The sequence below is a fragment of the Nicotiana tomentosiformis genome, chromosome 3 (assembly GCF_000390325.3).
Source record: "Nicotiana tomentosiformis chromosome 3, ASM39032v3, whole genome shotgun sequence".
Taxonomy (NCBI): Eukaryota; Viridiplantae; Streptophyta; class Magnoliopsida; order Solanales; family Solanaceae; genus Nicotiana; species Nicotiana tomentosiformis.
The window spans coordinates 8,723,721-8,795,809 of record NC_090814.1 but is presented as its reverse complement, the minus strand read 5'-3'; the positions used below and the strand labels follow the sequence as shown (position 1 = coordinate 8,795,809).

Genomic DNA, 72,089 nt, shown 5'->3' with positions numbered 1-72,089 from the left:
ATGGATCGGGTTGCACGCCGTAACAGGTGGAATAAGGGAGAATTGATATTGATATGGTGGGATCGGGTTGCACGCTGCAGTAGATGGAATAAGGGAGGATTATGATATTGATTCTGATTATATGGTGGGATCGGGTTGCGTGCCACAACGAATTTTACTTGTTATTATTATTACTGATATGGTAAAATAAGGGAGGATTGTGTTTGTACGGTGGGATCGGGTTGCGCGCCACTATGGTTTATGTGTTTTGTATTCCTTGTTGTATTGAGTTGGCTTCGGTGTTTTCCTACGAGATTTTGAGGATTTGTATCTCTATTTTTAAATATTTCGAGGATTGAGTTTACTTTCATAAGTTAACTGCCTTACTTTCCTGTATTCCTTTCCTGTTATTTTTATTATACTGCGTACACGTTATTGTAAGTGACCCACCTTAGCCTCATCACTATTTCGTCGAGGTAAGGATCGACACTTACAAAGTACATGGGGTCGGTTGTACTCATACTACACTCTGCACTTCTTGTACAGATTTTGGAGTCGATCCCAGTGGCACTCAGTAAATTGCTCGGATCGGACATCTGACAGAGACTTGAGGTACAACTGCTTGGCATTCGTAGACCTGAAGTCCCCTTTTACTTTATCCTAGCTATTTTATTTTTTTCAGACATGTTTACTTTCATTCAGACCATTATCTATATTATTCTAGTCGCTCGTGCACTTGTGACACCAGATCTGGGGTTGTATTAGATATTGTCGTTGTTATGACTTTTCACACTTTATTTTAGTTCTATTTCAGTATAATTGGTATCAGTTAATTTGTTTTGTTGAAAATGGCTAAAAACTACTCTAACGTTGGTTTGCCTAGCAAGTGAAATGTTAGACGCCATCACGGTCCTGAGGGTAGGAATTCCGGGTCTTGACAAAAAGTATCATCGACACTTACTATTGGTCCAATAAGATAGCTACAATAAGAAGTAAACAGATATGGGGCAGAGTAAACAAACGAAATAAACAATTGTAAATACGTGATACAATTCTCCTCTCTACGATAGACTCAAACTCTCAATTAGCAATTACCTCCTCAACCGGAGCATATATATATATATATATATAATGGACCTCACCAAATATGTCGTCATAACTCAAATCAGGAAGACTCATAGATACACTAACTTCTTGTCAAATATTACGCACGATTCCATGAGAGTATTTTATAGAAATACCGAGGTGTACGGCCCGATCCCATCATAATTTGTGCACTGTCGAGGGTCAAATGGCACAAACCATAGATGTATCTATTATACTGCAGAGGTGAATGGTCCTCTCCCACTATAGTGTGGTACATAATCATGCCAAGGTGAACGACCCGATCCCATTAGAATAAGAAGCTTTAACGGGTCCTTGACCCCACTCACGAATAAACATATGAGCTATAATTTTAAGGAAAACCTTTCGATGAAAATGCATAGCACGGGAGAAATCTGTTAGAGGAACACAATTATTCTGCGGCTAATCGTGAATCTCGTCAAATCTCTACAATAGCAAGTCTATCACTCTACGTGTATCTAGTCTCAAGCCGTAATGTGAAATAAAGGAATTAAATGAGAAAGGATAACCCCTATAATACAAGTATAGCATGGTGTGAACCTAAGTCTACCCGGACAATAACATGAATCTAGCTACGTACGGACTCTCGTCACCTCGTGCGTACATAGCACCCGCAACTAGTAGCACATAACAATTACACCACCTAGGGGTAAATTCCCCCTCACTGAGTTAGACATGAGACTTACCTTACTCCGAAATTCTATAACCGGCTCTAAAGCCTCTCTAACACCTCAAACCGATGCCCGTCGCTCCAAAATTAGTCAAACAATGTGCGAACCAATAAAAATAAACTTTAATACCCATAATTAATCAATTTGTAATAATTTCCAACTCCGCTCGAAAAATCAATAAAGTCAACCCGCAGGCCCACGTGCCCGAATTTCGAAATTGTTCGAAGATAAATATTACCCATAACATTACTAACTCAAATACATAATTTATTCCCAATCCCATGCCCAAATTCGTGGTCAAAATCCAACAATACCAATTTCTAGGTTAATTTCCACTAGCTTTCCATGAATTTCCATGTTTAAATCCATATATATACAATGTATTTAACTTGAAATAGGTGGGAATCACTTACCTTGTGATTGACACTGAAAATTGTGGCTCCAAAATCGCTCCTAGGTCGTCTCCCATGGAGGAAATGAAATGAAAATGGCCAAACTCCCGTTTATAAAACCACACTGCCCAGTCCGACCTCCTTCGCGAACGCGGCAAGTCCCTCGCGTTCGCGAAGCACAACCAGCTCCTGCCTTCCAGTTCCTCTACATGAACGCAAGATAGGGCCCGCGAACGCGAAGCTTCACCAGCTTACCCATCGCGGACATGGACGTCCTTTCACGAACGCGAAGACCAATCTCCCCTGCCAGGCCAGCTCCTCCTACGCGAACGCGACTAGGCCTCCGAGAACGCGGAGCATAACTGTCCAACCCTTCGCGAACATGAATGCCTTATCGCGAATGCGTAGAACAAAAGGGTCCCCAGCTCAAATCCTTCTCCGCGAACGCGGGAGCCCTTTCGCGTTCGCGAAGAACAAAACCAGCAACAGCAGCTCAGCTAAACTTGGGCCGAAACCACCCCGAAACACACCCGAGGCCCCCGGAACCCCGTCCAAACATACCAACACATATGAAAATACGATACGGACTTAGTCGAAGCCTCAAACCACGTCAAACAACAACAAAACCATGAATCGCACCCCAATTCAAGCTTAATGAACTTTAGAACTTTAAACTTCTACATTCGATGTCGAAACCTATCAAATCACGTCCCATTGACCTCAAATTTTGCGCACAAGTCACATTTGACATTACAGACCTACTCCAACTTCCGGAATCAGAATCCGACCTCGATATCAAAAAGTCCACTTCCGGTCATACTTCCCAAAAATCTTCAATTTCCATCTTTCGCCAAATGACCTCGAAATGACCTACGGACCTCCAAATCCACATCCGGTCGTGATCCTAAGACTAGAATTACCCTACGGAGCTATTCCCAGGTCGGAATCCCAAACGGGCATCGATAACATTAAATTACACTTCAATCCAAATTCATGAAATTCTTCCAAAATGCCAACTTTCCACAATAAGCGTTGTAACGCTCCCGGGTCATCCAAAACCCGATCCGGACATAAATCCAAGTCCAAAATCATCATACGAACCTGTTGGAACCTTCAAATCTGATTCCGATGTCATTTACTCAAAATTCAAACTTTGTCAATTCTCCCAACTTAAAGCTTCCAAAATTAGAATTTTCTTCCCAAATTAACTCTGAACTTCTCGAAATTTACGACCACACATACAAGTCATAATACCTGAAGTGAAGCTGCTCAAGGCCTCAAACTGCTGAATGACATGCTAGATCTCAAAACGACCAGTCGGGTCGTTACATCTTTGTGAGAGTGAGCGATTTTATTTGATATATTTGAATCCTTAAAATATATCGGAGCAATTGATTTGAATGTGTGGATTCGACTTACTCTTTTATTCTTGTTGTGAGGGCACATGATTTCGCTAGGGGTAGGTAATTTTATTAGACTTCTCTACTATGTTCGGTGGTCAATCCATGAAGTGCATTGTGGTATTAAGTCGATTTTTGACCCTAGGATTGTTATAAGCATGTTGTTTTTGTTTTGAATATTTCTCTTGAAAAATGGCATAAGTAAAAAGGGAAGTGTTTGTAATTGCATATGCTCTATCTTAGTTGTTGCTATCAACTATGATCATAGGTGTAGTGTGCTTCGATTGTGTAAATGTAAAGTGCTCAAGAATAGTGTAATCTGTTGGTTGACTCGAGGACAAGCAACATTTAAGTGTGGGGTAGTGATGTTTGGATATAAATGTTCACTACTTCGCTGGGGTTAGGCTTGGGTACGCGTTGATTTACGTACTCATGCTACACTTGCTGCATATTTTTGTGCAGGTATATATATGTCTGATGGTCTTTTGGGCGCAGAGGCATGAATGTTGCAGGGACTTACCGTGAGCTGCATTTCATGTTACGATCCGCAGCCTGCAGAGTCTCCATCAGAGTTATTTATGTTACTCTTGTCTAATTTGTATTCCAGACAGATATTTTATCTTATTATATTTCCTAGGTAATGCTCATGCATTTGTGACACCGGGTTTTGGGGGTGCTTATGGGTTGTTCATTATTGTAGTTGTGAAAATATTATCGTTTACCCTGTAAATTCTATCTTTTACTATTTAATTGATGAAAATTATGATTTCAAAAATACTAAAATGAGTAATTAAGTTAATCATTCACTGTTGTCTTTCCCGACGGCGGTGTTAGGTGCCATCACGGCTTTTAGTGGATTTTGGGTCGTGACAGCTTGGTATTAGAGCATTAGGTTCACTTGGGTCTCACGAGTCATGAGCAAGTCTAGTAGAGTCTTGCGAATCTGTATGGAGGCGTCTGTACTTATCTTCGAGAGGCTACAAGGCTGTTAGGATCACTTCCCTTCTTGATTCCTCATCGTGCGATTTAATTCCTTTGAGGCTTATGCCTTTATTTCCTTCCTACTCATTCTTATACGATGTTGAACGCTCGTGTCAATTGCGCACCGAGGAGTTTCAGTGGTACTACAAACATGGAGCAGGATGTTTCTCCCTGCGCATTTGAGCAAGTTATTATCGTCTTCTTACAGAAGGGTGTTCAGTCATTTCAACTCAGTAGCTGTATTTCTGATGGTTATGAGGCTATGCACGGGTTGCTATGATGTTCATGAGTTGTTATCTCATAGTATTGACGTAATTGTGGGGTGCTCGTTTATGTGCTGATGCAGTGAATGACTAGAAAAGAGGATTTTCTCAGTGCATAATTCAGAGGTTCAGCATTTTATTTCCAGCGTAGGAAAGGCAATCGGACTACGAATGTTTAGGTTTGGGTGATGGAGTAACAAGACTTGGTATTTTCAAGCGTGGTGGAATTCTCAATTGTGATGTGGTGTCATCGTCCTTGTTGAACGCGTTAAGGTTCGCCGGTGTTATGGTCTTTATCAATTTGCCTTCGGGGTAGGGTATTGTGAAATAGTGCCTGAGAAGCGGTTGTCAGAGATAGCAGAGTGTAGCGATTTCGGAATCAAATGGGTATTTCTAATGTTGATGGCTCGAGAAGGATGATCTTCTAGGAAGCTTAGAGTTGGTGGCACTTTATTAGTTCAAGTGCTACAGAGATTGATTCGTATTTGAGGCAAGAATTGGGCAGCGAAGGACGAGGAAGGACATGTGGGAGGTGTTTTGCGGTGGTTGAATTCCTAGCTGGTCAAGTATGAAAAGCGGAAGTCGAGAAGTTGCTTAAAGGAGAGGGTTTAACCAAAGTGGGAGAGTGGCAGAGTAGCATATAGGTTCTGTGGTAGGATAGCCACACGCCTTGAGGAAAGTTTAGAGCAATATGGGGAATTCATGGTGGACAGTGACTAGGTCCACGGATTTTATTTGGATGCAACATGACTTCGAGTTTGGAATGTATTGTTGGACTTTCAGTTGATGTCCATGGGGAAGGAGGAATCTCGGTGGGTTCCAGGGTTATGTAATTGTAACTTCAAGCTAAGTGGGGGAACCGCCACCGTCTGCAAGTGAAATGCATGGTTGTCGACTGGTGAGGTTTCTGGTTATCGGTGTATTAGTGTGTTATTATGACTAAGGAAAGAAAACATCAGTGGTAATTCGAGCAAAGGATTCGAGAAGTGTCTGCTATATTTGGCCTTATCGATTCATGTTCAGGTTTTGGGAAGACTCAGAGTTTATGCTTCGTGTGGATGTGATGTACAAGGAAAGTAATTCAACCGGTTGCTTCTTTGAGAGGGTGTTCATGTGCTAGCAGAGCCTTGGAGTTGATTATATTCGGGACCAAGTCATAGTGGGTGACTCTCAACAACGGTCCTAGTGGGTTCAAAATTGAAGTGCAGTGCCTAAGGATTTCGAGTCTGTGTTATGGTTAAGTATTGAGCTTTTGAAGTGGATTATGAAAGGGACTTGGAGTATTCTATGTTATCATCGATCTGCGGTGTAGCATTGGAGGAATAGGAGAAAATAACTTTGGATTCGCAGAGGGATTATTAGAATGGGTGGTAGATGAAGATGCGAATGTGCGCACAAGTAGGATACAAGATGGTTCGTGGGTTTTGAGACAACAAGGTCTCGTGAATTGGGTCACTCAAGATGAGTGCGGATTGAGTTTGTTATATTTTGAATGGAGCTATTATTATTTCTAAGGCAAGTCCGAAGTAAATTAGAAGAAGTTGGTTCGGTTTGCAATGGTTGAATCTGCATGGTGGTGGCAATGATCAGTTCCTTCAGCATGTTAAGTTATACAGGTGATTTGTGGGGGTACGTGCGAGGCTTGACGGCCGCTGTAATTTGAATTCATTAGAGGCATTCGATTATTATGGTCTGTTATGTGTAGATGGATCCCGGAAGAGTTATGGTGGTTTAGACCATAACTTGAGGTTTGTATTTTCTGTGGTTATGGGAATTCAGTCGCGTGATGCAATGGTTCTCCTGAAATGAGTTAAGTGAAAGGTTTCTATATGATGAAGTATTTATTCTATTAGTGGTTCAGGAGTTATGATGAAATTATCGTACCCTCGCATAGTAGGATGTTAGGTGCAGTGAGCGGCATGGGAATTGGAAGTTGAGGATTAAAGTCGCGGTTCGGTGTTGGCAAGAATGTCTCGAGTCGGATGAGCATGAAGGAATTCAGACGTTTAGAGTAAGCTGGTATTTTATTTAGCGTCACCTGAGAACGGTGTCCTGTGTAAGAGGCTTTGTGTACCGATTTGCGGATTCTCGATTTTCTTTATAACATTAGTATGGCCGGTGGTATGGATGTGCAGACTTTGTTACCTAGTGCAGAAGGTCGTGGGAGCGTATCCCACAGGAAGATTGTATAAGTGTGACATGTAGTCACTTGATTGATTAAAGATTGAAACCAAGTATGGAGATTGTGTTACTATCGCTAATATGAGAATTTCTGCCTGAAGGGCGCTCTATTCATTCGGTCGTGGACTGTGGAAGTTCATTCCGGATTTGACGGCTATTCTTGTGTGTCATGGGAAAAGGTTATTGTGGATCCTTGAAAGGTTATTATCCTAGTACGGTACGATCAGAATCGGCTTGAGATCCGTGGATGTATCTAAATGTGAATGTGTGCTCTATATCATGCCGGATGTGTTCATTTCAGCATAACATTGCTTACGGAGGAGTCTTCGGGCTTTGGATGTTATTTCTGTCGTCATCTATTTCGTGTAATCTCTATTGTGCCATGTGAGTTGTGAGAAGTTTAATTATTCGCACACGTATTGAGATCCCATGTAGTTTGTGGTGTTGTGAGAGTAGGATGGCTCTCGAGATGTAGGTCATTTATTGTACCTTAGTTGTGCTTGGGCTTCGTAGCATACAATGCTATCCGTCTCCCCAGAATTTGTATTTTTGCACTTGGCATGCTTGTGGCCGATATTCGGGCATTTAATAGGTATGGGCATTATGTTCTGATGGGTATTTGATTATTTATTGTTATGTGCGGATCGGGTGGCGTGCCGCCACAGGTCTACTATTTGGATCGGGTTGCACGCCGCAACGGTATCATGGTTGGATCGGGTTTCATGCCGCAACGGTATCATGTGTGGATCGGGTTGCACACTGCAACAGTGAGATGTTGAGCACAGTTCCTTATATTTATTTTTGTGTGTCCTATTTCTTGCCTCTGAGAAAGGCTCATAGTATTTGATGGCCGTTTTATTCGTTACGCGGACTGGATAATTCTTTCCCAGGGTTCGTTTTCCTTATGTATCACATTCGAGTTTGTAGCTTGTTGGCGCATTATGGAATCATATGAGACTTTTGGCAGTGTCTGAGATGGCTCATTGCCTGAGCGACTTGTACTGGGCGAGACAAGATTATTGGACCTGGGATCAGTGCGATCAGAGTTACGAAGGATATAATAAAGAGCAAATATCGTTATTCAGTTCAGAATGAAGTAATGGTTCTTGACAGGAGGAGAGACTCCACGATTTGTGATTCAGCAGGTGGTTATGAGTTTCTATAGATCTCTTCCGTCGTGGCAGTATTGCGAGAGTTAGAACAGGGCTTATATATGTTATGATGTATACTACGGGCTTCGGGTCAGTGGAAATTTCAGTTGTTGTGCTTGGGGGAGATTGCCTTGGGCAAATGAGTTATGTGGTGCATGGTGTGATTTCAGCGGAGGAGCATGGTCACGTTGGGTTCAGTGTCTGGTGATTGATACGGTGTTCGTGTGTTAGAATCTGGTATTGTGGAGAATTCCGGATGTTGGAATTTGGTTCTAAAGCTTGTTAGATAAGGTAGCAAGAAGGATCTTCAGTTTGTCTTGAGATAATGTGCTCAACTGGGTTGTGGTGGCATGGGTAGGTGCAAGAGGTGTTATAAAGTGATTTTGGGACAACTCCAGAGCAGTTCTTAGCACGTTCGAGGACGAACGTATGTTTAAGTGGGAGAGAATGTAATGACCCGACCGATCGTTTTGATCTTTAGCGTGTCGTTTGGCAGTTTGAGGCCTTGAGTAGCTTCACTTCAGGTATTATGACTTGTATGTGTGGTCGGAATTGAATTTCAGGAAGTTCAGAGTTGATTTGGGAAGAAAATTCTAATTTCGGAAGCTTTAAGTTGGGAGAATTGACTAAGGTTTGACTTTTGAGTAAACGACCCCGGAATCGAGATTTGAAGTTCCAACAGGTTCGTATGATGATTTTGGACTTGGGCGTATGTCCGGATCGGGTTTTGGATGACCCGGGAGCGTTACGGCGCTTAGTGTGAAAAGTTGGCATTTTGGAAGAATTTCATGAATTTGGGTTGATGTGTATTTTAATGTTATCGATGTCCGTTTGGGATTCCAAGCCTAGGAATAGCTCCGTACGGTGATTCTGGTCTTAGGAGCGCGACCGGATGTTGATTTGGAGGTCCGTAGGTCATTTCGGGTTCATTTGGCGAAAGTTGGAAATTGAAGGTTTTTGGGAAGTTTGACCGGGAGTGAACCTTTTGATATCGGGGTCGGATTACGATTCCGGAAGTTGGAGTAGGTCTGTAATGTCAAATGTGACCTGTGCGCAAAATTTGAGGTCAATCGGACATGATTTGATAGGTTTCGACATCAAATGTAGAAGTTTAAAGTTCTAAAGTACATTAAGCTTGAATTGGGGTGCGATTCATGGTTTTGATATTGTTTGACATGGTTTGAGGCTTCGACTAAGTCCGTATCGTATTTTGGGATGTGTTGGTATGTTTGGACGGGGTCCCGGGGGCCTCGGGTGTGTTTCGGGGTGGTTTTGGACCAAGTTTGGCTGAGCTGCTATTGCTGATTTTGTTCTTCACGAACGCAAAGGGACTCCCGCGTTCGCGGAGAAGGATTTGAGCTAGGGACCCTTTTGTTCTACGCGTTCGCGATAAGGCAGTCGCATTCGTGAAGGGTTGGGCAGTTGTGTTCCGCGTTCGCGAAGGCCTAGTCACATTCTCATAGGCGGAGCTGGCCTGGCAGGGGAGATTGGTCTTCACGTTCGCGAAAGGGTGTTCGTGTCCGCGATGGGTAAGCTTGTGAAGCTTCGCGTTCGCGGGACCTATCTCGCGTTCGCGTAGAGGAACTGGAGGGCAGGAGCTAGTTGTGCTTCGTGAACATGAGGGACTTTCCGCGTTCATGAAGGAGAACGGACTGGGCAATGTGGGTTTATAAACGGGAGTTTGGCCATTTTTATTTCATTTCCTCCATGGGAGCCGACCTTGGAGCGATTTTGGAGCACCATTTTCAGTATCAATCACAAGGTAAGTGATTCCCACCTATTTCAATTGAAATACATGATATATATATATATATATATATATATATATATATATATATATATATATATATATATATATATATATATATATATGGATTTAAACATGGAAATTCATGAAAAATTAATGAAAATCGGGTAGAAAACCTAGAAATTGGTATTGTTGGATTTTGACCACGAACTTGGTCATGGAATTGGAAATAAATTATATATTTGAGTTAGTAATGTTATGGGTAATGTTTATCTTCGAAAAATTTCGGAATCCGGGCACGTGGGCCTGAGGGTTGACTTTATTGACTTTTCGAGCGGAGTTGAGAATTATTACAAATTGATTAATTATGGGTATTAGAGTATATATTTATTGGTTTGCACATTATTTGACTAGTTTTGGAGCGACAGGCATCGATTTGAGGTGTTAGAGAGCCTTTGGAGCCGATTATGGAACTTCGGAGCGAGGTAAGTCTTCTGTCTAACTCTATGAGGGGGAAACTACCCCTAGGTGGTGTAATTGTTATGTGCTACTAGTTGTGGGTGCTACGTACGCACGAGGGGACGAGAGTCCGTACGTAGCTAGATTCATGTTATTGTCCGGGTAGACTTAGGTTCACACCATGCTATACTTGTATTATAGGGGTTATCCTTGCTCATTTAATTCCTTTATTTTACATTACAGCTTGCGACTAGACATGCATAGTGTGATAGACTTGCTATTATAGAGATTTGACGAGTTTCATGATTAGTCGCGAAATAATTGTGTTCCTCTTAAGGATTTTTCCTTAAAATCATAACTCACACGTTTATTCGTAGGTGGGGTCAAGGACCCCTTAAATCTTCTTATTCTAATGGGATCGGGCCGTTCGCCTCGGCAGGATTATATACCACACTCTCATGGGAGCGGGCCGTTCGCCTCGACAGTATAATAGATGCATTTATGGTTCGTGCCGTTTGACCCTCGGCAGTGCACAAATTATGATGGGATCGGGCCGTACGTCTCGGTATTTCTATAAAATACTCTCATGGAATCGTACGTAATATTTGACAAGAAGTTAGTGTATCTATGAGTCTTCCTGATTTGAATTATGACGACCTATATGGTGAGGTCCATTATATATATATATATATATATATATATATATATATATATATATATATATATATATATATATATATATATATATATATATATTGCTAATTGAGAGCTTGAGTCTATCATAGAGAGGAGGATTGTATCACGTATTTACACTTGTTTATTTTGTTTGTTTACTCTGCCCCTTATCTGTTTACTTTTTATTGTAACTGTCTTATTGGACCACTAGTAAGTATCGATGTCGATCTCTCGTTACTACTTCTCTGGGGTTAGGCTAGATACTTACTGAGTATGCGTTGATTTACGTACTCATGCTATACTTGCTGCACATTTTTGTGCAGGTACATATATGTCTGATGGTCTTTTGGGCGCAGAGGTGCGGATGTTGCGGGGAATTATCGTGAGTTGCATTTCATGTTACGATCCGCAGCCTGCAGAGTCTCCATCAGAGTTATTTATGTTCTCCTATATAATTTGTATTCCAACAGATGTTGTATTTTATTATATTTCCTAGTTGATGCTCATGCACTTGTGACACCGAGTTTTGGGGGTGCTTACGGGATGTTCATTATTTTAGTTGTGAAAATATTATCATATTCCTTGTAAATTCTATCTCTTACTATTTAATTGATGAAAATTATGATTTCAAAAGTACTAAAATGAGTAACTAAGTTAATCATTCACTGTCGGCTTGCTTGACGGCAGTGTTAGGCGCCATCACGACCTTTAGTGGATTTTGGATCGTGACAAAAGAAGTCGCATGCATACAGTTGGTACCATAGCCTTGCCCATAATGTAAATCTCTACTAATGTAGGCTCACTCGATCTAAAATCAATTAGGACTTTTTCATGATTGTAATGTGGGCTAAGGTACGAGTAGGATATATTTAGGATTAGTGACTAACCTTCATAAGCACTTTAACACATCATACGATAAATTTTAAGCGCAAATTCCTCACTCCACTTCAATTTCACACACAAGATCACTCCCCAAAAATATGCTTTCTTTCTTTAAGCACTACTTTAATTTATACCCCACTAGCAAGAACAAGACATCAATTTATTCATCTGCATATTTTTTCTGCTCTTTTTTTTCCAGATTTTTCTTGTTTTTTTTTTCTTTTCAATTTTCGTAGTAGTGTATTATTTTACAAAACAAGTGCACCCTTCTTTCTTTCATTGGTTCCACTCGAAAGACACCCCACACTTAGTCCCTCCTTACTTCTTCTAGTGCTTATTTTAAAATTAAAGTGCTTTAAGAGGTAAAAGGATAAAAAATGTCAATTAAGAACAAAAGGGATATGGGCTCGTAATGTGGGTGCCAAATAAAAGTCTATAGGCTCAAAAGTGTTTACTAGGGATCAATTTTTTTTGTGATAAGCAATTAAGCTCAAAAAGATCAAAGAAAGCCTAAAATCATTTTTCAAACTGAGCATCACCTAAAATTTTGCTTCAACTCACATACCGGGCAAGTTCTAGACTCAATCACAATAACATGGACTACATAAAATCTCACTTCACACATGGCACATGGCTCACTAAGGATGGTCTCATTCCGACTCTCAAACATTGCAAGTATTCACAGAGCCACAAGATATTAAGCACTAAGCACAAAATGAACAATAGTCAAGTAAAAGAGACATAGGCGTCACAAGACATGCTATACAATATATAAAGGCATTATGCTCAATTTCACAATATAGGGAAGATATTCCACATGCCAAAACCTAAATATGCTACTATCAAACAAGTCAAGGGCGCCTAGGAATTACATCATTCTTCCTCCATTTATTCCCTAAATATTAATCTACTCTAAAAATTTAAAAAAAACTACTACCCGATTCAAACTACATCCCATGAAAAAGAACCGAGGCACAAAAAAAACCACAGGGGATTATTACTACCTAAAGAAAAATAAAAGACATATTTTTGGATTTTTTTTATTTTTCAAATTTTTTTGTTAGACTTTAATCCCTCAAAAAATTGTCTAAGAGATCCATCATCGGAAAAATTCTAAAATTTCTAATATAATTTTTTTTCGTTTTCTGTATTTTATAATAATTTTTTTCGTTAATTAATGCCAAATAGAAAACAAAAAGCTAACTAAAAATAAAAATAAGAAGCTAACAAATACTAATACACTAATATACAATTCACATAGAATTTCCCACCCCACACTTAAAGTATTCAATGTCCTCAGTGCATGTAAAAGCAATTAAAATCCAGAAGGGCGGTAAGAAAACTCCATGGTCATTCTTCGTGATCCTCTTCATCAACTCAACATATGGTTGTAATGACCTCACACTTAAAATCTTAACACACAATCTTTCAATTAAATCAAGGTAACTCAGACTTCACCTTGAACAATTTAAGTACGTTAGCATCAGATAATCAACTCATTCACATGTAAGCACAACGTATAAACCACACTCTTAACAATATACCCCGGCTCCAGTGAGCCACCCCAACTTAAAATTTCATATTAATTAAGCTCACATTCTACTAGTGTATCAATCCCGGAGACTCGGGCTCCAATTGGGACAAAAGTTGCCTTTGAGGCAACTTAACATTACTTAGTGTGCACTAGTTAGATGTAAGCTCTTGAATGGGTGAGGGATTGCCTCATCCTCCCAAATAGGCTTGGGATTTTGAGTGTAAACACTCATGTACTCAACAATCATATTCCTATAGGGTTCGTGTGTGTGGGGGGGGGGGGGGGGGTATGCTAGTGTAGGAATGGGTGAACTAAGGACAAAAAAGGAGAGCAAAAACTTACCTGGGCGCCGCGAGCTTGGACGCGAGGTCCACCATGTGGCAGAGTAGGCGACGCCCACTATGGGGCAAGATCCAACCCTGGCGACGCCAAGTGTGGGGTGAGCTTGACCAGGTGAAGGGCTGGGCGGTGCCTAGCCTCTGGCGAGGTCCTTCGTGGTTTGAACTTCGTTATCAACTTATTTGACCTCCCATCATGCTCCCGTACTTATTCGAACACCAAAATTCAACGAAAAACTCGTTAGTACCTAAAAACAAACAGAAGGAGAGATTAATCAGATATTTTCAGAATCGTTCGAGGAAACTTAGAGTTGCTGCCAGATTTTGTGATCAGGTTTCAAAAGGAGAAAATATTGTTACTGGCGGTACCGAATGAATGGGCAGCAGAAGTATTTACCAAGGATCTCAATCCTTTAAGCTCCGATGCCTCTAGAAAGCTGAAGAAGAATTTGTTGAAATCTCAAGCAACCACATGGACTGATATCCATAACCATTATGAATCAAAAATTAGGATTGAAGATGATCAGCTGGGTTATTAGGTGTCTTTCAAAGGTCGAAATCGTGATCGAAATCTAAAAAGATTCAAGAGCGATCTCGATGCAGATCGAAGTCAAGAGCGATCTCGATGAGGATCGAAGGCCATCCAGGAGCCGTTATCCACCGTATATCTCAAATGAAAGGTCAGATACACAGACACGATAAAGGCATGGAATTAGAGGTTTTCAGTCATTTGAAAGACGCGGACCGGACATGAGGACTGTTCGTGGGCAAAGTAGCAGAACTTTACAAGATAAAGATCCATCGAAGTCTCGGGATTCAATTTATCCCCAGTTATCAGATTATAATTTCAAAATCAGTTTGGTGGAGTTAGTTTCTGCCATGAGAAACATAAAGGAAGCAAGGTTCCCAAAACCAATTCGATCAGACCCAAGCCAGAGAGACCCAAATTTGTGGTGTGAATTCCATGGTACAGATGGTCATATGAATAGGAACTGTCGGCATCTTTGTGAAGAGGTAGCAGTGTTACTGAAAAATAGTCATCTTAGAGAGTTCTTAAGTGACTGGGCTAAGAATAATTACGACAAAGTTCATGATACAACGGAACCAGCGAAACTAACAGGGTCTCTCTATCTCACAATAAATATGATTTTGGAAGGGTTGAAGTGAATGGGTTGATATTTTCAGATGCAAAGAATACAAATATATTAGTCACTCATGGCAAGAGGATTCGGGAAGAACCAGAAGATCATGAAATCACCTTAAATGAGGAAGATGCTGATGGCCTTATTTTACTACAGAATGATGCTCTGGTAATTTTTTTAAATGTTTTAGATTTTAAAATTAAATGTGTATTGGTTGATCCAGGTAGCTCAGACAATATTATTCAATTTGAGAGTCCTAGAACAAGTAAAGCTCACTGGTACCATAGTTTCGGCAATAAAGCTTTTCGTTTGGTTTAACATAACAAATGTGACGACCCGATTGGAGATTGTGTTGCCTACGTGTGATGACCCGATAGGTCATTTTGAGTACTAGCTTCTTTTTCTGTGTTTCGAGACCTCTCATAGATTTATTTGATAATTTTTTACTTGTGTACATGGTCCGTGTCGATTTTCAGGAAGCTTATATGTGGAATTTTAAAGAAAATGTGATTTTTGGATTTAAAAATAAATAGAGTTGATGACGATCAACGTTTTTGGTAAATAAACTCGGATCAGTATTTTGACGATTCCGGTAAGTTCGTATGATATTTTTGGACTTGTATACACATATTTGGTTGGGGTGTCAGGTGACCCGATAGAGTTTTAAAACTTGAAAATTTTGAGTTTTAATGATTGATTGTTGAATTTTGATGTTATTTTGATGATTTGAGCTAGCGAGCGAGTTTGTATATGTTATTACACTTGTGTGAATGTTTGGATTCGAGCCCAAGGGGCTCGAGTGAGTTTCATGTGCATTTTAGATGATTTTGGAATAGCTAATGCAAATCTACTGCTAGTGTGAACTTGCAGGTCTCGCATTTGCGAAGACCTGATCGCAGTTGCAATGTCAAGCTCGCAAATGCGAAGGGGGATGGGGGCTGGGACTTCGTTTTTGCGAAGGAAATATCGCATTTGCGGACTAGGGGGTGGCTGCATTTGCAATCTGGGAGTCGCATTTGAACTTTATATTTTCAAGTCTCCAAAATGATAATTATAAGTAGTCGTCCATAAAAAGTGGATTAGTAACATACAAATAATTAAAGGAAAAATATGAGAACAAATTAATAGCCTGTTTGGCCAAGCTTTGTTTTTGGCCAAAAGTACTTTTTTTTGGTCAAAAGCACTTTTGGCCAAAAATTGAGGTGTTTGGCCAAGCTTTTGGAAGCAAAAAAAAATACTTTTGAGCAGAAGCAGAATCAGTTTTTGAGAAGCAGAAAAAAATAGCTTCTCTCCAAAAGCACTTTGCTGAGAAGCACTTTTCAGAAAAATATACTTAGAAGCAGTTTTCAAAAGCTTGGCTAAATACTAATTACTGCTCAAAAGTACTTTTCAAATTAATTAGCCAAACACAAACTGCTTCTCACCAAAAGCACTTTTTTAAAAAGTACTTTTGAGAAAAGCACTTCTCATATAAGCTGATTTTAGAAGCTTGGTCAAACAGGTTATAAAGCAATATGATTTACTGCTAACCATAATTTTTTTGACGAACAGAAAACTTGAACTCTGCTCGACGCAAAGGTTCTTGAGCATGATGGCTGTTCGAGTACCTGCACCTAACAGAAAGCAGAACCTAACAATAATTTATGTCGCATATGCGGATTGCATTTTAAGTCGTAGATGCGGAATATAGATATAAATTTATAAGTCTCATTCAATGATTACGATTTATAAGTCTCATTCACTGATTGCAATTTATGCAATTTAGAACTCTCATTCACCGATTGCGATTATAAGTTGCGTTTGCTAATTGTGACTCAGTCACATATGCAGATTGCAATTTATGTTGCATATGCGGATTGCGTTTTAAGTCGCATATACAGATTGCGATTTACAAGTCACATTCGTTTATTGCGATTGCATTCGTGAAATTTTATAAGTGACGACATACCTAATAATAGACCGGTGATGTACTACTCAGTAGATCTTCAGTAGAATCTTTCTTGAGTAAAACCAAAATTCCTCCTCTTTTAACATTCTTGAGTAGAGTTATTCAGAATCCTGAAAATAAAATCATGAAGAAATGCCAAACTTGAGAGCAAAGTAAGAGCATAGAAAATATCAAAAGAAATTAAAAAAACATACTTCATCCTTTTTAACCCAGGAAAATACAAATCTCTCACCCGAAGAAAACTATATCAGCAGAATTCCAACGTTAATATACTTTTCCAATTTTAGAGATATAAATTTATAAGTCTCATTTAATGATTGTGATTTATTAGTCTCATTCGCTGCTTGAGATGTATAAGTCGCCTTTACTAAATGCTATTATAAGTCACATTCACCGATTGCGATTTTTAAGTTCCGTTTGCTGATTGGGGGACTCAGTCACATATGCAGACTGCAATTTATGTTGCATATGCGGATTGCATTTTAAGTTGCAAATGCGGATTTGAATTTACAAATCGCATTCGTTGATTGCGATTGCATCCGTGGAATTTATAAGCGACGACATACCTAATAATAGTCAGGTGATGTACTACTAAGTAGATCTTCAGTATAATCTTTCTCGAGTAAAACTAAAATTCCTCCTCTTTTAACATTCTTGAGTAGAGTTATTCAGAATCCCGGAAATAAAATCAAGAAGAAATGGCAAACTTGACAGCAAAGTAAGAGCACAGTAATCATTTTTGAGCTACAACTGAAGTGAAGAATTTCAACGATGAAAGCAATGTTGCCAACCCTTGCAGAGGTACTTATCTGAAGACTTTATATCTATATTGAAGTTGCATTTTAGACGGTAAGCAAAGCACTTCTCAACTCCTGTGATGAAATTAGACTGAAGGTTTTTTTTTTTTTTGCGTCTGGGAAATGTCTATATATACATGAGTGGTGACTCTGCATATTGACCTAAGAGAATTTTGGTTTTGGAGTTCATAAGATAAAACTTGTTGTTTTAGATGTTTATTTATCTGAGGTGTAATCAACGGTTCAGGGTGTTCAAGATTCCTGCTACTGAGACTAATGAGGTACTATTTTGTCTTCCCCAGAAATACTCTAAATTTTGGGCTTTAAAATTTTTTTAAAATGCTTAGTAGGTTCACTGAATTACATAGTCCAGAAGATTTCCCATACAAGTAAAGTCCACTAACTGCCCAATGAGACATTCGTAAATATTTTTCCATTTCTTTGACAGGCCTTCAATTCATTATCATATTGCATGCTAATCTCTATCAAGAAAAAGTGGTTTCATATATTAGCTTGGTATAGGCGGTCTTGTATTGGCATTTCCATCATTCTTTATGGCAAGAAAGTTCAATTTGTCGACTGGCTGCTTGTTCTTAATGCTTGAATATACATATATACATTGGACTTAAGCATGTCTAGCATCAATCTATTGGTGTTGCACTTTAATGTCATGCTGTTCTAGGCACCGCTCGTAGTCATTTTGCTACGTTTGGAACTATTTTAACTTATAATGATTTCCTTAGAGATCCTTACCCTTTTCTTTGTCATAATTTTATCGATAAAGCGCATTTTGTGTGGTTTTGTTTGACCAATTCTATTGGGTTCTATCCTTACTCCTCTTAATACAAATTATCTATGGTTGCTAATTGATAGGATCATATTCTCATTGTATGATTCCAAAATATTACTTGCCTATTCGCGATAATAAATATATGTCAGCTATTTCTAGGGTAACAAATTACGAAAAATGTATTATGATCAACTAAGTTAGGGGATAAGGTATATTTCTATCTTAGCCGCTAATCTGTTCACTTTGTTCTAGTTTTCAAGATCTAACTCTCTTTAATTCTTCTCTAATTTAAGAATGATTTTCCCAAGCATATTAAAAGAGAGTTGATAATACCTAACTAAGTAGGGACCAAAGTTAAGTAATTAAGGACAAAATTAAAGAAACAACCAAGAATGGTAATATATATTAAAAGAACGTTAGTATTCAAACACCAATATTCATGGTTGAAACTATAATAGTATTCAAACACCAATATTCATGGTTGAAACTATAACCCTAGAATTATAAAACGTAGCTACTAAGAAATATTATCTCAATCAAAATAAAAGTATTCAAACACCAACCTAGGTTTTCAAGCAGTAGATTTGTTTTTCTTTTTAGTCTTTATTGGTTTGAGTTACAAATACTACTTTTTACATTCTTCATCTAAAAACATGAATAATAATAATAATAATAATAATAATATATTATCGGTGTAGACAGAAGAAATTATTGTCACGACCCAAAATCCACTACAGGTCGTGATGGCGCCCAACGCCGCCGTCAGGCAAGCCAACGTTGATTTATCAATTTATTTACTCATTTTATTGCTTTCAAAATCATAATCTCTATTAATTAAATAGTATAAAATAGAATTTACGGGGTAAAATGATAGTAACTATGTGAACTATAAAACGAACAACCAGTAGGAACCCCCAAAATTCGGTGTCACAAGTGCATGAGCATTTTTCTAAGGAATGCAATAATAATACAATATCTGTCCTGAATGTAATAAGACAAGTTAAATAAATAGTACAATGGAGACTCGGTGGACTGCGATGCGTAGCCTGCAATGCAACTCACATAAAGTCTACTCAACAGGTGCGCCTATGCACCAAGGTGATCACCAAATGAACCTGTTAGATCCAACACATTTAGTGCAAAAGTGTAGCATGAGTAGGTAAATCAATGCGTACCCAGTATGTATCTAGCCTAACCCCAGAGAAGTAGTGACGAGGGGTCGACATCGACACTTACTAGAGGTCCGATAAAATAATATAATAATTCATAACAGGTATGAAGTGCACAATAATAGTGGGGTAAATCTGTAAATTTTATAATCTTCCAAATATTTCTTTTAAAGCATGAATTTTCTTATTCTTGTATTCTACCTTAGCAGCTCAGAAAATGTCAACTGTCAATATCACGTAAAATAAGAAAAGCCATATAAAATGTCGGGCATCAGTGGAAAGATCATCTCGTGAATATTCGGACTACTAGCGATATAACGCACGATTCTGCCGAGGTCGTTTGGCCCGATCCAGAATAATACGTACACTGCCGAGGGTCGTGCGGCACGAACCATAGATGCATCTATATACTGCCGATGCGTTCGGGCCGCTCCACAAGAAAAGGAAGAAAGTTATCGAATCACGAGACACGTTCTTATAATACAGTACATGAGCACAAAGTGAACATAGTCTTTACCGTTTCTCAAATAACTAGCCAATAACTCAAGGTGATAAGGCTCGGCCTAGTATACATATATTTATTCCTAAATCAATTTCAATTACAAGAAATTAAGCAAGCAGAATGAGTTAAAATAATTTAAATATGTCATGATAGGGTCCTAAGTCTACCCAGACATAAACATGTTTTAGCTACGTACGGACTCTCGTCACCTCGTGCGTACGTAGCACCCACAGGTAGTATCACATAGCAATTACATCACCTAGGAGGTAGTTTCCCCCTCACAAGGTTAGACATGAGACTTACCTCGCTCTGAAGTTTCATAACCGGCTCCAACGCCACTCTAACACCTCAAACCGATGACCGTCACTCCAAAACTAGTCAAGCCATGTGCAAACCAATAAAAATATACTTAAATTCTCATAATAAATCAATTCATAACAATTCCCAACTCCGCTCAAAAAGTCAATAAAGCCAACATTCAGGCCCACGTGCCCAGATTCCGAAAATGTTCGAAAATAAACTTTACCCATAATAATTGTGGTATGATGGAGTTGAGACATATGACATATCAACTAAGCAATCTTAATGTGGACCATTAATGATTTTCAGGCGTATGGAATGTTGTCTTCGTGGATGACTGCTGGAAAGTTAGCATGTCCGTACTGCATGAAAAATGTTAAAGCGTTCACTTTAAGACATGGCCGAAAGTAGTCATGGTTTGATTTTAATCGTCAGTTCTTGCCAGTTGATCATGAGTTCAGAGGATGAAGAATGCATTCAAAAAGAATATAGTTGAACATGATTTGCCACCTCCAATTTTGTCTGATGAGAAAATTTGGGAGAGGGTTCAGAACTTCACTAAAGTTACCGAGGCCCCACCTTCTAGATTTCTTGGATATGGTATTACTCATAACTGGACAAAACAAAGCATATTTTGGGAGTTGCCATATTGGAAGGATAATTTTCTCCGACACAATCTTGATGTCATGCATATTGAGAAGAACTATTTTGACAATTTGTTCAACACAATGATGGATGATAAGAATAAGACAAAAGACAACCAGAAGGCTAGACTGGACTTACAAGAATATTGCAGGCGACCTGAATTACATTTGCAGTCTGCGATCAATGGTAAAGTGTTCAAGCCCAAGGCCAGCTACACATTCACTTTGGAACAAAGACGACAGATTTTTGAGTGGGTTGCAAACCTAAAGATGCTCGAGGACTATGGTTCGAACCTAGGAAAACGTGCCGATATGGTTGAAGGAAAGCTCACTCATATGAAAAGTCATGACTGTCATATATTCATAGAAACCTTAATACCTATTGCATTTTGCGGTTTGCATGAAAATATCTGAAAACCCATCACAGAGATAAGTTTGTTCTTCAAATACTTATGTTCTACCACATTAAGGGAAAAAAAACCTATTTCAAATGAATCGGAACATTCCTGTAATCAGTAATAAGCTGGAAAGGATTTTTCCATGTGGTTTCTTTGATGTGATGGAACAACTTCCAATTGTCACGACCTAAAATCCACTAAAGGTCGTGATAGCGCCTAACACCGCCGTCAGGCAAGACAACGGTGAATGATTAACTTAATTACTCATTTTAGTATTTTAAAATCATAATTTTTATTAATTAAATAGTAAAAAATAGAATTTACAAGGTAAATGATAATATTTTCACAAGCTACAATAATGAACAACCTGATTAGTTGGTTGTAATCAAAACAAAGCATGTTGGTAGGGTGGAAGTTGAGAATATGCTAGATGTTGCTTACCAAAATGATACCTCAAGTGTTAACCAAATGGTGGATGATCAGTTAGAAAATAACTTGGAGCATCCTCAATGCATATTAGAAGAAATTGATATGGAGGAAATAACAATCATAGAAAATGAGTATGAAGAATCACCTAATAAAAATGAAATAAGTGAAGAGGAAGAATTTTCGGACGAGGAAGGATACTTCGAAGACGACTAGCATGTTAGTTTTTTCAAGCGCTCTCAACTTATATAGATTTATATTCTCAATTCTAACATTTTCTTTAATTTATGCAGATGACCGGTAGGGGTCGAGGTAGGTCTAGGAAGGATAAGAGGCCTATTGATCATGATGATGGTGCTACACCCTCGCTTCCTTCCACTCCACACTTGCATCCCTTCGTTGCTGATGGCCAACAACAATCTTCTAGGCACACATCTATTCCACCACCTCTATCTACTCATCAGACTATCTACCATTTTCCCTCCCAGCAGTATTCTTACCATTCTCCGCCACAGAGCTATACCCCGCTTCCTCTACATGATCCTGCATATAGTTATATGGGTCCATCGAGTCAGCAGTCACAGGGCCATGTGGTGATACGCCCGTCATCTGATCCATTTGCTTCATCACCAGCTGGATTTCATCCATCTAGATTTCAGCCAGTTGGATCATAACAGGGGTCTAGATCGCTGCAGGGGTGTGGATCGCAACCTGTAGGAACCCCCAAAATCCGGTGTCACAAGTGCATGAGCATCAACTAGGAAATATGATAAAATACAATATCTGTTTGGAATACAAATTGGACAGGAGAATATAAATAACTCTGATGGAGACTCTGCAGGCTGCGGACCGTAACATGAAATGCAGCTCACGGTAAGTCCCCGCAATAGCCGCGCCTCTGCGCCCAAAAGACCGCCAGACATATATGTACCTGCACAAAAACGTGCAGCAAGTGTAGCATGAGTACGTAAATCAACGCGTACCCAGTAAATATCTAGCCTAACCTTAGAGAAGTATTGACGAGGGGTCGATATCGACAATTACTAGTGGTCTAATAAGACAGTTACAATAAGAAGTAAACAGATATAGAGCAGAGTAAACAGACGAAATAAATAAGTGTAAATACGTGGTACAATGCTCCTCTCAACCGCAACATTAAACTGTCGATAAGCAGTTACCTTCTCAATCGGAGAACATATATATACAATGGACCTCACCAGATAGATTGCCATAATTAAAATCAGGAAAATTCCCAGATGCACTGGCCTCTTGACAAATATTACGCACGATTCTATAGGAGCCTTTTATAGAAATGCCGAGGCGTACGGCCCGATCCCATCATAATCAGGTACATAACCATGGATACATCTATTATATTGCCGAGGCGAACTGCTCGCTCCCATGAGAGTGTGGTACATAATCCTGTCGGGGTGATCGACTCGATCCCATAATAGTGTGCGCACTGCCGAGGGTCTTACGGCACGAACCATAGATGTATCTATTACACTGCCAAGGCAAAAGACCCGATCCCATTAGAATAAGAAGCTTTGACGGGTCTTTGACCCCACTCATAAATAAACGTGTGAGTTATGAATTTTAAGGAAGCTTTTTGATGAAGACGCACAACGCGAGAGAAATTCTTAAGGAGAGTATAGTTATTCCACGGCTAATCATGAAGCGCGCCAAATATTTACAATGGCAAGTCTAGTCTCAAGTCGCAATGCGAAATAAAGTAATTAAACGAGCAAAGATAACCCCTATAGTACAAGTATAACATGGTGTGAACCTAAGTTTACCCGGACAATAACATGAATCTAGCTATGTACGGACTCTCGTCACCTCGTGCGTACGTAGCCCCTGCAACAAGTAACATATCAAATACATCACCTAGGGGTAGTTTCCCCCTCACAGAGTTAGACTGGAGACTTACCTCGCTCTGAAGTTCCATAACTGGCTCCAACGCCGCCCTAACACCTCAAATCGGTGCCCGTTGCTCCAAAACTAGTCAATCAATGTGCAAATCCATAAATATATACTCATTATAAATCAAATTATAACAATTTCCAACTCCGCTCGAAAAATTGATAAAGCCAACCCTCGGACCTACGTGCCCGAATTCAGAAATTTTTCGAAGATAAACTTCACCCATAATACTACAACTCAAATATATAATTTATTCCCAATTCTATGTCCAATTTTGTGGTCAAAATCCGAAATTACCAATTTCTAGGTTTTTCTTCAAAATCCCAAATTTCTACAAAATTTCATGTTTAAATCCACATATAAACCATGCATTTAACTTATAATAGGTGGGAATCACTTGCCTTGTGTTGTTTGATGAAAATATCCCCTTGAAGCTTTCAAAACCGCCCAAACCAAGAGAGAAAATGAGTGAAATGGGCAAAAATCCCGACTTAAAACAATCTGCCCAGACCCATCCTTCTTCGCGATCGCGGGAATACCTTCGTGATTGTGAAGGCTAAAACTTTGCCCCCATATTTTTCCTCTACGCGTTCGCTACCTAGGGTCACGTTCGCAAAACCTTGCAACCACTACCCTTCGCGTTTGCGGGCCACGAGCCGCGTTCGCGAAGGCTTAATGCATGGCAGCCCCCAGCTCCCCTTTCTCTTCGCGTTCGCGGCCTTCAGCTCGCGTTCGCGTAGGCTTCCCCAGCTTCTGCCTCGTGTTCGTGATGGCCAAATCCCATCAGCCCTAAAATTCCTCTTCACGAACGCATGAGACCCTTCGCGTTCGCGAAGGAGGAAACCAGACACCAACACAGCAGAGACCAAAACAAGGAGAATCGATCCGAAACCACCCCGAAACTCACCCGAGGCCCCTAGGACCATGTCCAATCACACCAACCGGTTCCATCACAATAACACAGACCTGATCGAGGCATCAAATCACATTGAACAACATCCAAATTCATGAATCGCGCCTCGAATCAAACTTATTATTTTCCAAATTTCCAAATTCTATATCTTGTGCCAAAACATATCAAATCAATCCGGAATGACTTCAAATTTTGCACACAAGTCCCAAATGACATTACGAACGTATTCCAACTTCCGTAATTGAGATCCAACCTCGATATCAAAAAGTCCACTCCCGGTCAAACTTTCCAAAAACCTTCAAATTTCTAACTTTCGCCAAATGACCCCGAAATGACCTTTGGACCTCCAAATCCACATCCGGACGCGCTCCAAAGACCAGAATCACCATACGGAGTTATTACTAGGCTCGGAATCCCAAACGGACATCGATAACATCAAAATCCACTTCAACCCAAACTTATGAAATTCATCCAAAATGCCAACTTTCCATAATAAGCGCCGAAATGTTCCCGGGTCATTTAAAACCCGATTCGGACATACGCCTAAGTCTGAAATCATCATACGAATCTATTGGAATCTTTAAATCCTGATTCCTAGGTCATTTACTCAAAAGTGAAACCTTAGGCAATTCTTCCAACTTGAAGCTTCCGAATTTAGAATTTCTTTCCAAATCAACTCAGAACTTCCCGAAATTAAATTTCGACCACACATACAAGGCATAGTACCTGAAGTTAAGCTGCTCAAGGTCTCAAACCGCCGAACGATGAGCTAGAGCTCAAAACGATCGGTCGAGTCGTTATACCAATTCACCTTGTACACGAGGCGTGACTTGGAGGGCCGGTTTTATGCAGGTGGATGTATCCATTCGAGAGGTAATGATCAAACCTTGATGTATTCTTGTAATTTTCTTTAACTTTATCATCTAATATGATAATGTGCAGGACTATCGGCAAGTGTAAACGATTTGTTAAACAGAGGAATGGGATTGAAGGATCCATATGCAAAGCCCATCTTGCAAAGGAAACTGCCCATTTTTATTCTTACTACTTCGACAGTTATGTGCCATGTGCTAGAAATAGGCCCAATCGGCACAATGTCGTGATTGAGATCGATCCACTATATCCACCAATGTACATATTCAATCAACCAGGCCGAGGCTCTAAAGATCGAACAAAAAGGGGCCTAAGTAGTATGGAGTACAAATCAGCTTCAAATCATGTGTTGCTAAATTGTCCATAAGTTCAACCCTTTCTTAAGTAAGTGTTGACGTAAGATTAATATACATGGACTACTATTTAATTTGGTTGATGCAACTAACAAAATTTTCAATGTGTCACTCAGTGACTTCGTGAGTCAATTTGGCCATGATGCTGTATATTCTACATTTGAGGCATGGTTTAAAGAGTGTCTAAGTGCATCTTACATACTTTCTCACATATGAATATATATATACTTAGTCACTTGTGAATATACTTGCTCACTTGTGATTTATTTAACACTACATGTAGGTCAATAATCCAAATAACGGTGTTAATTAATTTTTGAAAGACATATCTTGGGGACCTGCACCTACGGTTACAACTATGTCTAAGTATTTTGTGAATGGTTACAAATTTCACATCGAGGAATGCTCCAAGTATAAAAAAAGCAATAACAGTGGGGTGTGTGTCAATGGTGGTAAAGGCAACCAGGATAGGGAAAATGATTATTATGGTGGCCAAATAAGAAGACCATACTTTTTCGATGCAAGTGGTTTGACCCCACCCCTAGAAGAGGTACAAATGTACACTCGCAGTACAACATAATTGAGGTTATTAAAAAGAGGGAGTATGATCGCTATGATCCTTTTATAATTGTAAAAAAAGTTAGGCAAGTGTATTATGCTTCATATCCATTGCGGAGGGATAAGGCTGATTAGTTGGTTGTAATCAAAACAAAGCATGTTGGTAGGGCGGAAGTTGAGAATATGCTAGATGTTGCTTACCAAAATGATACCTCAAGTGTTAACCAAATGGTGGATGATCAGTTAGAAAATAACTTGGAGCATCCTCAATGCATCTTAGAAGAAGTTGATAGGGAGGAAATAACAATCATAGAAAATGAGGATAAAGAATCACCTAATGAAAATGAAATAAGTGAAGAGGAAGAATTTTCGGACGAGGAAGGATACTTCGAAGACGACTAGCATGTTAGTTTTTTCAAGCGCTCTCAACTTATATAGATTTATATTCTCAATTCTAACATTTTCTTTAATTTATGCAGATGACCGGTAGGGGTCGAGGTAGGTCTAGGAAGGATAAGAGGCCTATTGATCATGATGATGGTGCTACACCCTCGCTTCTTTCTACTCCACACTTGCATCCCTTCGCTGCTGATGGCCGACAACAATCTTCTAGGCACACATCTATTCCACCACCTCCATCTACTCATCAGACTACCTACCATTCGCCCTCCCAGCAGTATTCTTACCATTCTCCGCCACAGAGCTATACCCCGCTTCCTTCACATGATCCTGCATATAGTTATATGGGTCCATCGAGTCAGCAGTCACAGGGCCATGTGGTGATACGCCCGTCATCTGATCCATTTGCTTCATCACCAGCTGGATTTCATCCATCTAGATTTCAGCCAGCTGGATCATAACAGGGGTCTAGATCGCTGCAGGGGTGTGGATCGCAGCCATCTTCATCAGCGACCCCGTCTCTCTCTCCACAGAGTTCGTCTCCTAGCATTTCTAGACTTCGCCTTCGGAATAGTATAGCTGAGCCAGATGCTTCCCCTTCTGCGCACGCTTCAGATTCATCGGAGGAAGATGATCCAGAGGAAATGCGGTATGATCGTTATCATAGGATGATCATTAGGCCTGAGGGCAATGGGTAAGATTTATTTATTACTTCTTTGTTTTTGCTGAATTATAATAGCTAGTATTGTTTATTTAATGTAATTGTTATGTTGTGGGTTCATACCTAATCTTCAGACTACAAAGATAATCGCAGAAGCTCTTGGCCGGTTGTATGGTGCACCCTATGCGACTTGGAGTGACTTTCCACCCGAGCTCGTGCAGCAAATTTTCAACCAATTTAAAGTTTTAATACAATTCTTATTTATTTAAGCATTATATTAATAATATTTGCATTTAAAATTACACACTTCATTTGCAGACTAAGTGTGCCTGGGAGGACCGGCATAACAGTGCCATTCTTGCAAATTTTGAGTTCAAATGTCGTAAGAGACTATCTGATTCCTTCCGTTCTGCTCGGAAGAAGAACAAGAAGCCTTCATGGGTTCTACCACACATATGGGAGGATCTACTGAGGCAGTGGACCACTGAGAAGTTCAAGAAGAGGAGTGAATAGGGAAAGAAGGCCCGAGCATCTGAGAAGGGTGTCACTGTATGGGCGCAAGGAGCATGGGGACTGTGAGGAGACTACTGGTAATTTCTTAAAATATTTAATTCTATTTTTATCAAAATATATTTATATATTTTAATTTAGTTAACTTGTTTTATTATATTTATATGAAACAAAATATGGGAGGAAGATGAATCATGATGAGTTCTTCATGGAGACTCACATTCGGAAGAAGAAGGCAACGACAGATCCATCTAGATGGGTCGAGGACCGGGCGGAGACTGCATATGTAAGTCTCATAACTACTATAACTTGAAATTAATATTTATAATATTATATAGTGGAGGAGTACACTCAGAGCTTGCCACCGAATGAGCAAGGCGAGCGACCACCCCTTTCAGACAAAGAAGCGCAGAAGATATGGTTGGATGTTGTCGGTGGTCTTAAAAAGGGGATAGCATACGGCCTTCCAGAGAGATCATTTCGGTTCTATGGGGCTGGATTGCAAGGTATAGGGACTTCCGCCTAAGGAGAGGCAATTGATAGGTCGACTCTCTCGTCTATGGAGAAGAAGATCGCAAAGCTGACAGCAGAGCTTGAAGAGACAAAGGCTAGAGAACAAAAGAGAGATGAATAATTTGGTACCCTTCAAGTTCAGCTAGAAAAGAGGGACCAACAATTTAATCTCCTTCAAGATCAACTGGCCAATCTTCTTGTCAGTGGTGCTTACCCCATTCCCCGGTCTCGTGAGCCTTCCCCAGATGCTAATCCTTCTCGTCGTGGTCCTTTGAACCATGCCAACGATGAAACTTCTAGTAATGAAGATAAAGATGATGTAATACAAAACACTCATTGAATGGTGTGTATTGCTAAACAAAGTCTTGAACTTGTGAATATTTAGTTGGGAATAGTTTTGAATGATGATTGTATTGTTGATATTATTTTGTTATTGAACATTTGTATAGTTGTTGTTGTGGTTGGCATTGTTGTTGTTGTTGTGGCTGTTATTAGCGTTGTTGTTGTGGTTGTGATTTTTATTAGCATTGTTTTTGTGGTTGTTATTGGTTAATTGTTGTTGTTATTGTTGGTTAATTGTTATTGTTGTTGGTTAATTATGGTTGAATGACAACAATGTAGTGCTGCCATTATAGGATATTGGTTGTAATTGGTAGGTGGTGTAGCTTAAAAGCAGGCATATTCTGCTAGGTTTTTACCTAGAAAACCTACCGATTTCGGTCGGAAATCTCATATTAAAACCCAGAAATTCAAAATTTTCGACCAAGGTCGGTCGGTAATTTCAATTTGAAATCTGCAGATAGTTGAAATTTCCGACCGAAGTCGGTCGGAAATTACTTTTTTATTTTTTCATTATTCCGACCGATTTCGGCGGTTTGTTAAAATTTACAAAGAAATACAAAATTATTATATATTTATAATTCCGACCGAAGTCGGTCGCTATTTTGAAAAATAAATAAAAAATAATTTAAATTATACAGACCGACTTCGGTCGGTATATTTATTTTTCCAACAAAAGTTGTCAGTCAAAGCGGTCAACCAACGGTTGAATTAACTGACCGACTTCGGTCGGAAAATTGCGACCGTCTTCGGTCGGAAAATTGCGACCGTCTTCGGTCGCAACACTTTAGCAACCATTAGTTTTCCGACTAATTAAAAGCGGTCGAAAATCAGTCGCTTTTTCTTTAATTCCGGTTGATTTAGGTCGATTTTAGAGGACGAAATTTGGCAGTTTTCTAGTAGTGCCGTTACGTCGTCATAAAAATAGTGTTTGACAAAATTTGGCTGATTTTGGCCAATTTCTGCCGAGCATGCCATATTTAAGACGACTTTCTTAAAGAGAACTAAACAATGACCTAAGGCCGGCAATATGTTAGATTTTCTTAGTTCTCTGCATCTATAAAGGGAATTTAGGATCAACAAAATTTAAACGAAAGAAATGTTGACAAGGCATATGATCAAGAAAACTAAATTCTATTCATAAAAGTGCCCTTTAGTTACTGCTAAGCATCCAACAACATAGAATCTGGCGAGAAAATGTAACTTATGGGGTCAACTTTGGAACCGGCCTAGAACATTTTTACAAAGCAAGCAGTGAACAACAATAATGTAGGGATCCAATATTTTGACTTAGGAATATTACATGACAAGGATTATAACATTACAGAACTTTTATTCTTACCAATACGGTTATAGATCTCTTTTGGTTCAGGCGATATCTCCATCTTTATTTTTTTTTTTAAAAGATTCACATATATCTAAGTCACTAAAATAACCAAGGTTAAAAATGAAAACAAAAGATTTCTTCAAGTTTATTTAGTTTCAAACCAAACACAAGTTTGGGATTATACAACGTATATCTCATTTTTGATCCAATTAACCAAAAAAAGCACTAGTACTAAATAATCGAGGGGATTATTAATCTGAGGATTATAATCCCGCGATAACTCTTTTCGCGACCCAAATGAAGCCTCAGGGTTTTGGTCTAATAGGTAAGAACATAGCATGAGATGTGCGGTTAGAAGCACATTGTTGATTCAAACCCACACAAAATCCGATATTTAAATGGAGAATTGTTAAGGAGTACACTTATGATATGATCCAATCTAAGCATCACTGACCCTCCGGTGATATCTCAATTATCCAAAAAAGAAAAAATTATCATGTTTTGTTGGCAGATGAATCCAATTATATATAGTTTTGGATAAGAAGATATATATAAGTAAAACTAAATAGTATTGCAAATTAAAGCAAGAAAGGCTCGTTTAAAGGAGAGCATATTGTATATTCTCATTTATTATGTAACTTCTTTATTTTAAATTTTATTTCTATTGTTTTCATTATCATTATTTATTCAGCGATACACAAACCATGCGTCATTAATTGAAAGAATTAAAGAGTCATTAGTTAGGGAGTGTCCATGCTCATAATTCTAGTTGCAAGTATTTTTGTTTTGGTGAAAGGAAACTGTTGAGATGTGTTTTAGGTTATAGATGTATTTGGGCCTTTTTTAGTTTAGTATTATTTTGTATTAGGATGTAACTAATTATTGTAGTCGGTTATCTATTTATGTATGGGTCATGACCCAATATTTTTTCGATTTTGTATATAATAAGAGAAGGCTCCACTTTGGAGCTTAGCCGTTCATTTCTACATTCTCCAGAAAGTTCTCCTTTTCCTCTCTACGATCGTGATCATTCATATAGGTGTATCTTGATCCTGAATCGATTCTAACATGGTATCAGAGCCATGGAAATCACTTAGTTGAATTTATACAGTGATTTCTCTAAACCATAATTTCTTCGATCAGAGAGAAATTAGGTGTTTTTGTGTCGAATCTCACTTTAGCATTTCTTTTCGGAGGTTTTCGTTGGGGATTTTTCTCTGATCGTCCGATTGGCATTTTCTTTTTGTTATCTTCTGACTGCGTGGGGTTTTCTTCGATTTCATTCGTCGGCATTGTGATTAGGGATTTTGTCTGCTAAAGGACGATTTTACTTTGGTTTTCATAATGTTCTGCTGGTGTTCTAGTGTTTCAAGCTGACGAATTGATGAAAGGTTTCGAAGTCTGCTACTACAATTGTTTTGGTTGAGTTTCCGTAAGATCACTTCTCTTTTCCTTGTTCAGTATACTCTTGTTTTATGCCAAATGAATTTTACAATGGGTGATAACGATTCTGTTAATCGTGATAATGAGAATCTAGACCACACTAATGAAATTACATTTCATCCTTCCTATCCGTATTATTTGAGTCATTATGATAATTCGGGACTTATGTTAGTTGCTAAACAATTTGACGGTACATGTTTTGGGGCCTGGAGAAGAGGGATTATCATTGCTTTGTCTGCAAAGAAGAAAAAAGGTTTCATAAATGGTAGCTACCTTCAACTTGCACCTACATCTCCTTTACTTGATCAATGGGAACAAGTTAACGATATGGTAATCAATTAGATATTCAACTCTCTAGATCTTGATATTGCGCAGAGTGTGATATATATAAAAAATGCTAGAGGAATTTGGGATGAACTCAATCTGAAATACGGTCAGTCTAATGGTGCTAGGATGTATGAGGTGTCTCACAAGGTTCTTTCTTATGTGAGTAGTTACTTTAATAAGGTGAAAAGGCTTTAGGATGAAATAGAGTCATTGGATGCAGAATCTTATTGCATATGTGACTGCAATTGTGGGGGGATGGGGGGCACAAAATGATCAAAATGATGAAAAATTAGAAACTGATGCAATTTCTCATGGGTTTGAACGAAGTTTTCAATAATTCTAGAGGAAACATTCTCATGATACAACCTCTGCCTGAAGTGAGTTGGCCAAAGGTATCTTACACCAAACCTCTTGTCCTTATATTCCCCAATAAAATAGAGTTGTTGAAAGAAAACACAAATACTTGTTGGAAACAGCAAGAGCCTTACTGTACCAATCAAAATTACCACTTCATTTTTGGGGGTATTGTATTTTTACTGCCACACATCTCATAAAAAGGTTTCCAAGCACAATCCTTGATGGAAAAACACCTCTTGAGATCCTTCTTGGGCATAAACCTACTTTCAATTATCTAAGAAGTTTTGGGTGTTTGTGCTATGCAGTGATTCCTAAACCTTTGAGGAACAAATTTTCTCCCAGATCCATCCCTTGTATATTTCTTGGTTATCCTGTGGGAAAGAAAGTGTCATGACCCAAAATCCAACTAGTCGTGATGGCACCTAACCTAACCCGCTAGGTAAGCTAATGATGGGGACATGTGATATTCATTTTGTAAAAGACACTTTTGACTTCAGAAAGAGAAAATCGGGTTTCAATCATAAGCACACAAAAATAACCTTTTTCCGAAGATTCTTGCCTATACTTTTTCACTGGATCCGAGAATATCTCGGGCACTCAAAGATTTATTCATTATTCTCGATTGTCAGAGATAATATTCATTACTTCTGTCTTGTCTCGGGTGACTCCTTTGCGTTAATTTACATAAATGCCATTTATTATTGTTCATCAACATTCAATGCTACATTACTTCTATTTTGATTCTTGACTATTGACTATTGCATGTTATCATATCTGTTGGAGCAGATCTGCGCATAATTTGTTACACTACTAGGAGTTTCTTTTTAGGATATTATTGTTAACAAAGATTAACCTTAATTTATATACATTTAATTAGTTAAACTAAGATCTACATTTTTGGCAAACAATTTGGCACCATCTGTGGGGATTCCTTTGTTAATTTTATAGTTTCCTTTAGATCCGTAAACTAACGCAAGTCACTAACCTCGCAAACCACAAAGATCTTCTCTCTTTGTACGTACAGAAACCAACATGGCAGGGAACCAAGGAGAGAGGACGAGAATAACAAGTGATCTCCCCAGGTTGTAGCAATCTCGTGAATGCTATCAACGAGAGTTGCGAAACAGTAGGTGAGGACGTGATGGCCAACGCTTTCCCTAGGCACGAGAGGTCGCCTCCCCCCACTACAGCATAACAAAATCCAGTGGAAAAAGGGGCCTCCACGTCCGCAGAAGAAAGGACGCCACCAGCTGTAAAAAAAAACTCCTCGAAGCATGGATGACCGACATGCTGGTGAGCGTCCTCAACAGACCCGCTCCAAGCATGACTACAGAAACCGCAAGAGCTTGCACGATACAACAAATGGATGATCAGTGTAACCGACCAAACCCTCCGACGACAGGTATAACTCATAATATTACTAACAGTACAGGTGACAACGCTCTCATTGCTGTTCTAAAGAGGATGGAAGAAATGGAGAATGAAAACAAAGCACTCCGAGATCAGATGAAAGAACACCAAGAACGAGTCGACAAGATACCGGGCGCTCCTAAGCTGTTGCCAAAAAGGGACGCCGGCAGGTTCGTAGAGCAGCCGTACACTGATAACGCAGCCCCTCATGCCATACCAAGGACCTTCAAAATTCTGCCCTAGTTCAGTATATATGACGGGATGACCGATACTGAGGATCATATGACCTATTATGTCATCGCCGTGAAAGGTAACGACCTCGCCAAGGAACAAATGTCCTCTATTTTGCTGAAGAAGTTTGGCGAAACTCATATGGGGGAAGGGGGCATTGACATGGTATTCAAAGCTACCGAATCGCTCCATAGAGACTTTCGAGGAAATGGCCGATAAGTTTGTAACCGTCCATGCCGGAGCAATAATGGCCAAAGCAAGAGTAAATGACATATTCGCTATCAAGTAGTCCTTGGGAGAGGGACTAAGGGACTTCCTCGCCCGATTCAACAGAGTAAGGATGACTCTACCGAATGTATCCTAAGGGATGGCGATCGCGGACTTTCAGAACGGGTTGAGTAGAGATGGTTCGAGAACGACTAGAAAACTATTAAACCGATTGATGAAATATCCTCCAACCACTTGGGACAAAATCCATAATGCCTATTGCACTGAGGTCCGAGAAGATGAAGACGACCTCAACGGACCAACTCACCGACTAACCTCGGTACAAACCGAATCCATAAAAGAACGAAGAGATAACATCAGGAGGGATCACCCGATTTCGCGACCCAATAGGGAACGACACTAGCCATATGTAAGGACGGTCGTCGCACCTTCCCCCCGTTATGAAGAAGGCCCATCCAGGCCAAGAACAGGGACTCACCGGAATGAAAGAGGTATGCCCCATTTATTATTTGCTCATAATTTTTGTGTTTCACTTATAGAAAATAGTCTACGCTCTTGAGAAACTTGGAACATAGGTGAAGTGGCCGCCGAAGATGAGATCAAACTCGAACACCAGAAAATCTGACGCCCTCTATGAGTTCCACCAGGAACGTGGGCACAAAATAGAAAATTGCATTACTCTCAGACAAGAAGTCGTAAACATGTTGTGGCAGGGATACCTCAAAGAGCTGCTAAGCGACAAGGGTAGAAACAACTTCGCCAGAGGACGCGAACACCAAGGCATGCCGAAGCCGCCATCACTAGCTCGTACTATCAACATGATCATCAGCGGCGGCGGCGACGCCTCTATCAACGGCGTGAAGTTCACCACCACTCACAAGCTCAATCGGTCTATCACCGATGGTTTGATTTTTCCTCATAATGATGTTCTCGTTATTACTTTACGTATTTTAAATACAGATGTCAAACATATCATGGTGGATGATGGAAGCAGTGCATGCATGATCCATCCCTGAATCCTTACCAAAATCAGACTCGAGGATAAGATAGTGTCGCGCTGCATCACGCTAACCGGCTTTAATAATGCAATTGAGCTGACATCTGGGGAAATTACACTCCCCGTGTTGGTCGGTGGCGTAACACTAGATACGACATTCCATATCATGGATCAGGCCACAACATGCAACTCCATAGTGGGATGACCATGGATACATCCCATGAGAGTCATCCCCTCCAGCCTATACCAAATAATTAAATTTCCAACACCATGGGGAATATTCCGCATACGCGAAGAACAACACATGTCCCGAGAATGCTACTATATTGCCTTAGACAACACGGTAATCTAACAGAAAAAAGACAAGGAAAAAGAGGCATAGCAATCAACAGGGCCGAGGTCGATGCAAGGAGAGACCGGATACGTGATCATGAATCCCGAAATGGTTGAGGCTGCGGATTCGACCATAGAAGACCTTGATCCCATTTAATTGGACCTCAACGACCACAGTAAAAGGCCTATATCGGCTGCAAACTCCGGGAACCAGGTAAATTCAATCAATTCTTAATAACTAATGCAAATATATTTGCCTTCAGCCATGCATATATGCCGGCCATCCCAAGGGAAATCGCCACACACAAATTAAACGTCGACCCGCTCCACTCCCCACCCCCCAATTAGACAGGTCAGGCGAAAATTCAACCCCGTCATCAATGATGCAGTCCACGAGAAAGTGGGAAAATTGTTGGATAACGGCTCCATCAGGGAGTCGAAGTACCCTAAATGGATCGCCAATGTAGTGATAGTCAAAAAGAAAAATGGGAAATGGCGGATGTGTGTGGACTTCACAGACTTGCATGTCCGAAGGATCGTTCCCATTACCTCACATCGACTAACTCATCGACTCAACAACCGGGCACGAGCTATTGAGTTTTTTGGACACTTACTCATGCTAATACCAAATTCTTATGGAGGAAGAAGACCAGGAGAAGACCACGTTCATCACCCACCAAGTAATGTATTGTTATTGGGTCTTGCCGTTTGGGCTGAAGAACACGGGGGCTACCTATCAAAGATTGGTGACAAAGATGTTCAAAGACCAGCTCGGCAAGATCATGGAAGTATATATAGATGACATGTTGGTCAAGTCCGTAAATGCTGAGGACCATATCGATCATTTGAAGAAAGCTTTCGACATACTAAGACGGTACGTGATGAAACTAAATCCGGAGAAATGCGCGTTTGGCGTAGCCTAGGGAAAGTTCTTGGGTTTTTTGGTGTCACAACGGGGCATCGAAGTCAACCCAGACCAAATCAAAGTTATCGAAGGGATACCCGAGCTCTTGACTACCAAGTAGCAACTCCAAAGGTTGATTGGTTGAATCGCTGCCCTATCAAGATTTAGCTCGCGTTCGTTTGATAGATGTCACAAATTCTTCGGCGTGCTCAAAAGGACAACAACCTCGAATGGACTCCCGAGTGCATCCAGGCTCTGCAAGAACTGAGGGCATACCTATCATCACCACCCCTGCTTTCAAAACCTGAACCTGGGGAGTAGCCTCTCGAATATCTAGTCATCTACGAAGTAGCGGTAAGTGCAGTCCTGATATGTGAAAGCAAAGGTACGCAATCTCCCATCTATTACATTAGCAAAACACTCGTCGATGCCGAGACGAGGTACCCGCGCCTTGAAAAATTGGCTCTGGCATATGTCGTAGCTTTACGGAAGCTTAGATCCTATTTCCAGTGCCACCCCATCTCGATCGTGACAACCTTTCCCCAAATGAGCATTTGTCATAAACCCGATCTATCGGGGAGGTTGGCCAAGTGGGCATCGAGCTAAGAGAGCACGATATCATATACCAGCCGCGAACCGCAATAAAGTCATTGGTGCTCGCCGACTTCGTCGCCGACTTTAGTGCAAAAAATAATGCCTGAAGTCGAAAGGGAAGCCATCCAAGTTTCCCTACAAGCACAAGACCTCTGGGTCCTATATATCGATGGCGCGTCCAATGCATCAGGGTCTGGGCTGGGACTCGTACTCAAGGTCCCTACAGGCGAAGTAATCCGCCAATCTATAAGGTGCCCGGATGTGACTAACAATGAGGCCGTGTACGAGACTGTAATTGCAGGATTGAGGCTAGCACTCAAATATGGGGCGAAGCGGCTGAAACTTCGCTATGATTCCCAGCTCGTAGTCAACCAAGTCATAGGGACTTGCCAAATCAAGGAACAAAGGTTGCAAAAATACCAGATAGAGAACTGCCTGAGTTTGACGAATGTCAGCTCGACCAGATCCCACGGGCGTAGAATGCCGAAGCAAATGGCCTCGCCAAATTGGCCTCAGCTACCAAAAGTATCACGACCGAGGACAAAAGCGTAGTCCACCTCCTCAACTCATAACTAGACCAAATCGAGGTAAGAACCATAAACTTGACTTGGGATTGGTGCAATCGTATTATCGCCTATTTGTAGGACGATGCACTCCCAGGCGACAAGAAATAAGCCAAGAAATGAAGAATGCAAGCGGCCAGATACAGTCTCTTTCATAGCGACCTATACAAAAGAACTTACGGCGGCCCCCTAGCGAAAGTTCTGGGCCCAAACCAGACCCAGCGCGTCCTCAAGGAAGTCCGTGAAGGCCATTGCGGTTCTCACCCCGGCAATCGAGCACTAGTTAGATGCCTTATACGGGCGGAATACTATTGGCCCACCATGAAAAAGGACGCCGCAGACTTCGTGAGGAAATGCGAACAGTGCCAAAAATACACCCCAATGATTCACCAAGCAGGCGAACACCTCCATTCAGTCACCTCCCCCTGGTCGTTCATCAAATGAGGAATGGACATCGTGGGCCCTCTCCCAGCAGGGCGAGGTAATATACGATTTCTTTTGGTTTTAACTAACTATTTCTCTAAATGGGTGGAGGCAGGAGCAGTGTTTTAAAAGGCGTGAACGTAAGGCGAGGCGGTTTACATATGCCCCACGGGGCGTAAGCCCCATAGGTATTTAATTTTTAATATTTTATAAAATAATATAATGACATTTAATATTTATAAACAAGTAAAATTGCATAAAAATTAAAAAAAACTATATATATGTGTGCTCCATCCCCATAAAAAACTAATCAAAACAATCTATTATACGTTACTTACAAGCACAAGTAATTTGAGTCTAAAAGAAAAAAAAATTTATATGGAGGAACAAAAAGGATGATTAACCTGCAATTTGAACTTTGAATTTGCTGCTATAAAGAAAAATATAGTTCTCTTTCTATTTGTAAAAAAAATTAAATATTCGTTGCTTTTAGAAGATATTAGCAGACTAGCGGACAAGATAAAAAATTGGGAAAACCATGAATTAGGGCTTAAATCAATAAAAAAAAGTCTTTACTTTTAAATTTAATACTTTTGAGCTCCTTTTTAAACCTTTTGAGTAATTATCAAACTGACTTTTGAGAATTTAGGTATTATATGAAAGACTAATTCAACAAATTTTGTTTTAATTTGAAAAAATCTCTGGTCTTACTCCTTACTAAAAAAATGCTCCTTGAACGCCCGGCGTACGCCCCGAATGCCCGGGCATACGCCTCTTGAGACTTTCGCCCCACACCATCGCCCCGGGGCGTTTTTGGTATGCCTCGCCCCGGGCTCGTCCCAGAAACGCCTTTTAAAACAGAGGGCAGGAGCATTCTCCCAATTACGGGAACAAGAGGTAATCACCTTTGTATGGAGAAACATCATCTGCCGATTCGGCCTACCCAAGAAGATCAGTTGTGACAACGGACCCCAGTTCACGAGAAAGAAAACCGCTGAATTCTTCGAGAAATGACATATCAAGAGGATACTCTCAACCCCATATCACCCAGCGGGTAACGAGCAAGAAGCGTCCTCTAACAATTCCATACTAAACATCATGAAGAAAAAGCTCGAGGACGCCAAGGGACTGTGGCCGGAAATACTACCAGAAGTATTATGGGCCCATTAAACAACTCCGAAAATGAGCACAAGAGAAACGCCCTACTCTTTGGTATATGGGATCGAGGCAGTAATACTGGTCGAAATCGGAGAACCCAGCCTAAGGTACTCACACGAAAACGTTGTGAATAACGATGAGAGCAAAATGAAGGAACTCGACGAGATCGATGAACGAAGAGATTTGGCGTACATAAAAATGGTCGCCCAAAAATAACATGCAGAACGCTATTGCAACAAGAAAGCAAAGGTCCAGCCACTTAAAGTCGGGGACTACGTACTGAAAGCCAAAACTCAAGCGAGAAAAGATCCCCGGGAAGGCAAGCTGGGAACAAACTGGGATGGTCCGTACAAAATCACAGCCAAAGTAAACAACGGTTCACTTCAACTAGAAACAATGGAAGGAAAGCAACTACCAAACAATTGGAACATCAACCACCTCAAATACTTCAACTTCTGAGAGAAAGTGTCCCTCAAGTCGTACTATTTTTCCCTTGCTTGAGCTTTGTCCCATTTGGGTTTTTTCAAGGAGGTTTTTAATGAGGCGGCAAAGGGAACACAACGACTCGAAGTACGCGAGGGAGGGACCTATAATTTTCATTGGTCGACTCCTCGATACTCTCCAAGTCCAACAATGAAGGGACTAGGTAGACTAGGACTGAGACTGGAACGCCAGCCAACACCAAAATCTGTAACTCTCTCCAAGTATGTAACGAAAACAACAACGTCAAAGTAATAAGAAACTTACGTTTATCACTTTTTTCACCTTTTTCGTATCAAGGTTATGTTCTACCTCGCTCGAACAAACACCTACCGGCCCTCGACTGCGATTTAACGAAAGTTTATGTTTGACTAAGCTCGAACAAATACCTATCGGCCCTCGGCCGCGATTCAATGAAAGGTTATGTTCGACTAAGCTCAAACAAATACCTACCGGACCTCGACCGCGATCTAACGAAAGGATATGTTCGACTAGGCTCGAACAAACACCTATCGGCCCTCGGCCGCGATTCAACAAAAGGTTATGTTCAACTAGGCACGAACAAACACCTACCGGTCCTCTGCCGCGATTTAATGAAAGGTTATGTTCGACCTCGCTCGAACAAACATCCACCGGCCCCCGTACCATACCAAGCATTCTCCTAAAGTCGGTCTACTCCCTCGTCCCCAACCTCCTCATCACCCTCGAGCGTAGCGGGATCATATCCATAAGCGACTAGAGCTTTACGAGCCTTAACACGAACATCTTCAAGGGCAGCCTCAGAGATGGACCCCGCCGCATACAAATCTCAAAATACATCTAACTGGGCCTCGGAATGAATCCATTCTTCATATAACTCCCGAGGTATATTGGGAAAATCTGAAATACGGGGGAGGACGGCTGTGTAAGTAATTGGGCCTTCTCAGCCTCCAAAGCGGCCACTCGATCATGAAGAACAGAGTTATCTTTCTCCACCCTCTCCCCGAGTCGATCTTCCTTAGCTCTAGCCGTTGATTGATCGTTCTCCAGCTCATCTCGGAGAGTCCTATTTGCCAACTCAAGCATCTTTGTCTTCCTCCGAGCATCCAAACGAGAAAACTCTGCCTTCTCTAGCTCCTTTTGCTTCTCGGCAATCTCACTATTGAGGGTCTCCAGCTGAAGTCGGAACTCTTTTAATTGCCTTTACAACTCGATCACTTGAGCTTGAAGTTAACTACATTGGGCCTCCACGCCCCTGCTGACCTCTAGCTCATCTTCCCTACTCCTCAACGTCCCCTAGAGGACGCTACACTTCTCGATGTCCCGCACCAGCTCATCGTCCTTCTCTTTCAACTCGTCCCGAAGGCCCTGCATGCCGCCACCCTCACGAAACCGCTTGCGGAGATCTTATTGCTTTCCACGATACTCAAAGTATTTATCCTTCAATTTTACAAAAAATGTCTTTACGCCTCTTCTCCCTCCGGGCGCTCTCGATTTCCAAGATCACCGTCTGCAATCATAAAAAGGAAAGAGAAGAAAGAAGCCAGAACCAACGACGCTTGAAAAACCAAAAAAAAGAGTTTGAAACACAAACACTGACCCAGAGAGCAAGGCCAGCAATGCTCCTCGACAAAGCACCAACGTCTATCTATTTGAGGGTCTTACCCTCTATTTTGGAATAGAGAGGGCAGGGACTACCTCCTCGGTGTTCACTAACAAGTCACGATCCATGGGGATCGCGATAGTCCTCGTAGACCCCTCGAACCTTACCTCAAGCTGGGTAAGCCCCTCTTCCATCATCCTGAGGTCGTCCACATCAACGTCGGAACCTGATTTATCGCCCTCCTCAGCGATGCTTTTGCCCCTCTCATTGGCTGGGAAGGAGCTATCTACAGATGTTCGAAAAGTCGATGCCTCCTCTCGCCGCGAACTATCAAGAACATCAGCAGTCGTCCCTTCAGTTTCCATCACCGCAGAAGGAAGAGACACATCCACATCGTCTCATACCGACCTCGAAACCTCGAGACTCGGCTCAATATCATCTCCCACAAGAATGGTCACCGTCTCACGTAGCTAAAAGTCCACTTCCGCCGCATCAACGGCTCGGGTGACTTCGTCACCAACATCCATGGACCTCCTCTTTCATGGCAGGAGATGTCCATCACTAGGAAAAGGTTCATCATCCTCATCGATGAGAGAATACAGAGGAGAATCCGATGTCTCCACGGCCGAAGCAGGAACAAATTTGGACGTGGCGACAAAGGAAACTAGAACGAAGATAGGATCAGCTGCGGTCGAAATAGGGGTAGAAACCGAGGGCGTAGTAGCCTTCCTCTTCCAGAATGAGGGCGCAGGAGCTCTCGACTTCCTCGTAGACCCCCTGGCCAGAGCTAGAGAAAAACAGGAAAAGGGAAAATCAGCGAAGGAAAACCAGCAAAGAAATCAAGACACTGATGGTAAAAAGGAAATTACTAGTCGAAGGGAGAGCGGGCACGAATTTCTTGAAAAAACTTGGCCATTCACGAATCCCTACGATGTGAGGGAGGATTCGCTTAACCCAGTCAGAAATATGAGCGTCCAAAGAAGGAGGCGAATTCTTGGCTGCAAAAGAAGAAGGCGGGAAGTCAAAATTCAGGACCGAACACGGGAGAGAAAGCAAAGTACTTACGAGTATAATTCCAAGCCTCAGGAAAGCCGTTGACATTGGCTACAACATCCTTGGTTCTGACAAAAAAGAAGTTAAACCAGAATTGACGACTGGCCTTGTCGTCCATCTTCACCACCAAGCAATTGCCCCCTCGGTGCCGAAGCTTCAGCATCGTTCTCCTATAAAAGCTGAGTAGGACAAACGTCGTAGTGACGACAGAAATCTTCCACCAGTGCAAGGAGGGGAAAAGAATAGCCGACTTGGAAGGGGTATGCGTAGAGGGCGCAATACCCAGGACGGTGGGCTTGTACCATATCCCCCTCGGTCGGGATCAACTCGATATGATTGGGAAGGCCGAATTTAGCCTTAAGCTCCGTTAATTCCTACACCGTCATCACTGACCGAAAAGCTCCAGGTGTGACCACTGGTGATTTGGTGAAATCGGATCTAGAATCAGGGTTGCGCGGGATTATCTCCTCCACCGACGGGAAGGTTTCCTCCTCAACGGTGGCAGGAACTCTCTCCCCATGAGAGGGGAACACCACTGCCAAGGGAGCAACACGACTCCCCTATCCAACCTCAGAAGGTACGTTAGACATGATTCGACGTAAGGAAGGAGAATAACAAACGAAAGGGAATGAAGAACAATGTAAGTCGCTGAAATAGAGAAGAGAAATTCGGAGAAGAAGAGAGCAAGAGAAAGTATGGGGTTTTGAAGTGTTAGAAGACTTAAAACTCCAAAATTGTGTTCAAAAACCTCTATTTATAAAGGTCATGGCACCGAAACCGAAAATGGCTCATCATGATTGGCACCGGAACCGAAGCCGCAGGTCTAATCAAAGGTCAAAGGCACTTGTGCCATTGCACTTCCCCATGAATGCTGAGAAGCTAGTTAATATCAGTATTTGGAGTCTCTGTTACATTACAAGTTCGATGATCCTTCTCTGCTTGTTGAAGCCCTAACTCACGGATCTTACATGCTAACTGATATTCCACGATGCTATCAGGTTATTATCATAAATAAATGTTATCCATCTTGATGTTGATTGCATTTTTCTCTACGAGGTTTTATTTGAATTATGTCTTGCCTTCTTTGAATCTTATGCAATGTCTCGAGGACTCTATTGATTTGAGGTCTGCCTCCGTACATAATGAATGCTATGCTCAAGCTGCTTTGAAGACTGGCTTGCACAGGCTCATTCTTCATGCTTCACAAGATCTGGAGAAGCAGATAGTTAGTACTGCTCTGAATATTCAGAAATTGAATCTCGTGTCCAAATTCGGATGGGAATCTGAAACTACTTTCCCGAAGGTATTGCAAACTTGCTCTCAAAGTTGGGCATAACTAATTTGAAAACCAGGAAATTAAAGTCGGGATCTCTTTCCGCGATCAAAGTGTAATTTATTCCCACTTCCACCATTCTTAACCTCATCTCTTTGTCGAGAGCTTCACATGTACTTTAAGGTCAACATAAATTTATAGTATTCTCTATGCTAATTTGATTTCTATTTATAGGTTTATCGACAGTCCTCCCTACGAACTTGCAGACTTCAATAGCAAAACCTATTCTTGACCAAGATCATTTTGCCACTATGGCCCTGCAGATGAACAAAATAATGGTTATTGTCAAATGTATAGTTTTAGATGTTTCGCGGATGACTGGACATTAAAGGGAAAAAGAGTAATAACAAGAACAAGAGCATGGTGAATGTTGTGTTAAATAACTTAACTCATCAATGGTAAAATTGATTAGCTGAGAACCATTAAAAAAAATCTATGAACATCCTGCTATTCATTGAAATGCAGACAAATGAGGCTCAAATTAAGTATTGCGTCCAATACAAAGTGACCTAAATAGCCACCTGATTACATGGACTATTTATTTACGTTGATGTACTTGACAGAAATTAGATATGCTTATATCAGTGAGAAATCATATCAGCTCTTAAGTTCAGAACATTCTGAAAGAAAAGAAACTTGCAGCAGCATACATTCACTCCAATCATTTTACTAAACATGCAAAAAAACGTAAGAGTGGCAAATAAGGGACATGAATATCTATCTACTTGTAACAAGCAAGCGTATTCAGGTTTGTGCTAATATTAAACTTTTCCAGGTAAGATTATAATATAGGTAAAGAAGCCTTATATACTTGTAATGCAACAATCTAATCCAATTTCAGATCAATCAACAAGTTTATCAGTAACTAAGCAGTCTTATTTAAGAAACATCTTGAGAGTTTAGATCAGATCTAAACGAACCATTGGGAAGCAATTCAGTAACTAAAGCTTCCACCCTACTGAATGAAGTGAGGTTCCCAAACTACAACAAACAGTTTCAGTTTCTGATGCACCAAGGTTAAGAGTCTCAATTATTGCATTCTAGTGTTTTGCTACTTTAGTCTTTCACATCTCAGATTACCTTTGTGCTTTATTAGGTAGTTACAAACTATATAGAGGACAGCATGTTAATTTATTTTCCTTATATTCTGTAAGTATGACATTAGAAAAAAAATTATTTGGTGATATGTTCCTTCAAAGGTTAATTAGGTATGGATTTTTGGAATTTCTTAGTGAACAAGTACTTGCATATAACTTGACAAAGTGAACATATAGAGAGCAAGGCGACGAAAAAACAGTGAAAAGGAAATCGCCACTTTTGAAAAGCTTCCTGGCTTAGATCCAATGATGAAGCTTGTGGACAACCCTATTTTGTACCAACAGATATTAACTGATCTTAGATGTTCCTAAATTTGGAATCGCACACACAAAGAGACAGCTGAGGCTACTTAATTTGAAGATGGAAGCACCAAAAGATCATCGATAAAGCAAACCACTAGCACTGCTTTTGAGTTTTGATTCAGATCATTCCAACCAATAACACGTACATATCAACTTTAATATAAAAATAAATTTACCCCTATACATATTGAAAGCTGGTTAGCAAGCTTGCCGAAACCAATGCTAGCATTATAGGCATCTGAAACTAGTCGTGTATGTTGTATCTTCATGTCATAATAGCTCCTTGCTATCTTTTGCTCCTCTAGTCCACAAGGGTCCTCCTTGCAGAATAGTTGATCGTAAGAGAAAATACATGCACTTGAATGGTACCAAGACAGAGAAGTTTTAGCTTAGCATATTTTCTTTGCAAAATATGAATCATAAAATTGCACACAACAAAATTGCAGTTAAAGAATTGAAGACTTGGTTTCCAGTATCTATTTAACTTTGAAAGTCTAGGCAATCTTTAAAACAAACTAGTTATGTAGTTAGCACACATGATACTAAAGGTGTGTGGGAAGCAAATTAGCTCATTAATTAAGGCAAATCAAACTTCATAAAAGAATGAAAACAGAAACAAAAAATTATACCTTATCCGAGGTTCTCAGCACATCCGATGTCCAGCTGGCGTAACTCTTCCTAGTAACCAAACTTTGAGAAATTAACTTGTATTGTTCCAGTGCTACTAGCTTGGGATAAGACTGATTGCTAGCCATAGCTTTTAAGGCCAGCCCTAGTTCTCCCACAAAAATTTTATCCGCTACTTGCGGATCCATACTCTGGTAAGCTCTAAAGGAAGAGGAAGTACTACTCTGGCGAGTTAACTGTTGGTTAATCTCACGATCATTGTTGCCGTCACCCCAAATTTTGTCACTTAAGTTGAATAGCTCCACCTCGTGTGGGATGATCAGAGTCCTCCTCCTCTTTACAATCTTATTATATTTCTCCCTAAGACACTTCACTTTCTTTTTCAAGCAAATTACTGTGGCTGATTTGTGACTAAGAGACTGTTTTATCAACTCACATAGTGCAACATAATCTATTTTTCTTAATTTATTCCCTTCTACAAATTTTAAATTTATCAGTCCCTTCAGAATTGTTATCTCGTCTTCCTTAGTCCACGTATTTGAAAATGCTTCAACTTTATCATCGTTTTCCTTACTTGATCCCTCCACCTCTATTTGCTTAGGCAGTACTTCACCATCATCATCCCGATATGGTGTCTCTATATCAACCAACCATAGAGCTTTTCCCTTCTTTTTCTTCTTTGTGGAAATTAAACATCTTCTCCTCCCTCATTTTCACTGGTCGCTGTAATCACTTCATCATAGTCATCTCCTCTATATCTCTTCTTTTTCTTCTGTAGCTTTTTCTTTAATTTAACAGCTGAACTCTTTTGCTAAGTCTCGTTAGGAGGCTGTTTCGCTTCGTTTAACGTTTGGTCTTCTCCTTGTACAAAAGGAGGTGTATCTGAATCTGCATTACATCCATTCTTGAAAACATATATGGAAGGAACAGGAGGAAAGCACGGCAGAACAAAAAATAAGAGAAATAGACAACACAAGGAGATAATACATGCAACAACTTTCCAAGTTTGAACATTCCATTTCCTTTTTGTTTATTCCCCCCGGGTCTAGAATCTCTGTTTTAAAAGGCTTTTTTAGAACTTGCTCGGGGCTCGTCCCTGTGCGGGACACTATCAAAACTCCATGAGGCTCAACCGCAGGACTTAGTTCCATGAGGCTTACGCCCCAAGCGCCCGATTGTGCGTCTTGAACACGCCTAATGCTCAATGCTTGCTCCTCGCCCAACAGTTCTTACACAAATCATGTGTTGAATTCCCTACTTGGCTTTGTTAACCCTTACAATTCTATAACAAATGAATGACAATAGTTCTATTCATCTGTAGGAATATAAAAATTGAGAGTAACTCAAAGAACGAGCCATAGTATTGCATATTATTTAATTGAAAATCGTGAGAGTGAATTTTATTTGAATATTTTTTTGGCAAATAGATAGCCAAAATATGTATCTTCATTGCCATTGGTGTTCATGTCTTATAGCTGTTTGGCCAAACTTCTAAAATCGACTTACTTTAAAAATTGCTTTTCTAAAAAATACGTTTGATGGAAGCAGTTTATGTTTGACTAACTATGAAAAGCACTTCTTAGCAGAAACTAGTGTTTGGCGATCTTTTAAAAAGTGCTTCTAAGGGGGCCGTTTCTCCATACAAAAATTTTCACTTTTTTTCAAAAAAAAATTCACGTGTTTTCGAAATTAGCGTTTGGCCATGAAATCTTCAATTTTCACTTGAAGATGAATTTCGTAATTTTTCGAAAATTTGAAAAACTCCAAAAGGTTATTTTTCAAATTTTCACTTCAAATCACTTATAAAAATTCAAAAACTACCCAAAATTGTATTCATGTCCAAACACAACTCTAACTTTCAATACCATTTTCACTTGAACAATTTTTTCACTTTTTTTTTGGAACTTTACACTTATGTCCAAATGCCTACTAGTGTATTTTTCTCAAAAGTGTTTTTCAGAAAAGTGCTTTTGGGGAGAAGCTATTTTTTCTGCTTCTCCAAAACTGCTTCTGTTTCTACTCAAAAGCACTTTTTTTCTTTTAAAAGTTTGGCCAAACACATTAACTTTGAAAAAAAAGTGCTCTTGACCTTGGAAAAACTTGGCCAAACAGGCTATTAGTTATATGTCTCTCAAATTTGAAAGTAATTTTGTATCTAATTGTGAAGGAAAGATATTTTAAATTACAGTATTTATTAATTGTTTTACTTTTAAAGAGGTAAAATGTGTAGTTTGATAATAGTTTTTAAAAAATTATAATTTTTTAATTATTTGAAAGTTAAGTATGATTGATTTGTATCTCATATTAACTTTAAGACTATTGCATTATTAATATTTGTAAAAATGCTAGATACTTTTATTTTCTATAAGTTTCTTTAATTCTTTTCAATTTTATTAATTTTAATGTACTTCTTATATTTTTTGTGTTATTATGCTATTTTATTAATTTATAAATTAGAAAATTTAAAGATCCATAGGCTTACGCTTTTGCCTCGCCCCATAATAAGTAAAACGCCCTGCTTCATGCCCCTGCCCTTTAAAACACTGTTTAGAATATGAAACTTTACTGGAAACCAATCAATTCTTCTTCCATTCTTTTTTCTTCCTTTCTTTAAGGTAACAAAATAAAATCGGAAAAAGAAAAGGAGAAAAAAGAAAAATGCATATATCCTCTGGAAGTCAAAACTACTGAAAATGAAGAAATAAGAGAAGTTGAAAAGGTTTTTATCAACAAATGCATATATACCTTTGGAATTTGAAGAAGTTTCTCTTCGTCTTTTAGTTCCATGTTGATTTTGTTTGAGTCATTTTCTTTTTCTTTTTGTAGTCTCCCTTTCTTCTTGAGTGGCTTCTGATCCTACATGCTCATCTTCCATATCTTTAATCAGTTTTTCTCAAATACCCAAGAATACTAGTAACAGAGGAGAGTATTTAGCGGAGGCCTTTCAGATACTTGGCTTTTACAGTTTGTTGGGACGTATTGTATTGTGACGTATTGTTACTTTTAAATACAATATTTGTTTTGATTGTTACTTAAATTTTATTGTATTGTATCGTTAAAACCGTCGTTACGTAACAACAAAAAGTGTCACTTTATGAAAACACGGATTTGGTGTGGTGGCGTCGTTACCTTATTTTTTTCTCTCATCTTGCCCCTTCTTATTATTAAATAATCATATATTATCTTTTACCCTACTTTTTTATATAATAATTCTATTTCGTATTCTATTGTTTTTAGTAATATTGCAAGTTTATTCTTCATATTATTGGTACATGACATCATGAAACGACGATAAACGATACAATTTATTCAAACGACGACAGACAACAAACTAAGTTTTGCAAAGCCTAACCCCTTGTTTGGATTGTTGTTACATGCCGTTTCATAATACATCGTATTGTATTCATCAAACAATACAGTACAATACAGTATGATACAATACGATGCATTATGAAACGGCATGTAACAACAATCCAAACAAGGGGTTAGGCTTTGCAAAACTTAGTTTATAAGTATTTCTTTAATGATCGATCGAAATACATATAAGCAGGAACAAGAAAAGGGTGGAAATATTAAGTGTCAAATAGGTGCATTATTTGGATTCCTTTCCGTGATCGACCTGAAATTTTTTATAACGTCTTTTTCATATTATTTTGGACGACTAATCTTCCCACTTTTAGTTTATTGTATTAAAGTTATAAATTCAATATTTGAATCCAACTATAATTATATGTCACATATAATATAAAAAATGCCAAGAAATGCTAAATTTTAGTCCTAGAAACATAAGTAGACTCTCATTCCCACTGCTCACCTTATTTAATATCCACATGGTATCATAAAATTTAATTTTGACCCACACAAAAAAATAAAAAATAAAAATGCATGATATGTGATGTTTGGCCATAATTCTATACTTTTAGTGCATTACTTGCCTAACATTTTGTTAGTTTAGTGGTTAATTGTGCTACGTTTGAGCTAATTATGTTGTTTTATGTGTAGGATCATCGGAAGACAAAACGAGTGAAGGTTGCACGAAAAGAGGACGAAAATATAAGAAAAGAGCACAAAGGCACGAAGTACCCAAGCCTGGCGCCAGGCCAGGCGTCTCCAGCTTCAAGGCGCACTCCATCGCGCGATAAGCCTCGCCTCGCGAGGTTCCAAGCGCACTACAAGCCTGGCGCCGCGAGGTCAGGCGCCCGGTGGCCATCTGTTCGCGAATTAAAAGTACTCCGACCCGAATTTGGACTCAAGGACCTCGACCCTAACATATAAATACTCAATAAATGACTTGAGCAAGGGTTGGACATTATTTGGAGGCAAAAAGACATTGTAGAGCAATTTCGGAGGAGATAATCATAGAGTTCTTCACCCTTTCATCCTTTCTTTATAATTTGATTATGCAAAATACTTGAAAAATTATTACTACAAACATGAGTGGCTAAGCACTATAGTTTCTAGGGCTATGGTTGACATGATTATTAACATTTATTAATTACAATTAAATCATCGTTAATTCGGATTACCATCTTGTGGTTGTTTCTTTAATTCTAGTTTTAACTTGAGAATTGTTGTAGCTACCGATTTACCCTACTATCTACGCTACGCTTGGAAAAGTCGTGTTTAAATTAGAGTAGAATTAAAAAAAATTTGTTTCTGAATCCGTAGCTTGGGGAACGATTTCGCGTTTGGATAGGAATATACCTAACAATCTCGCTTAATTGAATGTCGTATTATATTCGTTCATGATAGACTCAATACCATATGAATATACGGTTGATATATTATGGATAGACGAGTTATATTGTGGGAAAATGCTATTCATATAAACGATCTGGTCAATTAGCAATCATAGATAATCTGGATTATCAAATATGGTTGTTGAAATTAATCGGATTGATAAACCGACCACAACCCTGGAATCTCCATCTTTTCTTATTAAAATCCAACAACAAACTTCTGTGTTCCTGTTCATTTAGTTGATGTCTTGTTTAATTTTTGCAACACTGGATTGATATAAATACAACATTCCTGATTACCTTAGATAGTAAATTATTTTGAATTACCTTAGTTAACGATTAATCTAAGTCTCTGTGGATTCGACATCCGACTTTCGAGCCACTTTATTACTTGACAACCATGTATATTTGCGTGTACTTGGGGAACCAACAAGTTTTTGGTGCCGTTGTCGAGTAATTAGAAATTAATTATTTAATTTAATTAATTTCTTATATGTTTTCTTTCCAAAATTTGACTTGTTTGATTTACATGATATGTTTCAGGTACTTGGATGAAGACGGGGATAAAGATAAACTCCCTTTGAAAATGAACCTGAAAGACTCTTCCACATAAACAAGAAAGCAACAAAAGAAGCCAAAGAGGCTAAGGAAGCAGCTAGATTGGCAGCACAGGTTGAGGGAATAGAAAATCAACACGCAATTGTTGAACTTCCGGAGCCTGTAAAAATGGCAGACAACCAAGAACTACCAATGATCGCAACTGCAAGGCCCAGCCTTGTGAACATGACACATGCCATTGTAAAAATCGGCCATCACGGGCCATTTTGAGCTCAAACAATATATGGTGCAACTGATACACTCCCAGGGTCAATATGTGGGGCTGCCACGTAAGGATCTACAAAGGCATATTCAGAATTTTCTGGAGATCATAGATACTTACAATTTTCCAAATATCTCTGCGAATTACGTCAGGCTGACATTGTTCCCCTTCTCACTTTTGGGGGAAGCAAAACAAAAGGAGCCGGCGAATTCAATCCGAACCTAGGATGATCTAGCAAGGAAGTTCTTGATTAAATTCTTTTCTATAACGACTCGTCCGGTCGTTTTAGGTGTATTAGCCCTGATCCCCTATTTACTGCTTTCCCCATATATATTTCTGCTTATGTGACTTGCCGGAAAAATTTATTTTTGGTTTCGGAGTGTTTTGGAATACTTAGTCCCTAAAGCGGAAGCTTAAGTTTTAAAATTTTGACCATAGTCGGAATTGTGTGAAGACGACTCCGAAATAGAGTTTTGTCGGTTCCAGTAGCTCCGTTGGATGATTTTGAACTTAGGAGCGTGTTCAGACTGTGAATTTGAGGTCTGTAGCTAATTTAGGCTTGAAATGGCGAAAGTCGAATTTTTGGGAAGTTTGACCGGGGGGTTGACTTTTTAATATCGGGGTCAGATTCTGATTCCACAAGTTGGAGTAAGTCCGTAATGTTGAATATGACTTGTGTGTAAAATTTGGGGTCAATCGGATGTGGTTTGGTAGGTTTCGGCATCGGTTGTAGGAATTTGGAAATTGCGAAGTTCATTAATTTGGATTGGAGGGTGATTCGTATTTTTGTTATTGTTTGACGTATTTTAAGGGATCAACTAAGTTAGTATGGTGTTTTAGGACTAGTTGGTATGTTTGGTTGAGGTCCCCGGGGCCTCAGGTGTGTTCGGGTGCTTAGCGGATGAAATATTGGACTTTTGCAATTGCTGAAGCTTTGCTGGTTTCTAGTGTTTAGCACCTGCGGTGGGGAGACTGCAGGTGCGGGATCGCACGTGCAATGTGAAGGGCACAGGTGTGCTTTTAGTCAAGAAGGTCTGCGAGCGCATGTGCGAGAAGTAAGCCGCATCTGCGCATCCGCAGATGCAGAGTAATGGTCGCAGGAGCGGTATGGGCGGCCTGGGCAAGGGTCGCAGATGCGGAAGTCGAACCGCAGGAGCGGCCCAATGCTCTCACATGTGGTACCAGCCATTTAAGTCATTTCCGCCCCTGCGATTGATTTTCCGCAGGTGCGGTTGAAGGCTCGCAGAAGCGAGTTTACTGGGCAGAAAATGAGATTTTGAGGGTTTGAGTCCTATTTTTATTTTGGGACTTTGAGAGCTCGGTGTGAGGCGATTTTTTGAGGTTTCTTCGAGAAGAATTTTGGGGTAAGTGATTCTAACTCGGATTGGACTATATTTCATGAATCTATTACTATTTTCATTATCTAATTAGGGATTTGAGTTATAAATTTGGAAAAAAAATGGTAGAAACTTCATAGGCTAAAATTTCTAGTTTTGGAAGATGATTTGAGGTTGGATTCAAGTAATTCTTGTATGGTTGGACTCGTGAGTGAATGAGTGTTCGTATTTTGTGACTTTTGTCGGATTTTGAGGCGTGATCCCGGGGGTCGGGTTGAACCTATTTCGGATTTTGGCTTACAATTTCGTATTTTTCTTGTGAAATTGATTCTTTTAGCCCATATTAATTATATCGTACTGGTTGTGGCTAGATTCGGGGCGTTTGGAGATTGATTCGAGGGGCAAAGGCATTACGGAGTAGGATTTTTGCGCGGTTTGAGGTAAGTAACAGTTTTAAATCTGGTCCTGGGGGTATGAAACCCCGGATTATTGAATTATGTGAGTATTTTGGAGGTGACACACATACTAGGTGACGGACATGTGGGCGTGCACCGTAGGAATTGGGATTTGGTCCATTCTGTAAAATTGTGAAGTTGAATAACTTGTTGCTAGATATTTGCTCTCCCTTTGTTATAGAAATTTGACTGTCATTCGTGTTAGAAGCCATGCTTATGCCATATGTTATCACTATTGGGACCCGCAGCGGTCGAGTACTTGTTTATGAACTGCTATTTGCTGTTTGAACTCAGTCACAGTGCTACTAGCGTGTCATATCTCCGTTTCCTTTTGTTTTTCTTGTTGATACTTGTTATTAACTCTTTTGGCTGAATTGTATGATTTGTGAAAGCCCGAGGGGGCTGAAGAGGTTAGTGACTGAGATAGGGCCTGAGTGCCGAGCTGTGAGCTATGTGAGGGTATATGGATCGGGTTGCACACCGCAATGAGCCTTATGGCTACTTATGGACTGTGGATCGGGTTGCATGCCGCAACGAGCCTTATGACTGCTTATATGATTGGGTCGGGATGCACGCCGCAGCGATATAGCGCTTGGGCTTAAAGGAGCCCCTCCGGAGTCTGCACACCCCCAGTGAGCACAGGTACCTATTGAGTGTGAGTAATGAGGGCTGAGAGCCGAGTGATTTGAGCTGTTATGACGAGTTGAGTGACTGTTTCCCTGAGAAGTTGTACTTGCTTTTTCATTTGTTGATGCACTTAGTTGCTATTTGTCATTGTTGTGAAATTCCTGAAAGATCCTATGTCTGGATTACCTAAATTTTAACTGTATAAAACTGATTGGACTTAAACTGCCGGATGTGAAAGCATGTCTATTCTTTGCTGGAATTATTAAAAATGAACTGTAATTGTATAGCTCGTCACTTCTTCTCAGTTCCTTATTTATTTCTGTTACTTGATGAGTTGGTTGTACTCATGCTACACCCTGCACTTCATGTGCAGATCCAGGTGTGTTTGATCATGGAGGTCATTGAGTTCGTGTGCGATCGAGTACCGGAGACTACGAGATAGCTGTCAGCGTCCGCAAACCTTGTCTCTCCTTCTATGTTTTCTTTCTTTCCTGTATTGATACTTAGACACTATTTTTATTAGACTGAATATCTAGATGCTCATGACTTGGTGACACCCCGATGTTTGGGGCTATCTTTTCGCATTTTATTTTGAATTCAACTCCAGTTTTTGTAAAAATTTCTAGTATGAAAAAGCTTTGAATGATCCTTTTTATGAAATATTGATGTATTTTGAAAGGTCGGCTTGCCTAGTACCATCGATAGGCACCATCACGACAGGTTAGAGTTTTGGGTCGTGACATTTCCATCTCGGATCCAATCTTTTGATTTTAGAATATTACATGACAAGAATTATAACATTACAAAACTTTTATTTTAATCAATAGGGTTATAAATCTCTTTTGGTTTAGACGAGAATTCCATCTTTATTTTTTTTAAAAATCACATATATCTAAGTCACTAAAATAACCAAGTTTTAAAATGAAAACAAAAGATTTCTTCAAGTTTATTTAGTTTCAAACCAAACACAAGTTTGAGATGATAAACCGTATATCTCATTTTTAATCCAGCGAACCAAACAAAATATTAGTACTAAATAATCCTGTAATTATTAATCCCGGGATAACTCTTTTCGCGAACCAAATGACCCCTTAGGGTTTTGTCTAACATGTAAGAACATAGCACGAGACAAAAGACCGGTATTTAAGCAGAGAAATGTTAAGGAGTGCGCTTATGATCCACTAAATTTCGATATGAGTGTCACTGACTCTCCGGTGATTGTCATGTTTTGTTGGGAGATGAATCTAATCATATATTTTTTGGTGAATTAAGCAGATAAATAAAAGTAAAACTAAAAAGTACTGCAAATTAAAGCAAGAAAGGAGTGTTTAAAGGAGAGTATATTGTATTTTCTCATTTATTCTGTAACTTCTTTATTTTAAATTTTATTTCTGTTATTTTCATGATCATTATTTATTTAGCGATACACAAACCGTGCGTCATTAATTGAAAGAATTAAAGAGTCGTTAGTTAGGGAGTCTCCATGCTCTTAATTCATGTGTATCGGGGTGTCAAATGGGCGGGTTGAGCCGATTTTGGACATATCAAAATGGGTTGAATCAATAATTGGGCGGGTCAAATGACCCACCCAAAAGTTACTTGGGTTAAAATGGGGTTGGGTCAAGATGGGCTAAAATTCGAGTCATAGCCCGACCCGCCCAACTCTTTTCAAGCTTACTTAATATGTGTTGTCTTCTTATGAATTGTATAATTACTAAATCAGACTTTTTTTCTTTTGTTATGGTCATTTATAACATATCAAACAAAAAAAATTATTTCTAAGATATTTTGGCAAAGTTACTTATGGATTAATTTGGGCTAAAAATTGGCACAGCTTTAAATGGGTTAAGATGGATTGAGTCCCGATAAGCTAAGTTCAATAAATAGGTGGGTCAATAACCAACCCAACCTTGGATGGGCCGGGCGAGTCATTTGGGCTTGGGCCAAATTTTGACGGTCCTAATATGTATCGTCTAGTTGCAGGTATTTTTATTTTGGTGAAAGGAAACTACCATTTATAGTTTTTAATTAATTTATTTTGGAAAAGAAAAACTACTACTCTCCGCTGGCCTACCCAATTACCAAAAACTTGAATTGATTAATATTTAGTCGACCAAATTAAAGCCCACTATTTAAGTATTTGTGCTCCCTATGTACCAAAATCAAACTAATAATTTTGATTTTGCTATGATTAATGGAAATTTGTTAGAGTTCAGTTCTAATTCTGAAAGACTTATTACCCTTTTTTTTAATGAAACGTTAAGACGAAAGAAAAGAAAACGAAACCCCCCCAATTATATAAGAGCAACTATGCCTAGTGTAATAAAAAGGAGCATAATTGAAAATTGATAACATATGATTTGAAGCTTAAATTAATCACGCTTCGTTTGAAGCTTTAAATTTTACTAAATGGCGCATGGTTTAGAAATTAATACTTACTAAAGGACACTTAACAAGATCAATATTCAAATTATATGCATGTATAATAATTAGGAAACAAGTGAACGACAATATTCTTTTATTAGTGACAATTCTACACTTCATTTTTGTGGAAATATAGAACAGTCCCATCACAGACTTATCATTTGTGTTTTTATAATACTATTAAATTTTTTAAATAAAAAAAGGAGACATATTATAAAAGAGAATCGGAAGCGGACTTCTAGAATTTATATAAATCATCTAGAATTAGATAAGTTAAGAGAATATAAATAAATAAATAAATAAATAAATAAATAAATAAATAAATAAATAAAAGGAAGAGAAGATCAAATATGAGAATTTTAAATGTTGACTTTGAAAGGTTTTTGAAAACTACACGATAATTAATTTTTCCTAATAACAAACCTACAAAGTCCTTATAACCTAGAGTGTAGAGATTATAATTCATGAACCTAAAACTCTTTTATAAAAATCTTAAAAATTAGATAAATACATGTATAGGAACTTTAAACAATGAGCCTCGGGAAGCCGAAAGTTGTTTTTTAAGAATTAGAGATTATAATTTCATGAACTTGTTATGAAAATAATTATATTGTGGATGTCCATTTATTACTCCGCTATAGATAATCTTCCTGAAAAAGATTATCCATTTAGTACTCTGTTGAAGTTTATCTACAAGCAGCTGATGCAGGCAGGTTGCAAGCAGCTCAATGAAATGATTTGCAGCAGCTTCTTATTAAATATGCAGGTTGCAAGCAGCTCATGCAGACAACTTACAAGCAGCTAAAGAAAAGCCTTGCAGCTGCTTCCTGAAAAGCCTCGCAGCTGCTTCCTTTCTTCTATAAATAGATGAGTTTTCAGTTCATTATGTACATAAGTTTGAAGTTTGAATAATATATCAGTTTCTCTCTATACTTGTCTTTATTTTACTGTCTTTATTTTATAACACGTTATCAGCACGAGACTCCGCCATCTCGAGAAAATACTTTGAAAGTATCAGAGGTACGAACTTTCTTTTTCTAAATAATGTCAAATCTTTCTAAACTTGAGTTTGTAGCCCTGGATATATCGGGTAAAAGCTACATGTCTTGGGTGCTTGATGCCGAAATTCATCTTAATGCGATAGGTCTGGCAGACACCATCAAAGATAAAAAACAGGCATCAAACCAAGACCGTGCCAAAGCAATGATATTCCTACACCATCACCTTGATGAGGGCCTGAAAATAGAATATTTTACTGTTAAAGATCCAATCATACTGTGGAATAATTTGAAAGATAGATATGACCACCTGAAGATAGTCGTTCTTCCACAGGCACGTTATGATTGGACTCATCTAAGGTTACAAGAGTTTAAATCTATCAGTGAGTATAATTCTACTATGTTCAGAATTATTTCCCAATTGAAACTATGTAATGACAATATTACTGATCATGATATGTTGGAGAAAACTTTCATCACTTTTCATGCCTCGAATATGCTCCTGCAGCAGCAATATCGAAAGATGGGATTCAAAAAGTATTCTGAACTTATCTCACATCTTCTTGTAGCCGAGCAACATAATGGGCTATTAATGAAAAATCATAAAAGCCGACCTACTGGTTCTTATCCATTCCCTGAAGTGAATGAGACGAACTTCCACCAAGCTAAGCGTGGAAGAGGACGTGGCCCCAATCGTGGTCATGGCCGTGGTCGGAGAGGAAACTCTAATCGTGGTAATAACAATGCACCAAAGAACCCTCCTCACCACTAGCAGTGAAAAAGGAAGGAACAAAAGTATGAAGCGGTGCAAACAGTAAAGCCAGAAAATGCATGTTATAGATGTGGAGGAAAAGGGCACTAGTCACGTACATGTCGTACGCCAAAAGCACCTGGTTGAGCTGTATCAAGCCTCCCTGAAGAAGACAGAGAAAAATGCTGAAGCAAATTTTATTTCTGAAGATAATTTAGACTTCATGTATTTGAATGTAGCTGATTATTTTGCACTCCCGGAAGGAGAAACAAGTCATGTGATCGGTAGTGAATCTGTAGAAATGTAAATATTTTAATTTTTGTTGTTTGTAATAGATAGTATGGTTATGTAATTGTTGTACATAAATAAAAATTATACTTTAAAAATGATGTTTACTATCATATTTATTTTATTTATGTCATTTTGAAGAATATGGATAATCCTCAAATTATGTTTGGATCAAAGACCAATCACAAAGATATTTGTGTAATTGATAGTGGAACAACTCATGCCATATTCAAAGATCAGAAATACTTTTCTTATTTGCAACAATTTCTGGTAATATAAGTTTGACTGAAGGCTCCGGAAGAGCTACTGTATTTCTGTCTAAGGGAACAAAACTTATTATCAACAATGCATTGTTCTCCTCCAAGTCCCAAAGAAACTTGTTGAGTTTTATAGATATCCGCTGAAATGGGTATCATGTTGAGACAATAGATGAAATGAACGTAGAATATCTTTGTATTACAAAGAATTTTTCTGGCCAGAAATGCATTGTAGAAAAGTTACCAACTTTATCTTCTGGCTTATACTATTCAAAGATTAGTATAGTTGAAACACATTCTATCGTAAAGCAGAAGTTTACCGATTCAAATACTTTTGTGCTTTGGCATGACCGTTTGGGTCATCCTGGATCAATAATGATGAGATGAATTACTGAAAATTCGAGTGGGCATCCATTAAAGAACCTGAAGATTCTTACAAATGATGAATTTTCTTGCGATGCTTGTTATCAAGGCAAAATGATCACTAGACCATCACCAATGAAGGTTGGCATTGAGTCCCTGCCTTTTTAGAACGTATACATGTGGATATATGTGGACCTATTCACCCACCAAGTGGGCTGTTTAGATATTTTATGGTCCTAATAGATGCATCTTCAAGATGGTCTCATGTGTGCCTACTATTATCTCGCAACCTGGTGTTTGCAAAGTTATTAGCCCAAATAATTCGATTAAGGGCACAATTCCCAAATTATCCTATAAAGGCTATTCGCCTTGATAATGCTGGAGAATTCTCATCTCAAGCTTTTGATGATTACTGTCTATCAGTTGGGATAAAAGTTGAACATCCTGTAGCTTATGTTCATACTCAAAATGGCCTTGCATAGTCATTTATTAAATGACTACAATTGATAGCAAGACCACTACTTATGAAAATAAAATTGCCCACTACTGTTTGGGGCCATGCTATCTTGCACGTAGCATCCCTTATCCGTCTCAGACCAACACATTATAATAAATATTCTCCGTCATAATTAGTTTTTGGTCATGAACCAAATATTGCCCATCTACGAATTTTTAGATGTGTTGTATATGCGCCAGTAGCACCACCACAATGTAGTAAGATGGGCCCCCAAAGAAGGTTATGAATATATATTGGGTTTGAATCACCCTCTATTATTCGTTATCTTGAACCATTGACGGGAGATTTATTTACTGCTCGATTTGCAGATTATCGATTTGATGAAACAAATTTCCCACAATTAGGGGGAGAGAAAAAGGAAATCAAAAGAGAAATTGTGTGAAAAGTTTCATCATTATCTCACTTTGCTCCACGTACCCCTATATGTAATCAGGAGGTCCAGAAGATCATCCATTTACAGAATATAGCAAATCAAATGCCAGACGCATTTACTGATTTGAAAAGGATAACTAAGTCGCATATCCCTGCAGAGAATGTACCTATTCGAATTGATATCCCAGCAGGACCATCTACTAGCACGAGAGCTAGTGAACCTAAAGCACGCCTGAAGCGTGGTAGACCTTTGGGTTCTAAGGATCGAAATCCTAGAAAAAGAAAATCGACAAATAATCAAAATGATATTATGAAGGGATCTCCTGAAGAGACCCAAGATCTGATTAATTATGAGATTCCTGAAGAAATCAATGAACTCGAGACTCAACTGAGTGAGGAACTTTTAATAAGTTCTACTGGTGATGGAATTAATTTAAATCGATCTGAAATAGTGGTGGATAATATTTTTGCATATAATGTTGCACTTAACATTATGCAAGATAGTGAGAATCTTGAACCCCAATCTGTCGAAGAATGTCGACAAAGAACTGATTGGACAAAATGGCAAGAGTCAATTCAATCGGAATTGAGGTCACTTGCTAAAAGAGAGGTCTTTAGACCAGTAGTCCAAACACCTGCTGGTATAAAGCCAGTTGGTCATAAATGAGTTTTTGTGCGAAAAAGGAATGATAAAAATGAAGTTGAAAGATACAAGACTCGCCTTGTTGCACAAGGATTCTCACAACGACCTAGAGTCGATTATGAAGAAACATATTCACCAGTTATGGATGCCATAACATTTCGATATCTCATCAGTTTAGCCTTACGTGAAAGGCTTGAAATACATCTAATGGATGTGGTTACAGCTTATCTGTACGGGTCACTTGATAATGAAATTTACATGAAAATCCCTGAAGGATTTAAAATGTGTGAAGTATATTCAAAATCTCGAAAAATGTACTCAATCAGATTACAAAGATCTTTATACGGTTTAAAGCAATCTGGGCACATGTGGTATAATCGCCTCAGTGAATATTTGATGAAAGAGGGTTACATAAATGATGTTATTTGTCCATGTATTTTTATAAAGAATGTGGCTTCAGAATTTGTTATACTTGATGTTTATGTTGATGACATAAATCTTGTTGGAACTTCAGAAGAGCTCTAAAAGGCAATTGAATATCTTAAGAAAGAATTTGAGATGAAAGATCTTGGAAAGACAAAACTTTCTATTGGTCTGCAAATTGAACATTTAGCAGACGGGATCTTTATCCATCAATCTGCCTATACATAAAGGGTCTTAAAATACTTTTACATGGACAAAGCGCACCCATTGAGTACACCAATGGTTGTTCGATCACTTGAAGTGAATAAAGATTTGTTCCGACCTCCAGAAGAGGATGAGGAACTCCTTAGTCCTAAAGTACCCTATCTCAGTGCAATTGGTGCACTAATGTATCTTGCTAATGTTACAAGGCCCGACATAGCATTTTTTGTTAATTTACTAGCAAGATATAGTTCTTCTCCTACACGGAGATATTGGAACGGGATTAAGCATATGTTGCGATATTTAAAGGGAACTCTTGATATGAGTTTATTTTATGCTAACAAATATAATGCAGATCTTGTTGGTTATGCAGATGCAGGTTATTTATCTGATCCACATAAAGCTAGATCTCAAACCGAGTACGTGTTTACATGTGGAGGTACTATCATATCATGGTGATCCACAAAGCAATCTATTGTTGCTACTTCTTCAAATCATGCTAAAATAATAGCTATTCATGAAGCAAGTAGAGAATGCATATGGTTGAGATCAATAATTCATTTTATTCGAGAAAAATGTGGTTTGGAATGTGAGAAAAGACCCACAATTTTATACGAAGATAATATTGCATGCATAGCCCAATTGAAGGGAGAATTTATAAAAGGAGATAGAACAAAGTACATTTCACCAAAATTATTCTACACACACGATCTTCAGAAAAATGGTGACATTGATGAGCAACAAATCCGTTCAAGTGACAATCCGGCAGATTTATTCACTAAATCTTTACCAACTTCAACTTTTGAGAAGATGATATACAAGATTGGAATGCGGAGACTCAAATATTTGAAACAAGATTTTCATCAGGGGAGTAAAATACGCGATGTACTCTTTTTTTCTTTACTAAGGTTTTTTCCCACAGGGTTTTCCTAATAAGGTTTTTAATGAGGCAGCTAGCAATGTGTATTACTAAATATGTGTACTCTTTTTCCTTCACTAGAATTTTTTCCCACAGGGTTTTTTCCTAGTAAGGTTTTAACGAGATACAATACCTTTTAATGAACATCCAATGGGGAGTGTTATGAAAATAATTATATTGTGGATGTCCATTTATTATTCCGCTATAGATAATTTTTCTGAAGAAGATTATCCATTTAGTACTCTGTTGAAGTTTATCTACAAGCAGCTGATGCAGGCAGGTTGCAAGCAGCTCAATGAAATGATTTGCAGCAGCTTCTTATTAAACAGGCAGGTTGCAAGCAGCTCATGCAGACAACTTACAAGCAGCTAAAGAAAAGCCTTGCAGCTGCTTCCTGAAAAGCCTCACAGCTGCTTCCTTTCTTCTATAAATAGAGGAGTTTTCAGTTCATTATGTACATAAGTTTGAAATTTGAATAATATATCAGTTTCTCTCGTCTTTACTTTATACTTTTTATTTTATAACATAACTTATGTTTTCTTTTGATATATTAGGAAAAAGACAAACAAAAAAAGATATATTAGGAAAAAAGAAAAATCAGAGAAGCGGTAGAATATTCTAACCCACTTCGTTTTTGGCGCCTAATTCCACCGTCCGAAGCGCCGGTGTTCACTTTTGCAGGTTAGGTTCTTCTCTGAGCCCTTTTCTGGGGTTTCCCTTAGAATTACTGGGTTTTTTGTTTGAGAACTGGGTTTGATTTTTGTTTCAACTTTTTGTGGTGAAAAGATAACGCAATAGAGACTCAGATATGGAGCCTACCTAGAGTGTCTGTGCGATTTATGGACAAACAATTGAAGTTAAAAATAGAAAGACGATAAATTATGAGAAATTGGGGATGGCATTCTCGGTAAATCAATCATGTGACGGATTTTCAAATACAACAGCAAAAAAGAGGAGGAAAGGGAGAAGAAAAAAGAGTAGGGCTCTGAGTTGTGATAATAATGTTTCTACAGAAGCAAAAATCAGTAATGATGATATGCAGGATGTATGTGTATATATGGAGCATAATAATAAGAGGAAAAAGAGGAGGAAAGCGAGAAGAAAAAGGAATACGGCTCTGAGTTGTGATAAATATGTTTCTACTGAAGCAAAAACCAGTAATGATAATATGCAGGATGTATGTATCGATGGTATCAGTAATGATGTTATGCTGGTTCTGGAGCAGAATAATAAAGGAATAAAGAGGAGAAAATTGAAAAGGAAGAAGCAGAGAGAGAATTATTGTGACATTAAAGGTCCTGAAGAGGAAGTTAAGATGGCAAGCTGTTCTCCATATTTCAAGAAAGTGCCTGACTGTGAGGAGAATGGAAGTAGTAAATCTGTTGAAGCTATTAATTCTGATTTATGTGTGAAGCCTATCAAGGCTGAGTGCGTGGAGGTTACTTTGGAAATGCATCAGAAGAGTAACAAAAGGAAGAAAAAGAGAAATGCTAAACGTGGTATCGCTGATACGAGAGCAGGAAATGGACTTGGTTCTACTTATGAAACAGATGCAAATCCAGATAAGAGGGAAATGGGTGTGAACCCCGTCCTGAATGGTCCTCCTAATACCAAGTGGGAAATGACAGGCAAAGATATTAATGAAAAGGATATTAAACAATCTGGTGATTTAGATGAGGGATGTACTACTGTTGCTTCGTTGCCGGTAACGCGTGATGATAATGTTGTAGCTACTAGTATTGATGATCTCTTTTCACAGTTTGCATACAAAAGTGGAAACTTTAGTTCTGTTAAAAGAAGAACTGAAGATGACAAAGAATGCCATTGGGTCACACGTTTGTAGTCCTTTCTCTCATAGGATGAAAACAATCCAAAAGGCTTCGATATCTGGCTCTATGACTGGATCTGAGAGTCCTTGGGAAAGAAGGTAGCAGACCCTGCATATCTCAGAATCTGATGGATGAAACAATAATTGAGACAAAAAGAGTTTGTGTTTCAAATTGTGACAAGGTAAATGATGAATGCGTTGAACAGAAAGTACGAGTTGTTTCCCCCTACTTCGTGAGCTCAGAGAACGTAGAAACTGAAATGAAGAAAGGAAGGTCCCTAAAACGTGTGACGAAAAGAAATGGAAAATGTAACAAAAAGTCAGAAGCCAAAGTTCGAGTTATTTCCCCTTACCTTTGTTAACTCAGAAGTGGGAGAAGAAATAAAGGCAGGGAAGGATAGACCAAATTCGCCTTCAAAGAGCTGCATCACTGGAAAAAAGGTTTCTCCCTACTTTCTTAATGCACATCGTGAAAAAGAGAATGCAGTGATCAGCATGGTAGGAGGTGGAACTGTCTCAAAAAACCCGAAACCTTGTCTCTTGGAGAATGGAGAAACCGAAATGAAGAAAGGAAGGACTCTAAAGCGTGTGAGGAAAAAAGATGAAAAAACTGACAAAAAATCACGAGCCAAAGTTCGAGTGGTTTCCCCTTACTTTGCTAACTCAGAAGTAGGAGAAGAAATAAAGGTAGGGAAGGATAGACCAAAGTCGCCCTCAAAGAAGTGCGTCACTGGGAGAAAGTTTTCTCCCTACTTCCATAATGCACATTGTGAAAAAGAGAATGCAGTGATCAGCACGATAGGAGGTGGAACAGACTCAAAAAAGCGGAAAAATTATCTCTCTGCTGCCCAGAAGAGAGACAAGGCTTATTTCAGGAGGACTGAAGCTAACACATGGATACCTCCCCGATCCCATTTTAGTCTGCTGCAAGAAGACCATGCTCATGATCCTTGGAGGGTGTTGTTTATCTGTATGCTTCTAAATTGCACCACTGGCTTGCAGGTAATTGTAGCCACTGTTCCCTTTCTTAATCATTCCTAAGCAGACAGCAAACTTATGATTGTTCGTAAATAAAGTTGCCATGAAGTAGGGAGGTAAAATATTTGCATCGTCTTGTTCACATTGTAGGAATTGATTGAATTCTGTGTGGCATCACATTTATTTGGTATTATGGTTTGAAAGATGATGAGCTGAAATTTAAGCCGTCGCTGATTCTTGAGATGTTTGGTTTATATGGCTAGATAAAGTTTCCTGTATATTAAGTTACGGAACATGAACAAAAGGTGTATTCTTGGTCTTTTCTGGCATTGTTGTGCTCATAAGCCATGTTAATGCGTTTTATTCCTCATAATTACATTAGAAACAGTGAAAGCAGCATCCAATGGACAATTAGGAAGCAAACAATTTTTAGACCCAAAAAGGGTATTTTAGGCAGATTTCCATTCTCAAAAAGGGGATATATAGGCAGTTTATTAATAAAATTATTGTGTCAAAATATCAGCTATTTGACAAATGTAAATGCTTCTGATGTTCTGAATGCCTTTCCATGAGGGAACTACCGTCCCAGCAACATAATGGAACATAGGCAAGGATAGGGCCCAAACATCAAAACTGAAGTATCATTGGGATCTTTTTATTGTTTTGCATTAGTTTAAAAGTCCTATTTCATGAACAACGTGTAAGTTAAATACTTTGTCCAATTGAATTTATTTATAATGAAAAAGCATTAAATATCATGACAAAGTTTGTTACTCTCTCCATTTCAATTTATGTGGCACATTTTGACTTTACACGGAGGGTAAGAAAGAAAGGAAGACTTTTGAAACTTGTGGTCTAAAACAAGCCTTAGACATTTCATATTTGTGTGGCTATAAATCATCTCATTAAGGGTAAAATTGAGTTTTTAAAGTTAAATTGTTTCTAAATATAGAAAAGTAACATGACAAATTAAAAAGTAAAGAGTATACCATAAATGGGGACAGAGGGAGTATTTCTTAGCCCACACATAATATGGAGCATGTCCTCCTTGAAGAACATTGTCAAACGTGCTTTGCCCCGTCTGACCAAACTTTGAAATTTATTTCACGATCAAAGATTGTTTTTAAACTTACTAAATAAGGCAATTTTGTATGGGGCAGCCAATAAACACTTAGCTGTGTTGAAAGGTAGCTTACTGTTTAGAACATGAGCATGATCCACCTTAACACTTGCTGGCATATATGGTATATTCATATTTTTTCTTCTCTGCTTTTTTTCTCCTAAAAGAAAAAAAGAAAGAAATTCTGACAGGGAAAGCAAGAAAGCAGCAAGAGAAAGTCTCTCTCTTTGATATCATTTGGCTTATTTTTCAATCATTTTACAGTGCACACGTAATACTTCTTTTTAGGGTTTAACAAGGAAGAAAAGTAGCTATCGTCAAACTCATCTTGACGAGAAGATGCTTGGACTAATAAGATGTGGACGTAGAAAAGATGAGGACTGGGTTGTACCTATCTACAAAAATGTACACCATAACAGCATAAAACCACAAAAATATGTTGAAAGCTTTAGGAAAGAAGATAGGATTACCTTAGCATTCCCCTTCTTCTGCAATTTGGTTGCTTGTTGACTAGAAGTGAACCGCGCAGATACTCCTGAAGAAGCATGAGAGCTATATAGTTATTGAGTCTTAAATTTGGTGTAATTGCTTTGTTCCCAGGATTCTACTTATAAGTATACTGAATATTATTTGAAAGAATATCTGAGTTCCGTTTCAGCTTCCCAGAGATGTTTGTTGGATATGGATTCCTACTAACACTTGCCCACAACGCACATAGGTTCGCAGAGTCCTATCAGAGTTTTTCACACTCTGTCCAAATGCAGCGGCTGCTACAGAGGTTGCTCCGGAGGATATTGAAAAGTTGATACGACCTTTAGGAATACATAGAAAGAGAGCACGGATGATTCAAAATCTCTCTAAAGAATATCTGGGAGAAAGTTGGACTCATGTGACACAACTACATGGTATTGGCAAGTAAGGGAATATATACAATGAGCTTTGCACTGTAGCACACAACTAATGGATTTTAACTTGTCATCACAAAAGAGAAACCGACTTGACAACTCTTTTGCTTCTCTTAACTTTCCAGGTATGCAGCTGATGCATATGCAATATTTTGTACGGGCAAGTGGCATCAAGTACATCCAGATGATCATATGCTAAACAAATACTGGGAATCCCTCCATGAACTTTAAGATATGGTTCCTTCTCAAGGTATTCATGGACTATAAGTTAATAGCAAAAAGCTCGATGCATAGTGTTATGGACAATAGGTCTCAGTAGTAGGTGGCACATTTTGGGGGTCAGTTACATCTTTTGAATTTTTACTACTATATTGGATGGCAAAGGGTGGGGCAGGGGCATTGTGGAGATTCTAATTTTTTAGCTGTTGTACTATGCAATTTTTGGGACTTTGTTTTGAAGTGACAAAAAAAACCATCCGACATTCTATAGAATTACTTTCTTGTGATTTTTTCTTTCTCTTTCTTTGTTACGTCTAACCAAATCTTCAGTATGAAGTACGATGAGCACGTTTTTTTTTTGTGTGTTGATATTTTCTTGGTTGATTCTGTGCATGCAAGTTAATATTAGGACCTGTTATTTACATGCACATTCAGCAGTAGATTCTTGAAAGCATGTATTTGAATTATTGTTTAAACAAAATTGAATTACTGTGTATTCTAAACCAACACCATTATGAACTCTGCGCGAATTAGCAATGTAATTGAAAAATAGTTTAAGGTGATATTAGTCAAGCGCTAAGCTCCTTCCTGGACCGCAATTTTCAACGGACCCAATGCGGCTAAATGCTCTCAATTCTTCGATTATCTGTTTCTTAGCTCCAGACATTTGTTTCTATCTGTTGTGCAATTTTCGAATTGGTTTTTTTTTTTTGAAATTGGTGTTACTCTTTTTAGGATGTCTAATTACTAGTTAGTACTCAATTGTATTTCTAGGTTAATAAATGATATTTTTCTTGAATTGGTTGAACATGCACTTTAGTTATTTGGGGATCTGGGTTTTTCTGATATAAGGATTGGATCTCCAACCAAAACTAACCTGTTCTATTTGAGTAGTCAGATTGCGAAGCTGTACTGGATTTGGGAGTACAGATATTGGGTTTGTGTTAGCAAGCTTAACATAAAGTAACAGTTGATTATAATTTTATCTGGCTTCTCATGCTGTTGCTTTTCTGGATAATTAGTGAATCCTATGATTCTATCTATTAGGCATGGTATCAATTATTAAGTGGGAAGGACCTTTTCTACGTGGTGTTGATATGGTCACTCTTTATGATTTGCTAAAAGAAGGTATGGTCAGTTTAGCTTTTGCATTATAAGTTAATTGGTAAATTTATCAGCCATATTGCAAGTGGTACTGTGTTTGCAGTAGATATTTCTAATAGTTGGAAGAACTTCTCATTCTTCTGAACAGTTAATATAGGTATATATTGGTTCATGAGCCTATTGTTTATATGAAATGCATCAACTAACCTACTTGAGTAGATTATTAGATATTTCGTCGCAGCATATCAACTTTTAAGACGCAGAGTGTCAATAGCCTGGTTGCCTATCTTTTGATAGTGAACCAACTTATTCAGATTTGAAGATTCGCTTCTTGTTTTTAAAGCATGTGATAGATCTATACGTAGTCGATAATTGGTGTATCTCCGGGCAGTTATGTGATTTGACTCTACCAATCTCCCTTCCCTCCCATCATGGACTTAGATAGTAGAAATATCAAGTTTGTAGAACTTATGATACTTGTAGTCAGAAAGAGCTTGATTTAAGAGTAAACGAAAATAGTTGTAAGAATGTTAGCAGGAAGAAATCCTTGTGCATAGCATATCATATCTTAGTATGTACCACAACATCATTCAACTTCTCAGCTGAAAAAAGATATAGTCTCTTCCTGGCTTTTATGTATTTGGCCAACTATATATAAGGAAACTAGGATATCCCTAATTGTGTGCTTGTGGAGCTTTCATGTCAAGAAGCAACACATACCTATCACTTTTGGAAGGTTTGGAACCTTTAGGATATTGTTTCCTTAGAGTTTGGATCTTGGTGGTCCTTTGAAGCATCAGGAATGTGCACCTCATACGACCTTACCTTCTGTTCTATAGGCTTGTACTATATCGTCGAGTTCTAAGGAGACAGGAACATTCACATCATCCATACACTAAAGGCTTGTATTTACTTAAGTTTGCAAATAAATTCTGGAGATTCTGTATGTTTCTTAAGTAAGTCTTATTAGATTAGCGCGCGCTCATTTACTTCTATAGCAAATGAATGTGTTTTGCTCCTGAACTCAAATAACAATTTTTAAATTGTTAGTCATGTTCTGTTTGAGCTTTTACTAAATGCTCTTATTTTGATACAATGACTGTGATGCACTTTTGTTGTCTCAGTATATTTGATTGGGCATTGTTTGTGTGAGTTAAAGGTACATAGATATGTTCATACCATCAGATCTTGAAAAGGTACTATGGGGGATTTGAAGCTTACAGAAAAGGTTCCTTTTATTTGCACTTGTCAAGATTATCCTCTTACAGCAATCCTTAACCATCCATATTATCCAACATTCATCTTTTGTTTCCTCTCGCTGTGCACTATTTGCGCCATGATGAACAAGTGGAGTTCTCATTCGCTTAGAGCTTTAATTATATGCTAGATGTTTGCAAGAATGGTTCCACCAGTAAGGACAAAAGAAAGGTAAGGCTTTTCAAAGCACTATCTGGCTGGTAAATTTGGCTCAATTTATCGCTTTCATTATTTCTCTGGGGATGACTCATTCCTTGACTAGAATTACTATAAGCCAACTCCCATTTCGACTGATGCTTGTTCTTACCAATATTGGTCCTCATTGTTGTGGTAACCTTTGCACTGAAATACTTTTATCACTATCATCCCTTTCCCGCTCGAAGTTAAGGGAGGGTAATGATATGAAATGTTGTAATCCTGTCAGCTGAGAGTAACTATTACTCGGGTTGATTACTATTGCTGGGCCTTTTCCTTCTGTTCTTCGTTTCATTCTGTTGTGCCATTTCTTTTTGGAAGTTTTTGTCCGTTTTTGTCATTCTAGGTTGTTATATTCTTCGTTTTTGGCCCTTAATTTGTAGAACATCCTTTTGGTTAATACCTTTTTTTGCTTCCTGTGAGTTCATAGACACAGGATAACCAGAATGATCACATAAATCATAGCAGTGCAATACATCTTAATGGACAGACTATAAGAAGCCTTCTGAACAATGACCAGTATCCACGAGATAAGAGAGTTTAAGTTCTCAAGCCTGAAAACAATCAAAAGAAGAATAAAGGACAGACGTCAATAATTGAATTTGCCTAAACTTTATACTTTCATTAAGAGTGGAGAATATTAGAAGAACCCAAATCAAGGTTGAGTTGCTTACTTTTGATTTGCATCAATAATCCACCTCCTTGGTTCCGTCAAAAAAGAATGGTCAGGTTACATTCTAAGCAGGAAATGAAAAGAAGGGTCTGGTAGATTTTGTAATAGCAGAGAATAAACTACAACGAGGAGGAGGAAAGTGGATAGTGCAAAGATGAATCTGAAGAGGCAAAATTGTTTTTTAAATTTTCTTCTTGAGAGGTATAAATGATTTCAAGAATGTAAGAAGTGGCAAGGTAAGCCCCATCTGAAAACTTTTGATATCTGTACATAAATATCTCTTTAAATTTATTTTGCCTGTCTTTGATCAGGTGACAAGAAAATGGTAAAGGTATTGAACAATGAACATTGTCATTGAAGGTAATCATTTTCATAGACTGAAATTATTTCCTTTATATCTTAAGCACTCTATTCTACTGTCCCTTAGGCGTTGCTAAACTATAACCTTACAAGTTGTTCAGGTTTGCCTGTTGGTGAAAAGGGAAGACTCATTGTTCCACCATATTTGGGTTATATACAAGTCCTTGCTGAAAATGCACATCATTTAGACTTCCTTGTTGTGATTCCAACGCTCAAAAAGTTTCTGTGTTCATGCCTTTTGTCGATGCAGCTTTGGGAAATAGGCTAGGCCTCCAGTACCGCCAGACTCATGGCTCTAGTATGACATTGAATTGGCTGATATATGTGAATGATAAAGATTACATGCGGTTACTTCAGTCAAATCATTTTTGAGCTACAGCTGAAGTGAAGAATTTCAAGGATGAAAGCGATGTTGCCAACCCTTGCAGAGGTACTTATCTGAAGACTTTATATCTATATTGAAGCTGCATTTTAGACGGTAAGCAAAGCAGTTCTCACCTCCTGTGATGATATTAGCTTTGATAATTGAAGGCTTTGTTTTTGCCTTTGGGAGATGTTATATATATACATGATTGGCGACTTTGCATATTGACCTAAGGGAATTTTGGTGTTGGAGTTCATAAGATAAAACTTGCTGTTTCTTAGTCAGTGACTGGTTTTTTATATGTTTATTTATATGAGGTGTATCAATGGTTCCAGAAGAGTTTGTATGCTCTGAAATGAAGATCGACCCAGCAAGGGACTCAATAACATCTCCAAGCACCTATATCGAACTAGAGAGGAAAATGAGTTAATAAACCTCTCATAGAAATCAAATTAGCATATAAAATACTATTAATCTGCACTAATCTTAGGGTTCTCTCGAGGTGAAGCTCTGGACAATATATGTGAAATTAAGTACGATGGAAATGGGAAAGATTTACACGTTGATCGGAGATAGAGCTTTCAATAGCTTTTGCTTCTGTTTCTTATTTTTGTGGTTTTCTGAAGGCAAGCTCGGAATACCTTCGGGGAAGTAGTTTCCAACTCCCATCTGAATGTGGAAGAAGACCCAATTCCTCAAAATTCTGAACAGCGGATCTAGGGAAAGATGAAGAATGTGCTTGTACAGGCCAGCCTTAACAGCAGATTGAGCATAGCATTTATTGTTCTGGGGAAGCATGACGAATATGCTATGCTCAATCAGGCAAACTTGGCAGGCAGTTTGTTCAAGTGCCTTTTCCGTTGTATGCTTTAACAAGTAGAAAAGGTTTTTAATATAAATGTAACGAGCTAATTTGTTCCCAAGAGGAATTGCTTTATGTTCATTCATTCGTGAACTTCTTTGGGAAGCATGATAGGAATTGATTAAGATCCAGACAATTAATCAAGTGACTTTTGTATACTCTCCTACAAACTTTTGATCTTTTACGGCATATTAATTACTCCTCTCCTTTCAACTCCTGCATCTCTCCTCCTTTGTTTGTCGAGTGACCTTTTCTCGTGTTCACTTAATCATTAGCAATGACAGATAACGAAAGAGCAGCTTCCAAGCGGCAAAGAAGCAAAAGGTTCTATATATCTCGTTCTTTCTCAAAATAATTAACATCAATCGGTACTGTTTGCATTGT

General features: G+C 38.8%; 1 long non-coding RNA gene across 1 annotated transcript; it reads left to right on the top strand.

The window, feature by feature from the left end:
• Nucleotides 1-30,057: 30,057 nt before the first annotated feature.
• LOC104103996 (uncharacterized) lies at nucleotides 30,058-43,848 on the top strand. The gene is made up of 2 exons (XR_688032.4): nucleotides 30,058-31,695; nucleotides 43,507-43,848. It is a non-coding gene; the product is annotated as an uncharacterized lncRNA (long non-coding RNA).
• Nucleotides 43,849-72,089: the final 28,241 nt, after the last annotated feature.